The following is a 65513-nucleotide window of genomic DNA, read 5'->3' on the forward strand; positions in this document are numbered from 1 at the left end:
GATATGTAAAGCTTGATAACAATTGAATCACTAATAAATTAACTATCTTGATTACAAATACAAATAATAATAAATTATAATAAAAATCAACATTACAAAAATATAATCGAATTAATAACAAGAATCTATCAAACCAAACTAGAAAAATTGTAGAGAGAAATCTGAAATTTATCGCAAAGAAATTACAATATGCTTTTAATTAAGATAAAAGGTAAAGACGTTTTATTGTTATATTTCGTTTTCGGATAATATAATTTTTGTTGTTACATCATATGAAGAACGTGTCAAACCGCGTTCTAAGTTAAAGCCTCCCCTATTTGGCCGCCGGCAGATATTAACGTTAAACCTTTCGTTTGCTTTCTGTATAAACATATGGATACCAAATACGTATTCGTATTTCATACTATATATAGTGAGTTATCATACACTTAAAAAAAAAAAAAAAGGAAGAAGATAAGCCATTTTAAGTACATATTTTATCCAATCCAATCCGACCTAACCTAGTCTAATTTAATTCAATTCCTTATCGTGTTATGTAGTTTTCTTTTCCTTCTTTCACCCTTCTCTCTACAACTAAAATCCAAAAAAGCTTTGCTTTCTCTCTTAAAGAAGTGATTTTATGGAAGTAATGGAGGCCACATGAATACCCTTCTTCTTGTTGGTTCTCTTCCTTTGTTGTCTCTCTGCAATTAAGTTTACTTCTTCATTCTATCCTTTGCGTCTTTCCTTTGATTCCACTGTACCTTTTTTTTTTTTTGTGGGGGAGGGGGGTTCCCTCTTAATATCTAAAAGGAATCTGGAAAACGGTAACGAAGAGGGGAAGGTTGAAGTAGTGGGTTTTCAGAAAGAAATGGAGGTTCTCGTGGGTCCAACGTTCGGCATGGACGCCACTGCATCGGCGGCCGCCGCCGTGTATGTTAGAGAGCGGTCGGAGGAGAAGGTTGGGTCGTCTTGCTTTTTTCTCAAGGAGGAAGATGTTGGGGGGTCGAATCTGGGGTCAGTGGATGTATTCTCGGAGAGTTCATCCTCGATTGGGTCACCGGGAGACAGCGAGGATGAAGAGGAAGACGGCGTGGTTTCATCTGGAACAAGTGGAGGGTTGGCTTCTTTGGGTTCCCTAGAGGACTCCCTTCCCATCAAGTTAGTACCTTTCTCCATTTTTTTTGTGTTCGTTAAAAATGTTGTTACCAGTTGCTATGCTAAAATTGTGATTTGAAATTACAATCCTGTAGAAACTTAGATGGAATTATGTAGGGAATATCTTTAATTCATTCAAATTGGAAAATTTTTAGTCATTTGTGGTATATATTGTGTTTTAGAATGAAATAAAATACCCAATATTAGAAGGTTTTGGGATAAATGGATCTAATGATTGGTTTTAAACTTTTGATAGGAGGGGATTATCGAATCACTATGCTGGAAAATCAAAGTCATTTGCTAATCTGTTAGATGTAAGCACAGTAAAAGAGGTGCCAAAAGCAGAGAACCCATTCAACAAAAGGAGAAGGGTATTGCTTGCAAACAAATGGAACAAGTCCGGGAAGTCGTCTTTCTATTCATGGCAAAATCCCAACTCCATGCCGCTCCTTGCTTTGAATGAAGACGATGAAGAAACCCCATCATCATCATCATCATCATCATCATCATCATCATCAAATGACAAACTACCAATAGCAGCAATAAAACCCAAGTTGCAGCAGCAAAGCAAGCTGAAGGTCACTCTCAAATCGCAGAGTTGTTTTTCTTTAACAGATCTGCAAGTACAAGTTGAACCTCAATAACACCTCCTCTGCCTTTTTAGAAGCATCAGAATATGCTTTAGGATTTTACATTATTATTCCTCCTTTTGTAACCTTTTTCTTCGTTACTTACTCGGAAGAGAAAAAAAAAAAAAAACTCATGACTTTTAGCAACACTTAATATATAAATAAAAAGTCTTTTACAAATAAAATCTTGCCCCAGATTTTATTGATTTACTAATAATATTTATATTTAGACAAAATAAATTTATGTTTGGATATGGATGTATAGATATGTTAATGTGTGAATGCATGTATGATATGATATGCATGGAAGGTTCTTAGATATTCTTTTATGTTGGGGTAATGACAATTGGGTCCTTGTGTGCTCGGAGACCGTAGGTTATTAAATGGGGGCGGTATTGACATTTTCCGTTAGCCGTTAGCCGACAGGAAGCCTCAAATCAAATGGATCATTAAAATATAGTAATAGTAATGTAGCATCTTATTTCAATTTGTAGATGGCATCTAAATTAGGGACAGCACAGGAGTGAACCTTGGTCTGGAAATATAATTTTATGATGTGAGAAATTAATAAGAGTAGCTGCAGGTTGAATTCATTAATAAGAGTAGCTGCAGGTTGAATTTATGAATAAATTTGAATGTTTTTTATTAGTAAATTATTTAAATATTATTATTATTATCATAAAAAAGTAAACAAATAAGATAAAGTTTTGATAATGGAAAATGGAGATTACAGGTTAGGTGAGAAGGATAGTTGTGGTTGCGATATGTGCAAGCGGCGACTATTGATTTAATTAAGGTCGTGGTCTCCCATGTTAAAACCCATCGCATTTTGGTTGGTCTATTGCTGAATGCTCGACGGAAACGTACATGTTTTTCTTTTAAGGAAAAGAAAAAATCATGATCCATTAACCGAATATCTTTAGCACGTATATACCATTGGACGATGGTGTAACGCCCCAATTTTCGAGAATTCTGTGAATGTTGGTATAGGTTTAATTATGTTAGTGGGCCTCTAGAAGGCCCAAGCTTAAGATAGAACCCGGCAATTTTAGTTAATTTTTTTGTTCCATAAGAAAAAGGGGGTGAAATTATGAAATAGGACCTATGTGAAAATGTTTAAAAATGCTATAGGCTAAATTGAAGTGGCCAAATAAATAGGAGTGCAAAATAGGAGGATTTGCATGACAAACCTCCCATTTTACATGAAGTGGCTAGCCATCATGTTGTTGTAGACAATATGAGCACTTGATATCCATAATTCATGGTACAAATTGATAATGGGTTAGGTAAATGTTCCATGATAATAGTTTAGGTAAATGTTCCATTATGGGCATTTCATGTCTTTTGTATTAAAGAATTAAATTGATGAAATATGAAATTTTATTAAAAGAAAAAGGGGTGAAAAGAACAAAGTTTTGTCCATCTTTATTCATCATAGCCTAAAGTTAGAGAAGAGAAAGGAGAGGAGAAAGCTTTTGAATGTTCGGTCACTTGGAGAAGAAAATTGAAGGTAAGTTCATGGTAGTTTGCTTCTATCTTGATGTTCATGAGTTCTTCTTGATTCTACCTTAACTCTTGAAGCATATTTTGGTTTTTAGTTGTGTTGTGAGCATTTGGTCATGAATTAAAATGAAGGAAATGGTTGTTGTTTCATGTTCTTTTAATGAAAAATGGAAGATAGGTGAAGTTGAGCCAAACAAATGAGCATGCATGTACCTTAGATGCTAAGGGGAAAAATCGGCTAACATGTTGTGCTTTAAAATGATGAAATGGAGAATATACTTAAGTAAACTCATAGATATGTGATGATTGATTGGTGATATACATGTTTAAATAACATGCATGCAAGTTATGTGTGAAAGAGTGATTTGGTAATAAATCTGCTTGGGACAGCAGCAGTAATGTGACTTTGGAAAATCACCATAAATTGTGAGAGATGAGTTAGAAGGTGAATAAATTATGTAATTAAAGCTTAATGAGTCTAGTTTCAAATGAAATAAACGAGAACATATTTTGAATTTTGTACAATGAGAAATTTGATTCGTAATGAAGAGTGGTCAGATTAGTCAAACAGTGAAACATGGGAAACTTTAAGAAAAATCTGGTATTGATTGGCCAAACCAAAAATTCTGAAAATTTTATGGATAGAAGATATATGAGTCTATTTTCAGGAAAAATTAACGGCACTTGATTTGGAGTTTCGTAGCTCCAGTTATAAATGATTTAGTGACTGTTGCTCAGCAAGACAGCTTGCAGTGAAATTATGATTATGTGGTAAACATTGACAAAAATTTGTTAATGAGTTGCTTATTGATTTCTTATAAGCTTACTATGATCTGTAGGTGTAGTTGGCCGAATATTGTAAGGGGTTAATACGTAGTTTGTATTTGAATAGTTAGATTAACGTGTTAGTAATCCAATTGTAGGCGGTTCGTGTGTGGATCTCGTCAGTATATCGTCGCAAACAAGTGTGTAACTAACACCCTTTTCTTAGTCTAGATCGGCAAAAGTCGAAAAGCCGAAATGCCGAAAACCGGTATTTTGTAGATTTGCGAGTGTGCGAATGCTCGTGAGGTAAATCGATTAATGTTTTTGGTAAGCTGCAAAATTTGGACTGCAAAGTGCATGATTTCTGTGCCCTCGATATTTTTGGGCTTAATGGGCCAAAATTGGAATGATGGGCCAACGGGCCCAATTCGGTAAGAACCCTCGGTACGTGATTTTGTTAGTACGTGAAAAGTAGGAATATGCATGAAAACCCTAAAATAGATAAATTATTGAAATACCTTTAAAAGTGGAAAATTTGCGCTTTATCCCTAGTAGATAAATTACCAAATACCCCTAGGGTTAAATTGACCTAAATGCATGTTTAATCTGTTGTTATTTATGCATGCCATGTTGTTATTATCTGATGCATGGGATTGGGATATTGACGGAGGAAGTACTTGAAAGTGGCTTGTCCATGTCTTTGGAGGCTTTGCCTCAATTTATCGATAATTGAGCGACAAGGTCAAGCAACTGTGGAGTGTTAATTTGGGTGGGTTGAGCTATTCCCACATGGAGTGTAGGGCTGGTACGGGTGGAGTGTAGTGGTTGGTGGGTTGAGTAGTCTCCCAAATGGGCTTACATATGTTATTGATGTTGCATGTATTTTGAAATGGGCCTATAGGCCATCATCATTATCTCTGAATAAGGGCAAAGGCCCAGTTTATTGTAATCTGAAAAGGGCTCTGGTCCAGTACCACTGTTACCTGAATGGGCTTAAGCCCAATAGGCTTGAGCTGACTTGGGCTTTGAATGGGTTTTCCTTACACACTGAGTTTCCCCAAACTCACCCCTTTTATTTTCATCCATGCAGGTAATCCCCAACCATAGTGGGCTTGGAGCTGTGAGGGAATTCGGAGTGGCCACCCGTTCTGAAAGTTTGATTTTCTTCTAGTGAACTGGACATCCTTTTAATTACGTTTGAGGTTTTGGGCTTTTAAATGTAATAAGGCCGCTTATTTATTTTTGATGGTTTTTATATGTTTTATTAAGATAGGTAATATTAATATTTAACTGTTGAAATTGGATAGCTTTAGGGCGCATTTTCAAAAAAAGTAATTGATTTCAAATAACACGAAAACAGGCAAAGCTTCCGCAATGAAGATATTTTCCAAAATTTATCATTTTTCCTAAAAAGGACTTAATCAAATCGGTTTTCTAGAAATATACATGACGTTAAGGTATGGCAATGGCGGTTTGCATGTCTAGGATTGGATCCGAAGGGAGTTTGGTACTTAAGCAGTCCGATGGACTCACCTCCTCTTTTCCGGTTTCCTACCTGGTGCACAGCTTCCATTCACATTAACATATAATGAAATCATCTTTTAAAACTGTAACGTCCCCTACCCGAGACCGTTGCCGGAGTCAAGCAGGAGACATTACAAAACTTATCATAGCACTTAAACAGTTTTCGTAGTAAACTATCCATCTGCGTCACGGTCGCTAAAAAAATCATATCTCGAGTTACGAAACTCGAAATCCAATTCCGTAAATTTTCCCTGAAACTAGACTCATATATCTACTTACTAATTTTTTCTAGAATTTTGGTCAGGCCAATTAGTACAGTTTATTAGAAGAAGTCTCCCCTATTTCAGGGTTCGGCTACTCTGACCCTTGTGCACTACGAATCAAATTTCTTCCTTTACAGAAATCCAATGACTATGCCATTTGTTTCAATTAAAAATATACTCAATAAGGAATCCATACAAATAAAGTTTGAGTCCTAATTCTTAATACACAATTTATGGTGAATTTCTAAAGTCAGAACAGGGAATCCAGAAATTGTTCTAACCCTGTTTCACCAAAACGTAAATATCTCATAAAATACAACTCTTTTACCTATTTTGTTTCTTCCATATAAAATAGATTCATTAAGCTTCAATTACATATTTTATTCATCATCTAATTCACTTTATACTATTTTTGGTATATTTTCAAAGTTGGATTACTGTTACTGTCCAAATCTGTTTTAGTATAAAATGTTGATAACTAAGTTTATAACATCTTCATTTCTTCTCTCTACAACATTTACCAACAATTCCTCTTATTACTCTTCACTAACATATCAAAAGATACCATACTTAAGGTTTTGGTAACATTTACAAAACATACCAAAATATCATTTAACAACTTAGATACTTTCAAAATAACCAAAAGACATCCTAGGTACAATGCCATTTTCCAAAAAGATAGAAACTTCACCAATTTGAGTTTGGGGATCGGCTTGTATGCTGAGTCCTTATACTTTCGTACCTAGCCTGCTTCACGGAAACAAACCGTCGCTGAGAATACTCTCAGTGGTATTTCTATAAACAATAGCTTAATCAACTTTAAGACATGGTAATTCAAACACATTATTGCTATTATTCAATATCAATCAGTACTTTAATAAGCTTTACTTTATTTACCCTTATTAACATAACTCGGACACTAACGGATACATGTATCCAACCCACACTCCGGGATAAGCACATAGTGCTTCATCGGAACAAATCCGGAACTTTAACATTATAGTACACAAAGTACTTCATCGAAACAAATCCGGAACTTTAACAGTAGTCGACACATAGTGTCTCATCGACTCAATGTCGGAATATCCCAATACTTCCAATTCCTATGACATGTCAACTATATCCGACTAGCCCGACACTCATTAATAGGGTATTCAAAATCACATTCATTTCAATATGGTAAAAATACTTACCTCATTCACATTTTCATACAATATAAATATCAAATATAGCAATAACGATTAAGCTCGGTTTATAGAAATACAAACCACTATTTATCGAATTTAATCGATATCTTCGTTCACTTTCTCTTTTCCTTCTTTGATGACGATCCGTGCTACGCTTGCTACTAACAATCATACAATTAAAAATCATCAATATACTAATTCATAAAACACATTTTCACTTTCTATCAAACTTTTACAAAAATTCCAATTTCGTCCTTTTTCCATTACTAATCTTTTTTTCTTTAACTTAAGCTTCATATTCTCTTTTAATCAACTCATTAACAATTTCTAACTCATAAAATTCATTATAAAACATAAATTTTGAGCTCTATTCAACTTAATCCCTATTTAAACCTAACTTAGAATTCTTTTAATAAATCACTCAATTTTCACTTCTAACTTCAATTCCTATCAATTTAACCCATAAAACCTCAATTTATTCAACTAAATCAATATCTAAAATTTTCTATTTTTCTTCATTTTAACCTCATACATGTAGAACTTTGAATTAGGCATCCATAAACATAAAAATCATAAGAAAATGAGCTAAAACAACTTACCAATTAAACTTTAGGGCCTTAATCCTCAAATTTTCCTTTTCTATTTCTTTCTTTCTTTCCTTCTTTCTTTCTCACGTTTGCTCTCTGTAACTCTTTCTATGTTTCTTTACTCATTATTCTTTATTCATTATACTATATTATATTATTATTAACCTATAATAAATATAAAATTAACATGTGTAATAGCTATAACATAAAATATCTTATAGCTATTACACATATATGCCAACTATTACACATGTTATATCATACATTCACACACATGGCACTTAGGGTCTAATTGCTAGATTAGTCCCTTTTACTTCTTTAATCTATAATTAAACTTTTATTCCTTATGCAATTTAATCCTTTAAACTAAATTCAAGCTACTTCACTTAATTAAACACTAAATAACCATTCAACTATAATTCATAAATATTTCTAATAAATATTCATGAATAAATTTCACGGAAACAGTACTCAAGACTCAATTTCCGATACCGTAACTTTCGGTTCATTACAAAAACACTTAATAAGTTTTCTTTCTGGATCGGAAATGTTTTGAATGCTTTGATGTGGCATGTCGGATTCGGCCATAACGTCTGGGCCGGGTAAGGGGTGTTACAGATGGTCCATGCATATTCATTTCATATAGATGCCTGTATACACAATATAATTTTCGATGCACCCCAAGATATTTGGGTCTAACTTATCCTATTCAAACCATGTATTAATATTATTGTCTCATTTTAGTTACACATGTATATACAATAAACGATATTGCTTATTATTCGTAATTATCACTTGACAAGTAAAGCAAATATATTTAGATATTTAACGAATTTAAATTATGAGAGCACAAATTAAATTAACTATTCGTTAATAGTTTTATTTTTTGACATTCTAATTTCGTTTTTAATTATGCATGAAAAATTCAGATACAAGAAAATCCATTAGATATATAATTCAGACCCAAGAATGTAATAATTAAGCATGAATGTACTTTATTTATTTTAGTCCCTAATAGCCCTGACATCCAAAATGATTCTAACTTTTGATTTTCTTTATCGAATTAAAAACTGATTCTCCAGTAAGGACCTCTAGCTTCTAATACACTATAAAATTTTCTAACAGTTTTTAATTTATTTAATTTAATCTCTAATGTTTCAGCAAGGTTTCTTTCACAGCTTTTGAGCTTAAATTAAGCTTATTCCTCTTATACTCATTACCTTAACAACGTTATAACACATTTTCATCTAAACTGCCCATTTTCTCTTACTAATCTATCATGTATTTTATTATGAAAACCTAACTAAACTTTGATAATTTCTCAAACCAACAGTTGGGTCTTGCATAATATTTATCTAAATCTAATAATTCACTAAAAATTAAAGAGGAAGCTTACCAATTTTGACTTTGGAAGCTCACGGCAATGGTGAATGAACCAAGATGATTTTCTTTCTTAACCAAGATGATTTTCTTTCTTTTCTTTCTCAAGTGTAGACGGCGAAGAAGGGAAGAAATTCAGATGTTTTACTTCGATTCTCTCACCCATTAACCTTGTTTATCATATTAACATTAACAAAAGTCAAATGGAATTCAATGGTAAGGATTAACCTCACCCAATATCAACATTTAATTTATGGATAAATTATATTTAAGGCCATGTCAAATAGCTTGAGAAGTACTTGGCTAATGCTTAAATCAAATCTCCTTATTTCTCTCCTCTTGAAATTTAGTCCCTGAGCCGGGTTTTTTACCTCAATATTATAAAAAAAAAATTTATACACCAAAATAAGTTGTCAGTCAGATTAATTACGAAAATGGTATATTTTTTTAGGTCGTGCCTATCTGACAGGCACAACCGATTTTTTTTAATATTAAATTTTTTTTTTCGTTTAAAAAATTATTATTATATATATATATATTTTTTGGGTTAGTATACAACCCGTGTATATGGAAGCATACATACATGTTGTGCCTACCTGACAGGCTCAACTAGTTGAGCCTATCTGACAGGCACGACTAGGTGCATGATGTAAGCTCGTACGGCCTGCATCACCTCCCGTTCATTGACAGTACTCGGCAAATACTCAAAATTGGCCTTTAGCCATGACAACCTCAAACTGGCAAATTTCCCCTCACTTGGCGAGCGTCCAAGTAATTCATAGCAAAGGGTTGCCGGCCTGGAGATCGAACTTACGCCCGTGACCGCATTCCCTTCGATGGGGAGCCTGAGCTGTACTGCAACATCTTCTAGAGTGATGCAGCACTCCCTGCACGGCAAATGAAATGTGTGGGTCTCCGGACGCCATCGCTCGACTAAAGCGAAAATCAGGTCATATCGCAGATCAAAAGTCCGGATCAATGCTGCTGATTCGAACCCGGCTAACTCCAAGAACGGTATTAGGTGTTCATCTGGCTGAAACCCTATACTATTAACACGGCCTCTCAATACGTGGTACGACTCCTGACATTATTATATTAGCGAAATAATTAATACAATATAATTTAATTCAACAAATAACATGACTGTGAAATAAAAATTTTATTACCATCTCCTTAATGGTACTTGATATGTGATTTGTATTATCAATCAAAGAACCCATTTGTTACAAATCGCAATTAAAAAAATTAAATTCAGTTTTTCTTATTTCAAAAGTTACAATAAATTTTTTCATATTTTAGAAATAAACACAGAAATATCTCATAATTTCTCATTTTTACCTACAATTTTTTTATGTTAGATAACAATAATAATATAATTAAAACAAATAAACTATCTAAATATAAAAACATACTAATTAAAAAAAAAGAACTAGAAACATACCTAATTAGAAGAACTTCCAAATGACCTATAAAATTATGTAACAACAAATTTAATCAACATTTTAATAAATCAATAAAAATTATCAAATAAATATATAATAATATAAAATTACATTATATAAAAATTACATTAAAAATCACAAAACACTAAACTATAAACACTAACAATTTATAATCATATACTAACACAAAATAACTATAAAATTATTTTTTAAATACATTACTAAAAAAATCACAATACATTAATACACACACTAAACACTAACAATATATAACCTAATCTTAAATTAGCTATAAAATATTTTTTAAAATATATTACTAAAAAATTCACAATACACTAATACACTAAACTACTAAACACTAATAATTTATATAACCTAATCTTAAATTACTAATAAAATAGCTATATAAATATTTTTTAAAATATATTACTAAAAAATTACAATACGCTAATACTAAACCACTAAACACTAACAATTTATATAACCTAATATTAAATTACTAATAAAATAGCTATAAAATTATTTTTTAAAAATATATTACTAAAAAATCACAATACACTAATACACTAAATTACTAAACACTAACAATTTATATAACCAAATCAACTATAAATTTTTTTAAAATATATTATTACTAAAAAATCACAATACACTAATACACTAAACACTAACAATTTGTAACCTAATCCCATAAATTATTAACAAAACAAATAACTATAACAAAATACAAAAAAACTAATAATTTATAACCTAATCATAAACTACTAACAAAATATTTATACAATTTTTTAAAAAATTTACATACTAAAACTCACAAAACACCGTAATTTTATAATAAATTACTAAAATAATACATTACCTTTTTTTTTCTTCTCCTTCACCTTCCTTCTTCTCCTTCTCCTTTCTCTCATTTCTTTCTCACCCATAGATGCTTCAATATGGATGGGGGACCATGCTTATAAGGTCTCCCATAAATTTTTTTTTCCCATGAGTGATAAGACTCATGCATGAAAAAAAATGGGCAGCATGCAGGGGGAAGGCAGCAGAAGAGTGAGGGGGTGTGTTGTGCCTACTGTCGAGCACGACTAGTCGTGCCTACCCGACAGCTCAATTGCTTCGTGTGTTTTACCGTATAAAACTCATATTTTACATATATATTAATATAAATATTAAAAAATAATATAATAATAATTTTTTAAACGAAAAAAAATTTAATATTAAAAAAATCGGTTGTGCCTGTCAGATAGGCACGACCTAAAAAAACATACTATTTTCGTAATTAATCTGGCTGACAACCTAATTTGGTGTATAAATTTTTTTTTATAATATTGAGGTAAAAAACCCCCCTGAGCCATATTTACTAGTTATTTCTAATTTATTTCTATTTAATAATTCAGGCCTAAAAATTAAATTTTTCGACACAGTCGAAATTCTAGTCGTTACACTTGATGTGTTTAGTTTTTTTGTGGCTTTTCTATTCATTTTTTATTTTTTTGCTTAAAAGTTTTTTTCCCCTCTATTTTGGTGTCTTAAAAAATTTCAGTTATAAATTATCGTCTTTTTTTAAGTAAAATTAACTTAAATGGATTTAAAACAAAATAATCACCTAGTTGCGTTTTGTAATTTATACTATTATTTACGTTACAGTAAATTCATACAGTACCCTTTTTTTTATTTGGACAGCAGTATATTTGTACTTTTAACTTAGTACGTCCGACTTTTTGTAGTAAATGAAGATAAAATCTTTTTCTCTCAATAATACTTTATGCCTACCCTCCTTGTCTTATTTATTTATTTCCCTATATGTAAATATGATAATTGTTGGGGGTAATTATGATTGTCGCCATCGATGGCCGCACCTTTCGCCCATCCTCAACCACAGCTTTAACATTAGGCCTCTTGAGTCAAGCCAAAGCCTCCTCCAAAACTGACTCCCCGATTTCTTGGAATAATTAATGATCACGTGCTTATATATGCATTATGTGGTCCGTCCGAGACACGTGGCCATTGGGGATGGCATATGCCTCCATCAGTGTCATTTGGTCACACAAGGGCTATCATCCTCGCTACTTCAAACATATATATATATATATATATATATATAAATATTTCTTTACTTAAACTAATAAACTCATGTAAAGAAAACCGGAAAAAATTGAAATTTATCTAGTAAAAAGATGAGAATGAAACTGCAACAGTTTGGTTAAAGTGGTGGTACTATCTGATAATCTCTTTTCTCCGTACCATGTTTTATTGAAAGACTGTTTTTGGACGATGGCTGACCTATCTTTTTCTCTCACACTTATGCTTTAAGCAAAAGGCTTGTTGGGTTTTTAGGCTAAGGTTATATAGTTTGTTCTATTTAGAATAACAATACTTTTTCGTAATTAATTATCGTTATCTATATGAATCTGCAAAATGCAAACACATTTGCGGATTATAAAATTGGTCAATGTCATGCGTAAGCTGGCAGTGTAGCTACTTTACAATATCTATGTACTGAAGATTGGTTTTTTCTTGGAGAGTTCTCGAATTTCATTTTATGAAATAAGAAACGTGAGACTGTTGTAACTAGAATACATTACTGTTCCAATATTTGGTGGTGCAAACAAGTCTGCAGAATACTAATTAGGGACTAATGACACAGGAATTGTGCTGCTGTATTCAAGTATTGGCTTCAAACAACAGTGGGATTATACTGCATCCTTTTCGCGGAAAGCCTGCGCAAGGTTTGTCTGGTTGGCGCCCTATTTAGGAAACGGGACGAAAAGGGCCCAAATATGCCAGTACTCAAAAACTCCGCTTGAAGGCCTAAAAGTCTCGAATGTTTGAAAATTCCTCATCAAACAAGAATATTTATGGAATTTCATCCGGTGGTTTTCTTTCTTTCTTTCTTTACTACACTTCTCTTGGCATTGATTTTAACCAACAGAAGAGAACGTGGAAAGAGGATGGTGGACAACAACCGGGTAGGTGTGAGAAATATTGCCGCTTGCCCATCTTAAGCCGGACCTCCCATCATCTCTGTCGATAGTTCATCCTAGGTCAACTTGAAGAAGTACAAGGTTTTCCCAAGTTGGAAACAACTAGTTACGAGCACGCTTTAAGGCTTTTAACTGTAGCAACGGTTATCTTTATAGTGCTTTAATTATATGGTTCCCATGGAAAAGAAATTAACTACAGCACAACACAACATATATAGGGCAGAAAGTGATCAGTCAGAAAAGAGAAACAATCACAGGCAGCAACCAATAAGAAGGAACCAAAAAATATCATATATCCCCAGAAGAAACAACAGAATAGGGATAATACATAAAATTAAGGATGATTTAATAGGGAACAATGGTACTAAAGAAAGCTCCGAATTCAATACTATCAATTTAGAGAATCCGCGAAAAGATAATCCTGTTTTAACATCGCCAAAAAGAAGTATCTTTTTTTAACAAATGTTCAATGACCCTTTTTTACTGTAGAAATATGTAACTGCAAATACAACAATGTCATCTCTTGAAATCGATACTACCCCTAGATACAGAGAACACAACAAAAATGAAGGCGGCTATCTTTAAAATGCAGGCAAAGTACCTGCATTTTTAGATCAGTAATAATTTTTTGCATTTCAAAGGAGATTGAGACAGGCAGCAGCTGACAAAAGCGAAAACCAGAATGACTACCAGTATTGGTTAAACAAATGATGTCAACATCCCACAGATCAACCGCCTCCCTTTTGTTTTAGAGTAATCTTATCCCCGAGACTAAGAGCAATACCCTGGGTCTTGCTCCTTATCCTGATGTACCCACTAAGTTTCCCATCTGCTTGTTTCTCAACGCTCAAATTTACCAAGGCATCCTCCCCAAACACACTTTTCGCGTAAAGGTTAGCTGCCAGGAATCCGCACTCATCATCTAGCGCAGATCTGAAACACAATCCAGCCAGCAAAAAGGAATGGCACAAAATAATATTAATTTGTCATTTTACAAGTTGAGCATGATAGTTTCATTAAAGTTGTTTAAGAACAAACTGAAATGCAAATCAGTTAAGCACACTGTAGGATTTAAGAATATGCGATCTAAAATATGGTATGCAGAAAGCATAAAACCATCAGTTCATTTTAAATCCATGTAAAATTCTCAGTAAGGTAAAAACTTACACTGGTGTGAGACACTTCATATTGGTTGACTTGATAATATGATTAAGGAATTCCTTCTCATCTTGGATTACAGTGTTAACAGCAACCTGAATCACAAAACAACAAGAATGATAGCTCAGTCCTAAGAGAAGCTTATAGATATACAGAGCAAACAGTACTAGCAATAAGAGGGGAATAAACAGGTAATCAACCGCTATCCAAGGGACATGACCTACATATAAAGTTGGGCTAATATATTGCATTCCAATTAGCAAACTGAACACATTATATAAAGCATAGTAAGGAATTGATGTTGGCCAGATATCTAAAGGAATCAGGGGCAGTGCTTAGCATGCAAGTTAGTAATAGCAATGGAAATAGTTAAACATGTACCTTGTTTTCCCACTCAAATTCTGCCCACATAGTTCTGAATGCAGCATCGGTACAAACGGCAGGAGAAATATAATCCATGATATCAATATGAATGTCATTAAGAACAACAACAGTTCTTTCAAGCACATTCGAAGTCTCATAAACAATGTTGCCAAATATGACTCCGGTCTCAGTTGATGACACCTTGATGTTGGCTTTTATTTGCTTGCTAGATTCAGGGGCTAGGGTATAGTTTTGTGGACGCTCAACGAGTTTCAGATCACCCATAGTTGCCAACTCCAAGCACAAATTCTGAAGGGTTTCCTTGGTCCTATTGATAACTGTTATATCAAGAACAATATCATAGTGGTGCACAGTGACATAGGCTTCAGCATATACTGGATCGCTAAATCCAGTAAGTTGAAGAATGCGGTTGAGCTTATTGGCGTCATCATTATCGTTGACAAACTCTCCAGTTGCACGTTTTAAATCATCTTGAACCTCATCCTCCAACTCCAGCTGGCTCATACCCTGGAAGTCAGCAACAGAGAATTTCAAGAACAAGTACATAAATTCATGACAAAATCCAAGAAAGAATCAACAATACGAGTCAATAACCAAAAGAGGTGCAAAAACAAAGAAGATCAAGCAGAAAATTCTAGCAAAACAAACAAAATACAAGCTGAAGAAAAAGCATATATGACCAAATATGGTACAATCAACTTGGCCTAAACCAAAGATGAGAAACCATGCTCATAAGATAATGACAATAAAAAGGCTCTCACCTTCCTACTCTTCAAATGGTAGAAATCAATAAGGTCATCTGGTTGTGCATGAGAAACCTGAGCCTTTGCCTTCAATTCCTCGGTTTCTCGCAACTGTTTCTCCGAAAGCATTTTTACAAAACTCTGGCGGCAAGATTGCAACCATATTTTCCTGATGCCATCACCAGTATCGCACAACAATCTTATGCACAGAACAATCCTATCATTAGAATCATTATCAATTGGGTGTGGAAGAACAGGTGATTGTCCTAATTGCAGCATAGAGACAAAGATCAGCAATGCCTGCGTGGTTGCTTTGTTAACTTCAGCTTTTGATGGCTGTACCTCCTGCAACCTCAGAACAAGTTTAGTCAAAGTGCATGCAACAACTGCCCCAAGGAAAAAGTCACCGGTGAGGAGAAGAGATCTGATATTCCCGGAAACCAATGATCCCTGAACAACGGTAGGAGCAGAGAAAGCAGTTTCAGAGGCAGCACTCTGGGTTGCATAAGTACCATCAGCAAGAACAGCTGGTCTCCTTGAGGAGACAGTAATGGAGTTTGCCTGTGGAGTTTTCTTAGAAGCATCAGTAGCTTCCCCTTCCTCAGAAACGGAGTAGAAAGGTAGCTCTCCGAGGCACTGCTTTATGGTTGCTATCCCACTCTCAACTTCAGATAGAGATAGGCAATACTCTCCAATGATCCAAAGGGCACAGGAGCAAACCCGTGCAGCTCGGATCTGATAGAATGTATCCAATAGCCTTGTTATAATGGAGACCCTAAGTTTAGGGTTAGTCTCAATAATTTCTCTAACAAAAACCACAACATCAATGGCTGAAGCAACATTACTGTCACCCAAGAAATCCATAAGAAGATGCACAACTGTGCTTGCAACTTCTGGGAACTTAATTGCACAGGAATGAATAGCTTGAATAAGCATTTGTCTGTATTCTCCATTCTTTTCAAGCTCTCCACTTTGAGTCTTCATAACTTCCTTCTTCAACATGAGAACAACCTCATTGATGTTTCGAGGAGTTATTAATTCAAGAACAATATCAAGCGTCTTCCTCCGGATGTCAAGATTTGGACTTGAAAGTGCCCTAAGTACATCCATGATCAGATCAACCATAATATCTCTATGAGAAGACTTGAGCTCATTCAGCCGATCTAGTACAATAAGCTTCACATTGTTGTCACTTTGAGAAAGAAGAAGCTGACAATAAGTGTTGGCAGCAGCTCTAATAGCAGTGGGAGCAGATGACAGAGAAACAAGAGTGCCAGCACACTCATAAATAACTGCAGTTGATGGGGCATTTAATAAAGATATAATAATCTTAATATACTTCCCTTTCTCGGCACGATTTGTTCTGCAAACCTTTCGGATCAGCTCTAACACAACCATCTGAAGCAATTCACCCCATTCAGAAACCCTATCAACATGGGTCAAGAGGTAATTAACGGCTCGATCTTGCGCACAAGTAAATAGCATAAGGAATGCATTCCGCTTGGCAGATGCATCCTGCTCCGATAAAAGGACCTTCTCGATCATTTCAGGTGCATCAACCAAGAGCTGCTCACCCTGTGGAAGCTTGTATATCGACATGACAGCTAATATAGCATTCCTCCTAATAAATGGGTGCCGATGCTCCAGGTTTTGCAAAACTGAAGGGATCAGTGGCTCAATGATCTCTGTCTCATTCAAACGACAGAGAAACCTCAAGGTCACGCCACGAATATATTCATTTGGATGTTGAAGATTGTTCCTCAAATTTTGGCATATCAATATCATTTCAGGTAATACCCTCCCTTTTGTATCAGTTTTCTCAATTATCTCCAAGTACAGAAGCAAAAGCTTTTGCACCGTGTGATCCTCTGAAGGCAAAACATATCTGACAATGGTGATAAAGAGTTGGGGGAGAGTTTCACCATTCAACAAAAGCATAATTGCTTTCTTCATGGCATCAATCTTTGCAGGAACATCGTTTCCTTCAAGTGCTTCTTTAATCTCATTAGCAATTGCAGGTGTGCCTTTGTCAAAGTGAATAAGAAGAGTACAGGACTTCTCCATTTCTAGCTAGTTTTCTGGTAATATAAACGAAAATTAAAAAAATTCGAACATCAACCAAAAATAAAGTAGAACATGAGGATTCTCAAAGCTGGGAGTCAGATAAAGACATATTGGTGCAAAGTATTCATCTATGAAATGACAATTTTAAAATTGCGCTTACAAATCATTCAGAATGTCTTAAATTAGGTAGTTTTGAAAAAGAGATCCATTTTGAACAAAGAGGAATGATTACTTCAAAGTTCATAAGCTAGGTTAAAAATTGAAATGATTAATCAGCTGTATGACCATCCCGAAGTGAATGTTAATGGTAATGATATATCATTACTAGAGAATTTCATCTTTCAAAGAAAAACAATTACTAAAGAATTGGCAGACAGATCTTGTATAAACAATAACAATCACTAATTAATGTTACATTTTAGGGGAAAATCTGCCTGAATCTCACGCAAAAAGCTTTATTACAAACATACTTTTTAATTGCTTGTTCATGCTAAACGGGCTATCAAACTAAGGCATTCCTAATTCACATAAAAGTATTGTATCTACAACTCTAGGAAAATCTACCTTATGCTGGAATCGAAGTAGATCTAAATACAGAATATTGGTTATCCCGGCTTAATTATTAACAGAAAATCACTATCTGCCCGTTGGGTAAGAAAAAGGTAAGATCTATTTGTTTTCGTCATTTTAATTCCAACATTAGCACTGAATTCACCAATTAAAATAAAAACATAAAAAAGAAATACACTATCACCGAGTAAGCGCAACGAAACAAAAAAGCGCAATAGGTAAATCAGATTCAAATCCAAAGCACAGTTCTATTCTTAGCTTATAGTTATTAGTGGACGATTCAAGCAATTCATCAAATCGATAAGAGGAAACCAACAAAACCTAAATCGAACCATTCCAACTTCGAGAAAAAAAAATCTGGGTTCGGGTCACCCAAAAAACCGTGAACAAAAGAATATAATAACGAGAAAAAATGCCGCTAAACCAAGTACAAAGTAAACCAATAGATCTGGAAAATTGGTAAGAGTGAGAGAAAGAAATGGAACCTTGAGCGATCAGATCATCCGAGAAGAGAGACCGGTTGGTGAAAGTGAAGCAGATTTTTGCTTGACTGTGAGGAGATTTGAGGAAATTTGAGAATTCAAAATAAGGAATTCGTGGTTTTTTGCTTTTAAAATTGAGGGGAAATGAAGAAGTCAGAAGCTCTCAGTCTCAGATCTAAAGATCATCATCTATTTCAACACTGTGAGCTTATAAACGAAAGGAAAGGATTATCGTTTTTACTTTATTTTCAGCACTGTAATTTCTATTTACCTTTTCTTGGCGTCAATTTTATGAAAATAAATTCCTCATTTTCAAATGAATATAATTACTATTTACACCTTGATATTATCAAACAATTTTTTTGGTCATAAATATTATCAAACAAAAATTTAACATTCGAGAGATACAGTTTTATTAAAATAGATGATGCAATTGAATTATTTTTTATTAAAAATTAAAAATAAGGAGTAATTAAGTCTTTTATTAAAATAAATAATGCAATTCAATTTTTCTAGTAGTGGAAATTGAGTAAATAAGAACGTAATCAAATTCGTCAATAAACACTAATAAAATAAATGCAAATGTGAAAAATATGATAATGGAAGCCTAAAGTTGGTTGAATTAAAATAATATTTATAAAAATAATTCAAAAATTTAAAAAATTTAGAAAAACTAATACTTAGTCCCAATTTTCTGAAGAAAAACTAAAAAATTCTTTAAAAGATTATAAGAAAAATAAAAATATCCAAATTAAAAAAAGGTTTTATAGAATCTATTTGAATAAAGATTTTTAAATTTTGGTTCAATTTAAAATACTATCAATTATAATTGCATTGGACATGTGATTAATTTATAAAAATTTAACGAGTTAAAAATAATTATAAAAGAAGAATAACGATGCTAACAATAATTAGTATAAAATAAAAATGTATAATACCGGTATAATTTAAATTTGTAAACGAAAAGTATAAAATATTTATTAATTTTGTATTTTTTAAATTTTATTTTGTAATTTTTTTAATATTATACAATATTGATAATTCTTTACTTTTAAAATTATATGAATTCATGATTGAGAAAAAATATTTCATGAACCCTATGTGATGGTTTAATGGTTAAAGTGAACACCACAACAAGTGTGGTCTGAGTTTAAGTTGCGCAAGTTGCGTTTGTTGTAAAAAAAAAATTCACAGATATATTTTTATTTTATTCTTTTAACGCTTTTAAAACTAAATAGCTAACATCATGTATGATTTGTGGGATGTGTCTCATATTTATGAGATGATGTTGTGACAAAGATTACGATGTCGTGACAAATGACGTAGTGACTTGACAACATGCTCTCAAATTCATCCAAGTTTTTTTCTACTAGTTAAATTTTATTATTTATTCTCTAATTAGATTCTGATTATTTTAGAAATACTATAGTCATATTAGGACTCTAATTTTAGCATGTTTAAAAGCGACAAGATGTAGTCGTAAATGAGTTTTTGTGAGAACTTTCGTGGATAAAATTTTATATCCCTTTTATGAGAACTCTATGAGAATTAGTGTTTTATTTTTGGGCATGGGTTTGTACGTTTAATACATTTAAGTTTATTTTCTCTATATTATAATATTGTTTGTTTACTCATTAATGAAAAACCAAAGCCTACTTTGATTATGATTTTTATTTTATTCAAGAATTTTTCACATAAAATATTTATATTCGTTCTTCACTATATTTATAATCTCATTATTTATACGAGTTCATCCTCCACATATTAACTATATTGTTTGATTAATTTTCTTATTTGGATATTTTCTAACAGAACATAAATTAAATTTCTATTTTGAGATCGACTATCACTAAATTGTTGTTGTAATTTGTTTCACAGTTTTTCCCCCCAATCAACCCATACGGAAATTGGACGGAATATACCACTCAAAACTGTTATAGTATAACCAATCTTTTAATGGTACAACATTTATAATTTTTTTTTTAAAAAGAACAAAAAGAAAGTTGGGTGTAAATATAAAAAGAATTCGTACATAAATTTATATTTTCATCCAAGACTAAATTTGTAAAAATCAGCGTTGGAAAATATCACCTCTTCTGATTGGAAAATCTCACGTATCTTTAAGAATAAAATGCTTCCATATTTTTTGGGTCAGTAAAATGCTTCCAATCTAAAGTTGTAGACATAACCAAAATAAACGCAAGGACACGCAAGGACACTTTCTAAATGCTGATTGGATTAGGTTGATACGGGCTATAGGTTGATATGGGCCAGGGGTTAAATGTGGAACCTCCATCAAAATGGTGAAATGGGCCCTGGGAAACCTACTTCTGTTGGTGTTTCCTATGTTTGCTATGGGCAAAATGCCAAAATGCTAACACCAAGTCACCAACCCATTGAATCTCAATCAAACTGCGGCACTCCATTTTCCACTTCAAAAAGATTTCCGTCACAGAAAAGAAACGACAAGTCAAAATAGATTTTATGATCGATCACTTCGATTGCTTTTGAAACTAAACTTGTCTTGCAAATTGTAATTAAAGAAATAGAGGAACTCTTTTCTATTATCAAAACTTTACATGTACAAGCGAAGATGGAAAGAGATAGGTAAAGAGAAGAGGGGAGATCGGGCAGGATGATAACAAGCAAAACTGAAATCAATGAACAACCAAGCGCCTGGCGCAAAAGCTGCAGTAGTACCTCCTCTTGGTCTTAAAATACAAAGGCAAAAAGCAGAACCTCCACTGGCTTTCAACATCCATGGCTTGCACCATCCCACCGCAGTAGGGACAGGCTCCTGGTGCCGGCTGCCTCGATATTACCCTTTCATCCTCATCACATACGAACACCAAGCACATCTTTGATTCTCTCTTTCTTTTCTAATTTATTGTTTTGAATTTGCTTGCTCTAATAAGATGAAGAAGAGTTCTTGTGAATAGTCTCTCTTTAAAATCAGCCAGAAAGAAGATTGTTTGTCAAAAGCCTTTTGCTACGATATTTATAGACGGCAATTCGGTAATTGCATAGTTTGGATCTGGAAAAGTATAGGTTAGTCTGGAAGGGAAGAAGAATAGCTAGAGTAAGAAGAATTGTGCTTAAAGCGTGTGAGCCTCAGCCTGACCCTCGAAGCTTCCAATAACAGTCTTATCTCTTAAGAATAGAGAACTGTAGTGCGTGATAATGTCATCAAATATCAACTAAACGCGTTAAATTCCAATATCAAAATGCCGCTTTTATTGTTTCTTTCCCCTCTTGCTCGCGTAATTTGACCCGGCAGCAATGGCTATGCTACTTTTACAATCACAACCCGAATTAAAACCTGAAGAAATAGCACCAGGCCGGGGCTATAGCTATGTAAAGTGCACTTGCAAAGAATCAACCCAAGACCAATCAGCACTCCGACTAATGGCCCGTGCGCACCATTTCTGGAGCCCAGTTAAATTAATGGACCTGGCACCATTCTTTTAACCAGTTTTTTATGGTTTTGCTGTCGGTGATGAACCTAGGTAGTTTGGGAAACAACGGTGCTGGCCGCGGGGTTTATTAAACGATTCATTGTAAAATAAGCACATTCCACTCCCACTACGATAACTTAAATACCAACTTAAGTTTGTTTTTGGTAAAAAAAGGATAATCTTTTATGTACCATAAATCAAACATGAATGATTTCTTTATTAAAAAAAAACAGTGGAAATGTTGAGGTCGCTGCTGGGGAGTGTTGAGGAATTATAATGGTTAATGGCTTCTTGGTTTTAACACGAGGTTGGGATTTTGTTTTGTTTTCAATGCTGAACTATGGAGTATTTTAGATGACTTAACTATTTTTCATAATAGGCGTTGAGTCAAAGTATCAATTCGGACAGATAGTGTGGAGGTTCTTCAAGCCATTCAGTACTTATCAGACGTATTTAACAGATTTTGTCAAAAATGACTTAATTAATTCATAATACTAGAGAATAGAATATAAAAACTTATCGCATCATAAAGTTGACTTTTAACTGAAATAAGAGTCTACAGCTGTTTGCAGAGAATCCGTTAAATATAGTAGCTTAATATGATTATTGTGTTGTTTTTCATTTCTTCACAGAAAAAAAGGATTAGTATATAATCTTCATGGGTATACCCTTTCATATTGCTGGAGTAGTTATTAGTTACTTTTGATTAAATACAAAGCTATTTTTACTGTCTTCTGCAATTTAAACTTATTTTAAGGTTTCGAATCATAATAGAAAAAGACAAACATGCGTCTTCCTCTGTCATCTGCACTGTTGTGTTAAGACATTGTATTATTTTAATTATCCAGACAACTGAGGGTTGTCTTTTGATCAGTTATTTTAGGTCGAAGAGATGGTTGGTTGTCTTCTGATCATGGGTTGTTTTAAGCAGTCCAGTTCAACATATTATCAACCTTTAAACCGATGCGGTTGCTTTTTCATCATTCACAACTGATTCACATGGTTTCACGTGTCAATCAAAAAGGCCTTTTGCAGCTAAAGTATTTCAGTGACAAAGTCTCTTCAATTTGCCATGTGCTTTGGTATTTGACATTTGCTTACCATGTTCATCTTGTATGACATTCTTTTGCCTGATGATGAAAGATGTTGGTTGAACTTAATCATTAGCTAACAATGATTAGAATTTAGAAGTCTTTATGTTAGTTAAAAGTCAAAACCAAACCTCTATTCCATATTCCAACGCATGTTATACACCTCAAATCTATTGCAACTTGCTTTTCCTATCATGTGACTTGATTCCTTAAATACATGTTATGTTATTGTTCACACAAATCTACCATGCAAGTATATATACATATATAACTTATGATCTCCAATCAACTTACTCATCAAATCAAAAGCCTTTCTAACTCAAATCTATAGAGATGAGAACCAAGTTTTCATGTGGTCTACTAGGAGGCTTCCTTCTCCTTTCTTCGCTCGTTTCATTATCTTTATCATACTCAGCCGACGATGTTTCTTCCAGACGGTTGCTTAAAGCAACTTCTAATAGGGGAATTCAACAGTATCTGATACCTCACAACAAGTTAAGAGCAGAGCGTGGGCTCCCTCCTCTCAAATGGAGCAAAAAGCTGGCAAATTATGCTTCCTGGTGGGCACATAAGAGACAAGGAGATTGTTTTCTGATTCATTCGAATAGCAATTACGGGGAGAACCTCTTCTGGGGCAGCGGCAAGGATTGGAAACCGAGGGATGCAGTGACAGTTTGGGCAGCAGAGAAAAGGAACTACAACCGTAAAACTAATAGTTGCAGAAAAAATAAAGAGTGCCTGCATTATACTCAAATAATATGGAGAAACAGCTTGAAGGTTGGTTGTGCAAAAGTCGTGTGCGGAACCGGCGATACATTAATCTCGTGTAACTATGATCCCCATGGGAATGTGATGGGGCAGAAGCCTTTCTAAGTTGAAATGGTTTTGGCTGGAACTCAGGCAAGCACGAAAACATAGATAAAATTATCGTGCTCGACTGCCACCGCAACACAAACTTGTGGATGTGCGCTAGCCGTATAGACTATAAATTGAGACCTAATCGTTCTTGTCATTCATTGTTAATAATATATTACATATGCTGTAAGTTACTCGTTCAAGTTTTTTTTTTTTTTTTTGGCTCTGTCAATAATTTATCTTCATTGATATTAGAAAACCAGGGGAAGAACAATATAATCTCAGCAAGTAACAATTCCATTAGAAGTCCATACTTTTTACTTAACCCAATATATCCAGAGAATCCCAAAACCTTGTAACATAGATTATAAACACCTCGTCATAAGAAACTAGCAAGATCCAACATCAAGCAAAGCTTTCAAACACCATCTTCGACAAAAGAAAAACCCATCACACAGATACATTTCAAATACCAAAATCAACTTAAAGCTTTCAAAGAAAAGATTTACGCTAAACGCCTGGCAACTACAAGGATAGAGAAGCCATAGAAGCTTTGCAGCATGCCGGGTCAGTTGCAAACAAAAGTTGGTGACAGGATCAGCAAACTATTTTGCGCACGTGCTGCAATAGATCTTCCTCTTCTTCCAGAAAAAGACGGGCAAAAAGCAAAACTTCCAATGAGTTTTTATATTCATAGCCTGGAGCATCCCTCCACAGTAGGGACAGGCCCCTGGTTGAGGTTGCCTATATCTGATCCTCACATCTTTTTCCCACACAAACACCCAACACATCCTCTGCATCGTCTGCTTTCGAGAGGATATTTTTTTGACATTGTTAGACATCTTCTTCTTTTCTTCACTGCCGTGAATTGAACGATGGTGTTGTTTAGATCTTGATGGTCTCAGCTGGTTTGTCTACTAAATCCTATCATATATTATTGGTTTAGGACCCGGAAGGCTATAATGGAGGGCAACTTTTTAGAGACGAGATGGCATTGCCGCATTGGAGCTTTCTGTAAAGTTAGTCTCAGTGTCTGTATATTGAACAGGGAGATATTGATTGGCAAATAACCACATAGCTGGATGCTTTTTTCTAGGTAACTTGCCTTTTTCAGTTCAATTATATTTCAATTATTTGGTCAAAGACAGAACTGTAGGTAATGAGTAGGTCATGAAATTGCAGGGAAGGGAAGATGCTCTAATTGGTACTTAAAATGGAAGTGGCTCTTTTTCAAAATTAACTAAAAAAATATTTAATTACGAAAATGACTCAAGACCAAAATCTTACAAGAAAGAACTGTTTGTTCTTCTGTTCACCGGTGCCATCATTTCCAGTGGGGGCACTCTATCTTCTTTTTTTGGTGGCACAATTGTTTCTGTCGACACCAATATCTATTTTTTTCTTTCGCCAGACTGTCTGGCGACATAATATTAAACTCCAATCGATATCGATACGAAACAGAAAGTCTGGATACTTAGGTTTACTTTTGATAATTTTTTAGCTTTAGTAATGGTGAAAAAACCCTTAAAATTCAAAAACAAAATTCTGGAAAAACAAAGTTCCTCTCAAATTTTCATTTAAAAAATCCTGTTCCCAGATTTCCATCTTCTTCGATTTTCATCACCATTACCGTATCAGCTTCATGTCTCTCTTAACTCACCATCATCATCATCATTTCAAAAGATAACCATCATCCACGCCAAAATAATTTCATCTCAAAACTCAGATTTAGTTTCTTATTCTCTTTATTTATTGCTATATATATATTTGCTATTTTTGGGCTATGGTTTCCTAGTTCGGTGGGGTTTTATTGGTTATGGGTATAGATTATTGATAGTGGTGTTGGGTTATTGATGATGGAGATTGAGGTGCAGAAGATGGTGGAATTGGGGTTCAGGGAGGGAGGTGGTGGAAGCTTTGATGAGGAGGGTTAAAGGGCACTGAAGAAGATGGGTTTTTTAAAAACTGAAAAATTTGTTCTTTTTGTTTTACATTTTCTTAAATTTGAGGTTTTATTTTTTTAGTAAAAAACAAAATATTATTGGATCAAGTATCGATATCTTATAGAAGGTCTATCAATATATTGATCTTGGCAGCACAAAGAAAAATACATACTGGTGCCTAGTGTCGTTAGAGACAATGGTAGCACAAAAAATTAACTCTTTTGGAGTGTCAGCGAAAATTGTAAAACAGGTTATTTTCTTAAAAAAATTTGATCTGAGCTTTTGAGTCAGTTTTTGAAAAGAATCCGAAGGAAGTGAAATGGAGCAGTCCTTTTTGAGTTTTTAAGCAGTGAAATGGAGCACTCCGTTTTGCTTTGTTTGAATCGTAGTACCATCTTAGCTGGCTGCACCCTGCAGCATTTATTTTACGATGCTTGTCTGTCAGACAGAGATGTCATCCAATAAAGGCCAGTATTGATAATTTCTGAAGGATCTCCTGCCAAATTGAACTCGAAGATCCTGCAATCAAATGGCAGACTAGTTTCAAAAGCTTGGTTGTTGGAATTCAGCAATCAATTAACAACAAAAGCAGAACTTGAATAGAGAAAAACTGAAATTTCCCAAAAGCTCAAATTCAATCGAAGAATATATCAAACCAGGCTGTTTTGCATACCTCTTGGTTTTGATTCTCGACGTTCCAAAACCATAGCTTTCTCCTCTTAAATACTACAGAAGGCTTGATTATAGTAAATCAAAATCGATCATATATTTAGCCTTGAACAATTCTGTTCATAGTTCATAAAGGGAAGGAACGGAACCTTCTTCTCTCGAATTGTGAAAAAAGATAATAAATAATTCACTAAAATAAATATATAACAAATACAAAATCCCAAACACTTGGATCTGTCACTGCATAAAATAAAAGGATTTGTAAACCAGCTCTTATATTCCTCCGGGAACATGAACAATTTACACGTAAAAAAGAGCACATGTAAAAAGTGTAAAACTCCACTGCCTTACAGTTATAGGTAGCATTTTGTATGAAAGAGGGATTTCTAGGCATAAAGCACTTGGCAACTCAAAGGGGAGAAGTCGTGGAAAGCCATTGGGGCAGCCACCACCTCCCACTTCGCTATGAACTCCCCGTTTTGTCCCTCGATTGGTGTCCCTATTGCCACGTTTAGCCCACTTGACACCACGTAGATTCTCCCTTCCACTCCACTCACGGCGAATGGCCTCTGCATTGCCTCACGTGGAAATTTATCACCACCTACGTACTGCCACGCGTCACGATCAGGAACATATACCTTCATCGGGCAATCAGCGTATTCTGAAATGACAAACAGCCTGTCGCCCACAACCACACTCACCCCGGTCCAACCTTCTTTCATCCCGTCCTTCATCTCCTGCCACGTGTCATTCTCCAGGTCGTAAACACTTCCTCTTGGCGAAAACAGGAAAGGCCACGTCCACCCCTCTGTCACGTACAACTTGCTCCCCACCACAGCCGAATCATACCTGGCCAATCCCACGCGCATTTTAGCAACGTGTTCCCACGTGTCCTTCCGTGGATCATAGCACTCTACAGAGGTGATGGAATCATTATACTCGGCCCCACTTCCACCGACGGCAATGATCTTGCCATTAACATTCCCCGCAGCGAAGAACGACCGTGGGGTCACCATGGGAGACGCTATGGACCATTGATTTGTGGATGTAGTGTAGACGACCGTTGTGTTGATGGAAGTTTGTGTGTCTGAACGCATACCACCTAAAACGTAGAGCTGGCCTTGACGTGGAATCGAAGTACAAGCAAACCCCGGTGGGAACACAGACTTGGGACAAGGCATGGGAGGTAATATAAACCAACGGCCTGATCGCGGGTCAAAAGCTTGCCATTGTATCCTGGCCGTTGAGTTATGAAAAGCGAAAACGAACAGATAAGGCAGAGAAAGCGATAAGGATCTCCGGGAGAGAAGGAAGCCAGGGTCGGTTATGGTCCTGTTCCATGAGCAACATACTGAACGTGCCAACGATTGGTATGGATATGGCAGATGAAGAAGACAAAGCTCTGCGATCTCGTCGGGTAGCCCTGGAATCAACGGCTCCGATTTCTTGTGATATTCTTGATCACGGTCGTTTTCTTGCTTGCCCGAGGAAGACTTGGAAACAGCCATAAAATCTTTGAACCTCTGGGCGTAGACTAGAGCTAATAAGCAGAAGAGAAGTCGAGGAATTTCGTTAGACCATGGTCACTCCATATCTATATATATACACAAGCACATAGAGATAGATAGAGAGAGAGAAATAATTTTTACATAAAAAGGAAGCGTAATTAGGGGGAAAGTGTTGACTGTACGTAGCTAATTTTACAGAGCGAACTTGTCAAGCTGTTTGGAGTTGAACTATTTTGTTGGTTCCCTCTTTACCATATTTGTGGAAGAAAAAGAAAATAAAGGGGAGATTTTGATTCGTTTTGGTTGGTTTGTGCGTCTGTTGAGTGGTTGGCTTCTGGAAACCGGAATATTAGGAGAAGCGTAGCCAAAATCCAGCAAATCCGAAAACCAAAAGACCCGTTGGATTAAACAAAACAAAAAGAATTACTAAACTTTAAAATTTTCACACGAATGACGTAACCTACACTAGGAGACGAACATATGCCGCCGGCCGGTAACCGGAGCTTTGACAAAATTCAATTATCCTGTGCGTTGCCTAATATAATAAAGATAGAGATGTAGGAGCTGAAATTTAAAACTTTGAACCAAGAGGAAAAAAGAAAGAAGTTGGATATTTCTCTACAGTGTGTGTATGTGGTAGTCTGTCGATGGGTAGGAAGGTGCCGTTTTAATTTGGGTGTTAAATAAATAGAGGCCACGTGTCATCCAATCCCTTGGAAACAGCTATCAACAATAATAACACCCGTCAATCACTACGTAGAAGTAGAGTTGAAGAATATCGGTTGGTATACTTTGGGATTTGTCTAAACCAAATCATATTAACGTAATAGGTACATAATTGCCATGGGTTTAAGCTAATTTATATTAGCCAAAATGAAAAATGATTTAATTAATCAAATCAAGTCACTTCCTACAGTAAATTTGGTGGTGTTGGGTGAGATTGGGTGATTGATTAAACAAGTAGGCTTAATTATAACATTAAATAATCTCTTCAGTGAATCTGTGTCTACATAATACAATTTCAACTTTAGCTGCTTTTTCATTTGGAATTCGCCTGCACAGCTATGCTACGGCTACTTTTTTCCTCAAGCATAAATGGAATAAAACTGAAAAAGCATGAAATGAAAGCATTATATTGTAATTAACAATTTTTTTTTTAACTTTAAGCAGTATATAGCGTAATTAACAATATTAACTTAAAATAAATCAACAAAAAACGTCGAGTCTGCAAAAGTGGGTTCATCATTAAACTGATCTTTTTATTATTTTCAATGAAATTAATTCACTTTTCTTGCTTTTTAGATGGAATTATAAATATAATATTGATTGATTAGACCTAAATTTGTTTTATTTCTTCAAGTACCAAAAAAGGCGAAACAGTAAAAAGATCAATGGACGGCTTATATTTTGGTACGTATTTAAACATATCTAATTATTCTGATGTTGTGGCAATATATATTCACGTGATGTTATTAATTGCGTAAAAGTAAATATGCTCGAGTAATATATTACTAAAAATAAAATATTATTATGTTTTATAGTATTTTTTATGGTATTAATTTGAAATATAAAATAAAAATAATTGTAAGAGAAATCAAGTTATTAATTCATTCGGAGTTTTATTTTGCACTGTGATAAAAGTTTTTTCAATACTTTTATATGGGTATTAGATAACCTTCACACTCATTCATCTAATATCACTATCACCTAACATCAATGAGTACTTACCGCAAACAAAGTATCCATTTGCTATGTGTTGATCACCATATTTTTCTGGTGATCATCTCATACCAAACACCAATATATATATAATTATTTTAGATATAATAACTAACTAAAATGTTGACGATATAGCCATAAAATTATCATATATATTAATATAAAGATCAATGTTGTCATTCATTATTAATTGGTATAAGTATTATTGTCGATACAAAAAATATGAGTTTGAGTGCAATCGAACTTTATTATTTTCCTATTTATGAGATGAGGAAGACTATTATTAATTCTAAACATAGTATCAAAATACAAATATGACTAGAACATATAATAAAATTATTAAAAATAATATTATCATTTCTTTTCTCAAATTTGTAAATAAAATAAAATAAAATGTTGGGGAAAGTCGAAACCAGCGCACTTGTTGGAAAATTGAAAAAGAATTATATAGTAGATAGAATTCAGTATATTCATTCATGTTTCTTTTGGAAAGGAATATTGTAATAAACTAATAATTAAAAGATAGGTAGTCCAAAAATGGAGAATTAATTAATATTTTAAGTAAAAGACATGTTACCGAAAAAAAAGTGTAACAAGGCATAAATTATTTGATTTTTATTAATTTTAATTAGATTGATATCTGTTAGCTTACTAAATAATTGAAAATTTTATAATACTGCTATAAATTGGTAAGTAGAAAAATTATACATTTCTTGCAGTTGTCGGAATGTTGGAAATAGGTGTATTTTGGAACGTGGGCCAGAAAATGGGCACCAGAAAAGAGGGTGAGTTGGCCCAAGCAGATGTATACCACTATCTCAAACACCAATGAATTTGTTACGAACTCCTGCACTTAGGCACTCACATTATCCATTTGCAGGTCGGACCATTTAGATTTAGATGAATCCAAGTGCTGGTACCAGTCCCTTCTACTTGTAGATAGATATCTCTCTTTTTCTGGCTCGGCTTGTTTGCGAATCATTTGCGATTGCATGGCTGCCTCTGGCTGATGGATTGCCGCGCCAAACAATGCCTCACCTCCACGCTATCTTCCCCTTACCATCTAATTCTAAACCCTTTCAACATTCTAATATTTTATCGTCTTCTTCATCATCTTTTTCTTCTTCCGGGCCAACTCGACGTCGTTTGCCAAGGACTTTCTCTCCCTCAAAACATCCTAATCTCAAACGTCTCACCTCTCGCATCGTCCAACTCACTCGCCGCAGGCAGCTGCATCAGGTCAGCTGTTTTTTTTTTTTGGCTCCCTTCTGTTAAACGTACTGTTGCGTTGGAACTCATTATTGTTAAACTCGGGTGGATTGCAGATTTTGGAGGAAATAGAGAATGCGAAGAGAGAATACGGGAAATTGAACACTATCGTGATGAACGCGGTGATGGAGGCTTGCGTTCATTGTGGAGATGTTGATTTGGCTCTCAACATTTTTCACCAAATGACTGAACCCCACAGTTGCGGCGTTGATACTGTTACCTATGCTACACTACTGAGGGTACTTTTTTTTTTTGGGGGGGGGGGGGAGGGGATGATAAACCAAACAATTCTGACTCATTTTATTTATTTTGTCACTGAAAATTTTGGTAGCGGTTAATATATTAGATTTTGAATCTTAGCTGTTAACTTTGTGTAAAGGGGTTAGGTCGAGCTCGAAGAATTGATGACGCATTCCAATTACTCGAGTCAGTGGAAAAGGGCACTGCTGCAGGCAAGCCAAAATTGTCAACACAGCTTATCTACGGTCTTTTGGATGCTTTAATTGAAGCAGGTCAGTGTTACAAGTCCCCTAAAGCCTTTTCTCATTCTGTGGGGGGGGGGGGGGGTTCTTTTCTTTAATCTATAGAAATCTTGGGATGAATTTGAAATCAATCTTGCGGGTAGTATTATAATAAAATAATTTTATCATCAGAAGTGTGTCTATTTGTTTGTGAATGACGAAAGCGCTGGACTACCAGATAAATTCGTCATTGGGTCTTAGCATGATTTCTGAAAGCATTTTATACAGCAGGATTACTTATGACTATTCATGTTAGCACTTGCATGGGAGTGGATGGGCTTAATTATTCGGGCTTAAACATTCAATCAAAGGAGGATGTTTATATAGTTGAGTATTATAGTGCTGAATATATGTTTCAACATTTTTTTCTTTTGAGAACTCAACATGTTACTCTTATGCTTGTTAGTTAAAAAATATATTATTGTAAGCAACAACTTCGGCATTACTGATAATGTTATACATAATCTGCTTTAGTGCAGGAGACCTTCGCCGTGCTAATGGTCTTCTTGCACGCTTTGGCTTTCTTCTTCGTGAAGGAGGGAGTTCTTCAATATTGACTTACAATTTGCTAATGAAGGTTCTTAATTCTTTACCTGGCCTATAGATCTGCAAAGAGATGAATTTAAGAGATTGATTCCTCCCCACCCTTCTCTCAAAGTTTACTCATGGTCCTTTGCTTGTTAGTTAAGATATCTATTCTTGAAGATTAATTTATGTTTGCCATCCTTTTCTCTCCTCTAAACTCTCTCAGGGATGCATAAACACAGGGTGTCCACAGGCAGCTATTAACCTGCATGAAGAAATACAACTACTTGGCCTGGAGCCTGATAGGCTGACATACAATACTCTCATCTTTGCATGTGTCAAGGCAGAAAATTTAGAAGCTGCAATGCGTTTTTTTAAGGAAATGAAGGTCAGACACTTATTTGATGATTGAGATTTGGTCCATTATTGTTTTATTTTTTTGTCTTACTTCCGAATGCTTGTTATTATCATTCATATGTGTAGGATCCACTCACGAATTGTGTAAGCCATACTTATGGCCAGTGATTAAACTTGCATCTGATAGTAATGAATAGAAAAGTAATGAAGGGGAGCCTCCCACATACAAGTAATAAGAATAATCATGGGAACTTCCTAGTTAACCTAATTTTTTATTCTTGATAAACTTTTCAGGATAAAGCACAGCGGTTATGCTGTTCAGATCTTTACCCAGATGTCATTACTTACACTACACTATTGATGGTGAGTTAGTCTTGTATTTATTTAGGTATAAGCAATTAAATAAATGAGCACTTTATGTTTCAAACTTTTAAATGTTGAAGGTTTTGTTAAATATGAGAATGTTAATATTGCAAAGTTCCCTATGAGATGGATGGAAAGCAGTTAATAGTCTACATCTTAATCAGTAAACCTTATTGTATTTCTGAGGCCTTCCTCTTTTTTCTTGTGAATCCACTTGAAATAAGTATATTGCACACATATGACCAAAAAGTTAATGAAAGAATTTCCCCCTTTACTTTATATCTGTGTAGGGTTTTGGTCATGCTAAGGATCTCCATTCAGTTCAGAAGATTGTGTTGGAGATGAAATCTTGTCATGATTTGTTTATTGATCGTACTGCATTTACTGCAATGGTTGATGCCATGCTAAATTGCGGTTCAATTAAAGGTATGTTGTTGATATTGTTTCTGAATGTGCAATAGGTCATAATTGTATCTAATTATGTCTAGGATCAGACCTAAAATTTTACATCTTATACTGATTACATTTGCATGAAACATGCGTTAAGTATCCAGAGTGAATGCAACTCCAATGCAAATTTAAATTTCTGTATCCCGATATTTTGACTATAACTTTTATTAAGGTTGCACTCAGAACCATGTAAACAATGTATGCACTAAATTTCTGATGTTTGAGTAAGCTTCTGCATTAACATGCTGAAGCTCATATAAAACTATTTTGCAGATGAGGCTTACCTGACTAATAACTTGTGAATGTTAATTTATAAACAAAAACCCAGGTGCTCTTTGCATATTTGGAGAAATATTAAAGCAGGCTGGTGCAAATGTGGACTTGAGGCCAAAGCCTCACCTTTATCTCTCCATGATGCGTGCTTTTGCTGATTGGGGGGACTACAATATGGTTAAAAATCTGCATGAGCGTTTGTGGCCAGATTCTGCTGGAACCATCTCGCTGGCTGCTCAACAAGAAGCTGATCATCTTCTTATGGAGTCTGCTTTAAATAATGGACAGGTACTCGGTTCATCTACACATGATAGTAGGCATTGCGATGCATGGCTCAAAAACTTATTAGGAGTAATTATCTCTCATCTGCATGTACCACATGAACTAACACAGTAAAACAATGCCTCTTCTTACAACTTCACTAAACTACTTTCTTAGGTTTTGTTTCTACACTCGAGGCTGTCCCATATAAAGAATAAAGAGAATTCTAAAGCTTGGAAGTATTAAGTTCTAATATTTTCCCCTTTTCTGTCAGATTGATGCAGCTGTGGAAAATCTTACAAAAATTATTAACAGATGGAAGTGTATATCATGGACGAGTCGTGGAGGCATGGTATGGATTTAATTCTTACTTTTGATGATTGCACAGATACACTAAGGACAACAGGAGATACAGCAGCTTAGGCTTATCTGACCCATTGAAGATATAAGATATTTGAAATGGATGACAATATGTTGAAATACCCTAGTTCCCATTTGAACAAAGAGTTATGCTCTTCCCATTCTCATGTTTTTTTAGTTTGATGGGGTTAATCTGGATTTCATCTAATGTAATTTGATGTTGCCTTCAAAAGTTCTTATATCTTTGATGACTGATCCTTTACCTTGAAACAATTTTTTCCCTTAAAAGATGTTAGTTATGCTGTTTGTCTAACATGTTCACCTCCAATTTACTTATTCTATGCAGGTGGCTTTGCGTATAGAGGTTCTTCTGGGATTTAACAAATCTATGCTCAGTCCTTACTTACTTCCGCAGGTACATGGTCTCTTCCAGTTCATTTTGAGCTGTAGAAAGAGAAAGTTTCAAGTTCTATTAGGGGTGATTTGCATATATAAGTGTGAGACAATTTTTGGCTAATATAATTGCAACTGGTTTGGATGAGCTAACTGGATGGTGACTGCAATTGGCAGTTTCAATATGCCAAGTCCTCATAAACTGTATTTCTTTTACATTGAATGACAAGATTTCCAATGTCCAGGTGTTGCCAGGTAATCCCATTGAGCGCATCATGTTGCCATTGGAAACAGTTAGGCCGCTCCCTGGCTCTTTGGAGTTGAAGAAAGTCGTAATGCGCTTATATAGAGAGCCAGTTGTGCCTATTATAGATGACTGGGGCATCTGCATTGGGCTGTTACACCGCGAGGATTGTTGTGAGGTACTTCCACGCATGCTGCTATCTAATGAAAACATCATTGGTATTTTTAACCCCATTTGATGACTTTCTTGATTTTGTTCGATTATTCATCTTGCTGCATTGTCATGCATGATTACAAATATATGAAACATATTTCTGTCTAGTACTTATGTTGGGGTGATGACTGATGAACCGTATGAAATTTATGATTGGCTTAATTCATCTGAAACTTCTGTTGATCGTGAGCGATTCAATCCTTCGTGATCCTGTGCAGATGAATGCCCCACTTTCAGCAATGATGAGAAGTCCACCTCCTTGTGTTACAACGACTACTAGTATTGGTCATGTAGTTGATCTAGTTTTGAAAAAGAAGTATAAAATGGTTATTGTTGTAAAACACAGCAACTTGAATGGTACCACGCATGGGTCTAGGGCAGTCGGTGTTTTTACAGCTGAACAATTACATAACCTTGTGGCGCCTGTGCCAGAGGGGTTGAAACAAAAGCACACTGTTCGTAGAAGTTTAACAATGTTTTGATGATGCCTTTTATTATCATTCCACTTTTTTCTGTAAATAAAGTTTTGGCAAATATGAGTAGCTAAGCTGAGATCACCTTAATGCATGTAAAAGTTTTGGCTAATTGAACAGGAATCCTTTTCACCGTGTAATTGGACTGTTCCACCAAACTGCCGAATGTGAAATGTATCTATTATGTACGACTTAAAGTGTGTCGTGCTTATTAAGCTTTGGCAAGTTTGGGTTGTAATTATCATCATTTACTACATTGACCAAAAAAGCCTAGCCATTTAGATCATACATCAAAGTCTTTCCAAGTTCTTTCTACTTGCTGTTGTTTAGAAGAACCAAGAGAATAAGGGAAAAATTAGAAGAAGAAAATTGTAAATAAAATAAACAACAATCTCATTTCTCCACGTGATGTAGATGTAGATGATGATGATGATGATGAGAAATGTATAAGCTATGGTATACAAAGGGTTCACGCATGTGAGTGAAACTCAGGGAATAGTTAAGATAATTTATATGACTTCTGTTGTTTGGACGAAATTGACTTCATTTGGCGTTAGTAGTTTCTTTATCTATGACATTCTCAAATGCACCAACTAGTTCTCTCACCTTGTTCCTCCTCTTTTCAGCTACTAGCTTACTGGCTGTCTCCTCGATCACATCATTGTACGGTGTTGCAGGTTCCTTCTTCCCTTGCACTTGGCTTTTGGCGGCAACATTTGCTACCTCCGTCCCCGCCTTTTGCTTTGCCTCTGCCTTTGGCTCTGTCTTTTTCTCTGCCTCTGTCTCTGTCTTTTGCTCTGCCTCTGTATCTGTCTTTTGTTCTACCTGTGTCTCTGTCTTTTGCTGTGCCTCCGTCTCTGCCTTTTGGTCTGCCTCTGGCTCTGCCTCTATCTCTGCCTTTTGCTCTTTCTCTGGCTCTGCGTCTAATTCTTTAACCATTTTTTCTTTAATGGATTCAAGGCCTTGCGGCTGGTTACCTTCATCAGCATCCTCCTGCCTGCTTTCTGGTTGCTTTTCTTCTTGTTCTTCTTCAGTTTCTTTAGTAGCAGCAACAACCTCGTTAGTTGCATTTTCTTCTCCATGTTCAGTTTCGGTTTTCACCTCCTGGTCCTCAAGAGGAGTCTTTTCCTGCTGGGGATCTGCACCAGCAATGATCTCCTCTTGGCTGTGGTTTTCCTTATCCCCACAATCATGTTGAGTATGATCAGGTTTTCCTTCCTCAACCTTATCTTCCACCTTTTCAGGCTTAGGCTCATGCTCATGCTCAGACGGACTCTGAGGCTCGGGCTCAGTCTCAGGCTCTGTCTCAGTCTCATTATGTTCTTGTGAAACTGCATTAGAAAAATCTGCCGTATCTTGTCCTCCTTCATCGGCATCACTTGTGACTTGAGTATTAGTATCTACATCCAAGGCATCCGCATTGGCAGTCTCTTCAGCTTTTGGTAAATTGGTATCATACATCTCATCCTCATCATCTTTCACAACCTCCTCAGGCTCAACTTGATGGTCCACATTTTCCTTATTTTCATGCTTGGTTTCGGGAGACTGAGCTTCCTTTCTATCGGGACTACTTGGAGGTTTCATTGAAGTCGGAGGAGGAGTAGAAGTTCCCCTCTTACTCCTACTAGTTCTAGTAGTAGCAGAGGTAGTGGTATTAGGGGCCCTCCTAGACGAAGATAACGTCTGCGTGTGTGGTTTGGCTGCAGCAATTGCCTTTTTGGCAACCCTTTCCAAAGGTGCCTTGGGTGCAGTAGCAGATTTAGAAGAAAAAGATGGGGATGTTGATGTTGATGCTGATGCTGATTTTTGTCGAACAGGAGAGATCAGTGCCTTGTGAGCTCGAGCAGCTGAGGGAGGCCTATCAAAAGATCTTCTTCTCATAACACTTGGACTTTGGGAAGGGTCTTCGGCCCCCGGTTTCTTTAAATTCTTGAGTGCAGCATCAGTGCGTGAACTCTTCGTAGGCTTGAGATAGTTTGGCAATTGTTTTTCAGTGGAATCGGAAGCAGTTGAGGAAGAGGAAGTGGCTTTTCTTGGAGAAGGCTTTGAATTTAAAGGGGAAGTACCCCTCTTCTCTTTCACCGGAGTACTAGTTTCTCTTCTTGTGGTGGCCATCAGTCCTGCATTATTACCAAATATAAATATACATACAAAAAAAAGAAAAAAACTTGACCCAAAAGGAAGATGTAGCAGAGCATCTTGCTGAATCTCATATACATGCACATATAATAGTACGAGGACTTATTTCGTGTTGCCTTCAGTTTGAGAATATATATATATTCACAAAAATTCAAAGTTGAGTAATATTTATACATACATACACGTGTTTAAGAATGAAAAAGAACAGCACGCCATTCCCAATAAAATTTCCAAGACTAGAATGTATGGTATATTTCACTTCTAATCTCAGGAAACCAAGAAAAGTATGGCTATCCCTGCCACCCTCATTCACAAATGCAAAAATATCTATACATAAATGAAGATGAAGAACGGGAGAAAGACGGGGTTAGCACCTTGATGATGAAACCAAAGTCTTGGGATGGGAACAAATGATTGAAATGATTTGATACTCAGAAGAGTTGTTGTATATGAAGAAGAAGAAGAAGAGGACAAACAAAGATAAGTTGGTTTGTTTTGTTGGTTTGGGAAACAAGAACCAAAGGACAATGGAGCGTCAATATCGCAATACACGCATATCGGGTGTTAAAAACCATATTTATCTGGTTCATCCAACCTGCCCATAAATTGGGAAATTTTGACCTTTTCAACCATATTTCTTTGGTCTTTAGCCAGATTGGCTTTCAACATCTTTGGCAAATTAGTTGTCGCCACCCACTTCCATTACTATATATACCTACTGCTCTACTGAATGCAGGCTCGTCTGTTTTTTTGTTAACAAACACGTACTCATTTCACTAATATTGTTAATTGTAATAGGTATTCTCTAATAAAGTTATTATACCAATTTCACTTCTAAAATTTGTGCTTACCCAAAATAGGGCACAACAATTACAATAAAAGAAAAAAAAAAGGACAATAACATTGATTGAATCATCACCTGATGTTATATTGTGAAATTTCTGTAAATGGTAAAAGATATTAAATATGCAATCAAATGGCTTTCTTACTATATTTTAATCTTAATTTTAAAAATATCATAATAAATTCATCGTAAATAAGTGTGAGATTAAGCAAAGTATTTAAAGAAAATGGCCGTTGGACCCAAACACTATATATATTTTTAATTTTTTAAGGTATATACTGTAGACCTGTTTATGGGTCAAGTTATCCGTTCAAGTTCGAAGGCCTGCTCAAATTTTGGGAAGGTTAGGAAGGAAATATTAGGCCTGAAAAATGGAATTTGACAAAAAAATCACACTTGTTTAAAATGTGAGTCAAGTTTAGACTTAAACATTCAAAGCTTGAGCCTTACTTGGCCCGACACATTTTAAATTTATAATACATTATATTATGTAATTTAGAACATATTAAAAAAATAAAGTTATGATAAAAATATATAATACTACTCTAATGTAAACATTAAAATAATATTAAGATCACTATATAAAAATTTCAATAAATAAAAATTGTATAAAATTGGTCAAGTAACTTATAGGGCACCAAGACAATTGGTCATTTGTTAAAAATTGATATTACATTTATTTTAATATTTTTAGTATTTTTATGTATTATATTTTTAATTTTTATATAAAAATTTAATACTAAGGCAGTCAAACTAAGCTCGAGTTTTAATATTTCTATCTAAGCTAAATTTAGATAAATTTCTAGATTTATTTTTTTATCGAGTCAAATTAAATCTATTAAATAAATCTAAAATTTAATTAAGACTCGACTCCACCTATAAACACTTTTAATCAACGCTTGAAACTGACATTTACTTTATTAACTTTAAAGATATATTTTTATATATATATATTTTTACGTCTCATAGCTTAGTATACATAAATGAACAATTATAAAATTTTTTTTGAAAATATAGTATTAAAAGTTACTGCTAATGAAAACTTGGACATTATTCACAAAAGTTCAACGTCGTGAGTTTCTATATACCTATGCTAGGCTTTTTTATTAAAATAAATTAAAAAAAAATTTATTTATCAAAATAAGTTGTCAGCCCAATTATATATAAAAAAGGGTGTTTTGTTCATTCGCGCCTATCTGACAGGCGCAAATGATTATTTTATATTAATTTTTTTTAAATAAAATATTATTTTTTTATTTTTATTAAAAATATTTAAATATATATACGGGTAAAAATACAGTTTAACGGGTCAAAATATGGGTAAAAAGGAATCGAGCCTATCGGATAGGCGCGATTAATCGCGCCTGATAGATAGGCCCAAATGGGCATCCCGAACAGTGCACCTCCAATTGCCAGATGTTGCCCACTTGCTACCGGCCTTCTTTGCCTCAACAGTCCCTCCCTGCAGCCTCTATAATTTATAAATTTATTCTCAAATTTTTACTTTATGGGAATCGAACCAACTCATTCAAATTCAATAAAAACAATAATTATGTTCAAAAATTCTTATTTCATATTTTTCCGCGTTCAATTTACAAAGTCTACCACCATGTAATTATAATCAGCAATATTTCTAATCTTTTTATTTTTTTTTAGATAAGGGCACATCTTTATTACATCAAAAAGTAGATAAATAAACCATCAAAATTAAGTCTGATTATTGAAGAAGCATAATATCGACTCACATATTTAAACAAATATCGAGCTCGTAAAGAATGATTATTATTTTTATTTATTTGAAAATCAGGTTAAAATTTATACAAACCTATTTTTTTTAAACTTTAGCATATACATAGAATATGATTGGGACCATAAAAGAAACAATACGATTGGTAACTTTCACCTGCTACAAAATTTAGAATATTGATATTGTATTCACCAATTATAGGAGCATAACAAATACTTCATTTATATGCCGTCTAATTAAAAACTTCTAAATTTATTTTAGTGAAAAAACCAGCATCCACCAAATCATTTGATGTGTTCATTTGATAATCGGGGTATATATAGGGGAAAAGGTAAGCTCGTGTGAGCCCCACCACAACCATTTGCACCTCTGAGGTAGGCACAATCATTTGCGCCTCAGAGAAAGGCTCGATTAATCGCGCCTCTCAAGTAGGCGCAACTCAGATTCAGATTTATACGCGGTCATATTGACCAAAATATTTTTTTAATATAAAAAACAAAAAAAATATTTTTTTAATATAAAATAATTATTAACGCCTGTGAGATAGTCGCGAATGAAAAAAACTCATTTTGATAAATAATTTAGCCGACAACTTACTTTTATAAATATTTTTTTTTAATTTATTTTAGTAAAAAACCCCTATATTACCATATGTGAGTTTGATGGATTGATTTTAGTCGGTAGCTGATTTGATCTTTGTTTTTTCACTGTCACAGAGCACGTCACGTTTTGTTGGGATAAAGTAAATGAATAAAAGGAAAATACTTACTATATTCTTTTCTTCTTTCTTTGTTCATTCATAACTGCTGCCTTTTGTATTCATTCATTCATTCTCTTTCCCCACTTCATCTTCTTTAAGACTTTAAGATCTCGCTTTCTCTTTCTCTCTGTATATTTTGAATAATCAAAAGGAGAAGACGGAGAAGCAAAGAGGTAGAATATAGTTGCCTTTTCCTCCATAACGCACTTTGTTTCTTCGCTTTTATTCTTCTCCTTTCTTCTTTTCTTTTTTACTTGCATGAATTCTCGTTTTTCACCTCACATATTAAATTCTTATTTCGAAGAAAAAACTGGGTCTTTGTTTTAATCGAACTTCTTTACTTTTCGATAATTTTACGTACATATTAAAGATTGATTATTTTGATGTCTTGATCATTCTGCTTTCCAAGAATGTTTTGGTATTTGAGTGTCATAAAATCTGTACGGTTTTTTCAATTTGCTTTTTTTCTTTTTGGTCTCCTTTGTCTGCTATGCTGTTTTCAAGTTTAATTTTGTTTTGAAGTGTGATCAGCTTTTTCCACCCTTAAATCACGGACAAAGCCTCTTCTTTTTTTACAAAAGAAAAAAAAAAAGGGAAATGAATGATTGTTTGGGGAATTATTCAACCAAATAGAGAGACCCACTTTTATTGGGATCAAATTCAATGGTGGGAGCATGCCACTATCTAGTGTCCTTTATTTATTTTCTTTCTTTTTTCTTCAGTGTTCACTTTTTTTTTTTGAGAAGTCACTTAAAGGTTCTCTCTCTTGAACGTGTTTTATCCTTTGATGACAAAGGGTGTTTCTCACTTTCATATCTTTCTTTCTTTCTTGTGAGCTCTCAAGTATCCATCCATCTTATTGCTTCACTTTGGTTTTGAGCTGTTTTTTTTTTCTTTTAGATTTTGCCATCTCTTTCTGTGTGTGAATGTGCCTATAGAATTGTAGTTTTATTGATATTAAAGAAAGTAAAAACATTTGGGTTTAGGACTAAGTTATGCAAATTCTCCTTGTGTTAACAAGTTGTAGTTTTTCCCCTTTTGGGAAGGGGGACAAAGTTAGCAATACAGATTATATTACGTGTTGCAAAATCTACCATTATGGTTCCAACTTTGTAGCTCAAGTATTGCTTACAGTCAACTGTCTTTTAGGATTTCTTCAACTTCATTGGCAATTACACTTCTGATTGATTAGTTATGATTATGTTACAGGGGAAAAAACCTTTACTTGTTTAAGTAAAGAACAGTCGAAGTAATATTTTTAAGGCACTACATTTGGTTTTTGTGTGGAAAAGGGCAAGCAATTTTGAGGTGGGATTTATGTACTAACATCTCTGCCCTTCTATAAATTTATGTTAGTTTTGCGTTGGAAGTTGCCCGCTTTGTAAGTTTAACAAATTGTTTATTTTTGGCCTTGGGAACATTCAAGTTTGTATAGGAGTATTGAGAGTGATAACGATCTTTGGTAATGAAGGTTGTTGTTGGTAACATGGTTGAGCTCCAATTGTTGGATTGTTAAGAGGCAACGTTTTATTTTCAATTTTTATTTTACCACCAATAAATTGTGACTGCTTCCGGCAGTATACATTGTGTGCTTGTAGTTAGGGTTTTTGGGGTTTTCTTTCCTGTCCTGAACTAAAGTTACGTCATGGCTGAGGATCTCTGTCATTACTTTTGTTTTTGCTCGGTATGTAGTCATCATATGATACATTTATTTTGATGTTTTTCCAGATATAAAGGATACTTGTTGCCTACATGGATGGATATACTGGTAAAAGAGCTGTTAATGGACTTGTACCTGGCAAGGGATCAGGTCTCATCTTGAAGGATCATGTTAATATCAGAGAACAAAATCCACAATTTTGCAACCGTATTGGATGCAGTAGGAGGCTGAACTCCACGAAAGGAACACCAAATTGCTACTCTGGAAAAGCCAAATGTTCGAAGCCTTCTTACCACCCTTCATCGAGTGGCAAGGAAATTATTGGAAGTTCCTCTGGGGTATACACTGAAGTTAGCAACACTAGAAAATCCTCTACAAATATTCTCAGAAAGCTATCATCTCAGCTGGAAATAGATTCATCTGAAACTAGTAGTGTTCAGGAAGAGCCAGAGGTGTCAGAGCTCTTATCTCCTCTAGGAAAGATTCAAGGAGGGTTGCAGCCCGAATCTGAAGATTCTGATTCTGGCGAAGTTGCTGTACTGGAAGTGGGAAGCTCCAGCGTAGCATCAAACACAAAACGGGGGAGAAGCTTTATTCAGAACTCTAGGCTGGGCAACCAGGATACTCTGGCTAGTCCATCTGTTACTTTGGCATCTCGAAGTGCTTTCCAGGCAACTCAAGGTAACACAAGCAAGTACGGTTTGAGAAATTTAGGATGTGACTCTATTTCTGTTGTTGCCCCTGCCGGTTGCTCATCATCAGATTCAAGCTTCAGCAGAAGGAAAAATTCGGTAAAAAAGAGAGATTCTGAAGGAGAGAGTAGTTCCTCCACCTGGGGAAAGAAGTTGAGTGGGTCATCTCCGGAGGGACTGAACAATAGTTCTAGCCTCAGTGTTTCAATTTCTGATTCAAGGCGAGCCAGAAATTGGTCTTCTAATAGGGATTGTGGTATTGCTTCTTCAGTTAGGACTCAGAGATCAAACAGTAGTTATGGTAGAGGGAGACTCCCTAACCAAGCAAATGGAAATAGTTTAACTTTGAATGAGTCACCCATAGTCATCCCACAGGCACCTCAATCTCATATTCGTACTGATATGAATGCTCTTGTTCCCATAGAAACTGCCTCAACTCGTACTAGTTCTTACAGTCGATCAGGTAGTATAGATGAGAGTTTACGAAGTTTCATGCCTTCCAGTCCTTCAGAAGTTAGTGGTTACCACTCTTCAGTGAACCGGGGTAGCTTCCAGCACTACAATATGGATGGCTTTGCAGAGGTATATTAGCAGAGCATTTCAACCTGCATTGCTTATTCATGGATTTATAAATTTGTCTTCTCTCTCTCCCCCCCCCCTCCCCCCTGTGTGGAACTCAGGGAAGGGTCTGCATGAGCTTGCAAAAATGGAATATCTTTACCCATTTATATCTTGAACCATCTGGTGCTGCAGAGTTCTCTACAGGGAGAGGCATATTGAAATATTAGTAGTCTATTTGTAGTATCATTGGAGGCATATTGAAATCTTAGTAGTCTGTTTGTAGTATCATTATATTATTGAAGTTTCATCTGTTTCCTTGGTATTTACGCAGGTATTATTAGAACTTGAGAGAATTGAACAAGATGAAGAGTTGACATACGAGGTAATTAGTTTTGAAGTGTCTGAGTTTACCTAATTATTCTCTGTTGTTGATTATGTTTCTGTCTTGCAGCAATTACTTGTTCTAGAGACCAGCTTGCTCCTTAATAGCCTGGACTTCTATGATCGGCATAGAGATATGAGATTGGATATAGATGATATGTCATATGAGGTTTCTCTTTGTTTCACTATGTTGGTTCAAGTCTGCATTTGTTTTTTCTCCATGCTATGCTCATTAAGATAAATTAAAGGTGTCAGTTTTTCTTGCTATTCATGACAGGAATTACTAGCTCTAGAAGAAAGGATGGGAACTGTTAGCACTGCGGTACCAGAAGCAGCGTTATCAAAATGCCTTAAGAGTGGTATCTACAAGGCAACATCTTTGGAGGATGCAAATGTCAGATTTGAGGGTGAAAAAAATGATATCAAATGCAGCATATGCCAGGTCCTTTGCTACTTAACCTTCCATTCTGTTAATGAAAACTTTGTGCTATTTATTTTCCTCTACTCATCTCTGGATGTGACTGCAATGGCTTCATGACTGGTTTCACTAACTTAATGGAATTCATTGGTTTTTTTTTCCCTTTCGCAGGAAGAGTATGTTATTGGGGATGAAGTAGGGAGGTTGCATTGTGAGCATAGGTATCACATTGCATGCATACAAAAGTGGCTACGGATGAAGAACTGGTGCCCTATTTGCAAAGCATCAGCAGAACCCACCCAGTCGTGTTCGCCTACTTCATATTTGAGTTGAATTTGACAAAAAGGAAGCAAGAATTTGCAAAGCATCAGCAGAACCCACCCAGTCTTGTTTGCCTACTTCATATTCGAGTTGAATTTGACAAAAAGGAAGCAAGAGACCGAGTTTATCTTCAGCATTTTTTTAATGATCATATCTACCCCTTTCATGTCAAGTTGTCAACCAACTTACAAACCAGGTGCTCTTGGCTTTGCACCAAAACTCATTCTCCCATATAAGAAATGTGAATATGAAAACACGCTTGTTGGTACTGTTGTTTGCCGCAAATATTAGTTAGGTGCATGATGAACTTGTTTTCTTACATCAGCTGGTAATTTGAAGGTTGAATAAACAGCGATACGGGCTTTTATGTGATCAGTAAACTAACAGCTATAGCCACCAACTTTCATGGGGTTATTACATTTACATTTTGGAATAAGGGTTTATCTTAACAATGCATGAATTTCAGTCTCTAATCTGTGAGGCTTCGAAGGGGTACACCTGCAGTACAGGCTAAAGGAGCTTTTATTGCTTAGTCGTCCTCTTTCCTTCTATACAAGGTTGTATGTTTTTAAACGCGGGTGAGTTCCTTGTATGTTTCAGAGGTTGTCATCAGCTAAACCAATTCAAGAAACTTATTATGTTTTGAGGTTTTGAGGTTTTGAGGATGCAAATCAATGACCTCAAGAGTTGCAGTTAGTCACAGTTATTGATCGGTGTGCAAAGGGCTTTCATCAGACCGAGAATTTATGGCCAGGGGAGAACAAGGATAATAACATGATTCCAGAAATAATGGTTTTAAAGATTTCTTGAGTTCATTATGCCATTGCTCTATGTTTCCCATACATGCAACACTATAAATTACATTGATCTTCACAAGCATTGCATGTACCCATCCACCTTCAAAGCCGTGGAGCATTGGTATTTCATATTGTCCGATATAACTCCTTTATGTACATCAACAACCATTAGCAAGGGCAAATTACAATTTTCAAATTGTCCCAACTGATAAAAACCAAACCCATAATCGAAAAAAATCACCCAAACCAAATCCGACTAATGCTTCCCCCCTGATGCTGCATGCTAAGTACAATGGAGACAAATACATATCCAATCAACAAAAAACGAACAAAAGCTTGAGTGAGAACTATAGAAAACTGTAAAATCCTTTGAATGATAATTAATTACAATTAGCAAATCATAAGCTCTACGAGAACATAAACCCAAAGCCTCGCAAATAGATTTTTCAGTGGTCATCAAGAAGAAATTCTTAATATAAACCACATGGACAATTTAATGGATGTTGGATTTGTTATTAATATTGAAACTCAATCAATTCTCAGATTTTAAATTACATACAGAGCAATGCTGCAGCTCTTTCATAAGTAATTTTACCTTTCACCAAGCTACAAGGCGTATCCCTGCAAAACTTTCTCAGATTTCCTCCTCAATGGCTGTAAATTACAAGACTGAGATCCGTAAGGACAGCCAACAACAATGCTAATGGTACAACAGAGCAACCAGTTAAAAGCACTTCCTTTTCAAGCACCTTAGCTCAGTTGCTCAAAAATAATTTTCTGATCCATCCCAGCTCTGCAGCAGGGTACAGGCATCCCGATACTCAAACCCAAAATTTAATTTTGCAAGGGCCAGAGCTTTATCTGAATGGGAGCAATCTGGTTCATTTCGGTAAAAATGTGAATGAACTGGGAGCTTCAACATTTGTCAAGCACATCGAACCAGAATCAACATATTTTCATAAGAGCTTCATGATAAACAAATTTTCTAGGGCATTCATTCTTCAAACGAATGCATACATATTTTTTCCAGCAGCAATGACCAATCTTCACCCAGCTGCTGGGGATTCAACTCCATTGCCACTTTGAAATCAAGCAAAGAAATTGAGCATCTCTGCCCCTGTTCTTGCAAAACTTCTGTGGGCCCAGAGCTACTCTGCATGTGAAAGTGATTAGTTGGCCACAAACCATTAACAACCTTGCCTTGAAGCTGCTGCTTGTGTGCAGATTGCTTTCTCAATTCACGTGTAGACCTTGATCCAACCAGATCAACACATGATCTGATCAATTTCTTCAAGTATACATCCAACATGCTGTTCAACATACTAGCACATTCCAATGAAACCCCTCCAAGGCCCTGCACTGCTGCAATCTGCTCCATTCGTTTCTTCAATGTCTCAGTATCATACAAACCACCACTGTCATAGTAGCTAATGAAGTCGCCACTGCTTGCCACGGGCAGTGATTTGTGGGCCCCACCAATACTAGCTGAACAATATGGAATCCCAAGAGGCGCAAGCAAAGGACTTCTAGAGAAATCAATGTGGTTGGATTGCTCCACCTCCTCCCCGTCTTCAACAATGGCTCCTTCAGTCTGACCTTTGCTAAGCACCCTTGGCTTTCCCGTGGAACGCACCAAACCTTCTCTTTCAATTTCAGGCTGCTCGGCAACTGCTTGAGGATGCTGCAATGGTCGCTGATAATCATATGGTGTCAAATCCCCATTCTCCAAACCCAATTTATTGCCATTGTCTTCAGTTCCCATGGATTGATGTGAGAAACTATCAACCTTTCCATTTGGCCCCAGTGGGCTGGGCCGATCCCTGACTTTTCTATCTGGTGCTCCAGACCTAACCTTTCGCAGGGATGACACTGGCAAAATCCCATTTGACGAAATGGCCATGTTTGGATTCAGGTTGGGAACAAGGGATCCAGTCAGTTCATGTCCATCATCTCTACCAGGATAACTTTTCACATTTTGTATCAAAGATTTAGCGGGACCTGCTTCATGAACTGGCGGTGGAGTCTTAGCCTGACAAACATTTTTCAATATTGACCGTATCAACTGATTATGCAGTGGCAGATTCTCCCTTCCAAGAATGCGGTAACATGACTTATCAAACTCACTTTTACTGAGTTTCTGACTTAAAAACCTACTCAAATTATAAAAATACCTCTTTGACCTCTCAGCCCCAATCTTCTTCACTATCTGAGCTTTTAATTCACCTAAATTGATTCTGGAGCCCTGCTGAGGTTGCATTGTTCAATAAGCAGATTCCTACACCATTCACACAACTACAAAACCACCGAAACCTGTTTGCACCCCCAATTTACAGTTTTCTCCGACACCAAATAAGTCCAAATCCACCAATTTGCATACTATACAACGCAAATCAAACTCTTAACCTCTGCATATTGAGAGTAAAAGAACAATGATGAAATCCCAGAGAGAGAAAAAAAGGGGAAAAAAAGCTTAAAATCACCAGGGTAGATAAAGAGTTATTCCAGTTTTAACACATCCCTAATACCCAAAGAGCAACAACACAATGCAAACCCAAATCTCATCTTGGTAGAATCAAAACCCTAGGGGAGGATCATACTACACTTAAGTAATAAACGGAAACCCCAAAAAAGAAAGCCGAATTGAATAAACGCAAAGCACAAATCAAAACCCTAGAGTTGGAACAGCGCGAACCGCAAATTTAAAAAAAAAAAAAACAGAATGAAGCAATTGAACCCACAAAGGTAATACTTTTACAGGCAATTGAAAAAGGAAACAGGTTGGGGATTGACAAATTGAAGTTTGAGGGAAAGAGATCAGTGGAGTTGGTAAGATAAGAGTTGAGGAAGAGAGCAAGAATTGCAAAGAAAATAAGCAAAGAGAAAGCTTAAAAAAAAAAAAAAGGCTGACCTTAGCTTCAGCAATTGCAGAGAAATCCAACGCCACAGCAGTTGTTGATTGGTGTCGGGGTTAGGGGTTGGATTGTTCGAAGCCCCCTATCGATTCTTTTTGGCTCCCTCTATCGATTTTCTTTTTCTTTTATTTCCTTTCCCTTATTTCTTTTTTTAAAATACCAATATATAAAATAATTATCTGTATATGTGTTGTGTTTATTTAGAGCGCATTTTCCATTTTCCCGAGTTTTTTCTTTCTTTTTCCTTTTCTCCCTTCCTCTTCTTCTTCTTTTGCTTATGTTTATTATATTTTCAGCTCGGCTTTGTTTTCTTTTAGCTCCATCTCTCGCTCGCTCGCTCGCTGCTACTATTGTAGTTTCCTTTTATTTTATTTTATTTTTATACTTCTTAATAATAATATTTTCCTTTTACTAAAGTTTAATTCATAAATAATTTAATAATTTTCATTTATATTTATTTATCAAGTTAAACAAAATAAATAATAAAATCTTGAGGTTGTTTATATATTTATGTTGATTAATAAACTCGTTTATACTTATTTAAAGCTAGTTAAAATAGCTTCAAGTTTATTACTCTTTTATATTTTTATTCACTCATTACTTTTATTTCAATGAATTTATATATATTTTAAATTAAGCCTAATTATTAACAATATTAAAATTATTCTATTAAATCTAGTTTAATTATAACATTATTTTTACATAGCTATCAATCGAATATTTTTTATTTTAAAATGATATGCCAATATATTTTAAAAAACAAAGTGTTAATAATTGATCATAAATTTTGAAATTAAAAAGTAAATAAATTAATTTCTTAAAAATAAAAATAAAGAAACTAAATTTCAAATGCACAAAGAATATAACAACTTAGAACATATTTAATATTTAAAACTAAATCTTATAAAACATATTTATTATTCTGTTATGTATATTTCATAATATTACTATTACTTGTGTGTTAGTTTATTTATTTATAATATAAGTATTAATGTTTTTTATTATGATATAATTAAAAATGATAAAATTGTTTATTATTCATAATAAGATTTAATTTTCTTAAAATGTTTAATTATATATATTTACAAATATGATTAAGAAAATATTAGTTTAATGTTCACAAATAAACTGATTTAATTAAATTATTGAACGTCAACATGCATAATTTTAAACAAATAAACATAAATACATGAACATGAATAATAACTCATTGATTCAAACTCAACTTATTTGCAGCCTTACTCTGTGTTATTGTGCTTCTAAGACCTAGAAGAAACAGTCAGAACATTTAAAATATAAGCTTCATATCAGACTTCAAAAGAAGCTCATGCATGGTATTGTAGATATTTAGTTTTCACTAATTATATATTATTTATTCTTGAAGACAAATAAAATCGTGCTTAATGAAATTGCATTTCTAAATATAATAACAAAGTTAACTTCAAATGAATAGAGTTGTTGTTACACTTGATATCTCTTTTAAAAGAACAACTATTTTTAGAATACTTGTTAAGAATAATTGTTGTTTGATAAAAGTAACATTTAAAATAATTATGTTACTTATTTCTTAGTTTATTAATGATGACATTCGTTATGTAGATAAACCTAGTTTGGTTATAATGTAATTTGCTTTATTTCTTCATTCACAATAGAAAAGAAATTAAATTTACCCAATTGGCCACTTAATTTTTAAGAGTATTTTTATTTTGGTCACCAAATTTTTATTTTTTGTAATTTCATTACCTAACTTTTAATCGCAATATTTAATGATAGTTGACTGTATATGTTACATTATGTTTACACTTTCATTTTTATCACATAATTTTTAAGTCATTGTCATTTTGATTACTAAAAAGAATTTTAATTTTAATAAAAGTATTAATTAAGTAAAATAACATTAAGGATTAATGTGAAAATATTGCAGAAACTAAAACAATGCATTAAAATTTTTGTCATATTGTACTTGGTCATCTCATTGCCAAAAGTTTTTTTTCTTGAATATTAAAATTTAAATTTCAAAAGCATCAAATAATCTCAATTGATTTGTTACTATAATATTAAAATTAATTTAATCTTCTTTTAAAAATTAAAAATTTATTTTATGCTTTCAAAATAAAATAAAATAAATTATATTTAATAGTTTTCTACGAAATATAATTTTTTTTGATTATACGATGTTGAATAATCCATGAAGGTTTTTTATTTGCTGTCTATCAAGATGATGAAAAGGGTAGTTTATAAAAAGGAGTCGCTTTAGGGGTGACTCAATCATTAGCGGGAGAAAGGCCCAGAGTGCTTCTCTTAGGCAGTATTGCAGTTTGCAATGCTCTGTATAAAAGTGGAACAGAAAAGGCCCAATAGCTCAAACATTTGAGCCCGTAAAATATAAAATATATTATAACTATTAACAGAAGAAAATCACTCACGTAACAAAAACACTATTCTCCATCAAGCCTTTCCTTTTCCTCCCGCCTCCCCCAATGTTTTAGCTTGTTAGGGTTTTGTTCCCTTTTACAAAGAAAACAGGAAAGCAAAGCATTCAGTGTTCGAATCCGTCTTTCTTGCACCGAACTGTTACAGATTTATTGGCAACGTTTAACGAAGTTTCGAATTTATGTTCTATAATGTCTCCAACCTAGAGTGATTTATACAAGCTCAGCTTATTATATTCGACGTTTTTTTATTTATCAAGTTGCTTGCTAAAATGCAAGCCTGAAATGAAATCTTTGAAATTATGCAGGTCAAGCAACCTAGAAGCTTATCTCAAGCGATGGGAGAAGTGGTAATTATTCATTTCCTGCAGTTTATTTTCCTCTCTTCGTTTATTAGTATATTTCAGTTGCGTATTATAGTTATAAATTCTTAATTTGCGGCGTTATCTCACTGTCTAATTGGTATAGAATTTCATGCAAGAGGAAGATATTCGATTGGAGACTACGCGAGCAAGATGTAACTAGCATCTCTTTCCTTTTTTTCCTCTAAAGATTTCTGCATGTACATATAAGATTTCTGTTTCTGAAGGAATTGAATTTTGTTTTGCCTTTTTTTTTTTTTTTTTCAGTTGCAAATGTTGTCAAAAGGCATGCCCAACTTACAGAGCGTCTCTCCAGGTATAAATATAATAATCTCTATACTAATTCTTAAGGCGTTTTTTTTTAATACTTGTACTGTAAGTTGCCTGAAAATGATGGCTGTAATGGCTTATATCTACTTGCATAGGATAGCTGATTTCTTGTTTAGAGTAGAAAGCTGATGAACGTGCACTTGTTCTTTTTCTTTGAGGATTAATGCTCTAGGTGTTGGTGATTTGGCAGGGATTCTGATAAGATGATATTTGAGCGTCTACAAAAAGAGTTTGAAGCTGCAAGAGCTTCTCAAAGTCAAGGTAAATATTTGTGCATTTTCAGTATCGAGTAGTGTTTTTTTTTTTTTTGCAACTGTGTTTTGTAGCAATATTATCAGCTTTATAATGCTTTATCTATATGTTTAAAATCTCTTTTGGTGCAACGCTTTATCTAATATAAAGCAAAAGTTAAATGATTCAAGCATTTTTAACTCTGACAAGAAATTGCCATTTCTTTTTTGTTCCCTTTTGATCATCAGAGATTAACTTAGATGGCGAACAGTGGAATGATGGGTTATTAGCTACAATAAGAGAGCAGGTATGTCTTTTTTTTCCTGAATGCTTTGAAGTAATTATTTTAGTCTCTACTTTACTGTTAAAGTTGGAATTTGATGAATGTGGCAGTTGTCTGATGTTGAACAATTCTTCCTGCTTTAATTTTCCATTCTGTTAATGATAGTTTCTCTACTCTCTTTTTGATAAAAGTTGTCTAGAATTAGATGCTAATTTATCTGGGTTTATTATCAGGTTCATATGGAGGCTGACAGAAAGGCAACATCTGGGGATGCAAACGACATGCTGACATCTCATTTCCAAGAAAAAGTTACCTACAGAGTCGGAAATAAGGTAATAAAATGTCTAAAATACATTTTGGAATGTTCATTATCTACAATTTTACGGGGAAGATGGGGCAGCTTTCTAACAGTTTCTTGGACAGGGTTTAAAATTTTGAGGGAAGTGCTTTTAATATTCATAACATTGTAAGATGTAGGAGTTAGAAAAAGAAAAGAATTTCTTTTGTTATAGTTAGGCAAGTCCGCTTCAGAAAGAGTATATGTAACTAGCCATAAGTTTTGTTTTTAAATGATCAATATTGCAGCAACTATTTATGTATGTGCTTTGTTATTGTTTTATCTGTGAAATCATTTCTTGGGAGCTCAAACTTGTAAGTGAACAGGTGATTTGTTGTTTGGAAGGGACAAGAATTGGCATATTATATGAAACGTCCTTTGCAGGTACTACTGAAGAAGTTTTTATTATTTGATTGCATGTAAAAAGTTATTGCTTCATGCTTAGGCATATCGTGGATGGTGTATTTTACTATTTTGATTTAATGATGTTTATGTAATGGCAGGGGAACCTTGTGAGCTGTATCATTGTGTGCTTGAGAGCAAGTCATTTCTTGAAAAGATGACCGTCCTTGAACATACAATTCCTTTCTTTCTGCCAATACGGGAAGTAGAAAATGATCTTCTTTCTTCTAATGCCATGGTAAGTTGGTTGCATATCTGGTTTTTACTTGATAAGATAATGGAATTAGATCGGTTCTTAGTAAATATTTTTCTTTATCTATCTACTTTCAGAGATTTATAGATCATATTGGAGAATTATTGCAGGCTTATGTGGACAGACGGGAACAGGTAATATTAATGCTGTTATGTTTCTTATATGAAATATTACTTTTTTATCTTCCCAAATCAGTAGTTCTCGTGCTAGACAATGTTTTGTTTCTTGAAGCACTTGTTTGCTCCACCATTGCAGGTTCGGCTCGTTAAGGAGTTGTATGGAAATCAAATAGGAGAGCTGTATCATAGTCTTCCGTACCACATGATTGAATTTGTACTGGAAGATTCTGATTGGTTGGTCCACTTTGCATTTTCTGGGGATATCTATACTTTCTGCATATTTTCATAGTGATATGTTGGTTTTTGAACACTATTTTAAGTTTTTGTGGTTTCCTGTAGATAGATGATGCCTCAGTCTTAATTTTCAACTATTATGTTTGTATTTAATGCAGCAAGGTGACAGTAAGCCTTAGATATCCAGACCTTGTTTCTGTACTTCCAACACGAGTAAAAGTTCTAGCATGGCCAATGCATCAATATAAGAAGAGCCATACGAACTCAGCTGGAGCAATGGGTTCCCAACCTGTTCCAGCTCGTTTGTCTTATGCAGAGGATGCCTTGAGAACCATGAGCTTACCAGAAGGTATCACTTTTGCTTTTTTTTTTTCCTGCTTTGTGATGAGTGGATAACTAATGTGATTTCACTTTCTTTTGAGTTTTTCCACTCACACCGGGTTTGCTTGCTTGGTTGTATCATCAGCATATGCGGAGATTGTGTTGAATTTACAACAAGCCCTGCAGCAAATGTTTCAGGGGGGAAGCCCTAGTTAGCACTTCACTTCAGTTCATTTCCTTTTCAGTATTGTGTGTACAAAAGTTGTTTGGTTTGTATAGGATGATGACATATACTTGTGAATCATTGGCTACTATTGGTTTTCCATAATTCAGTTAGTAGTATTTAGGAATAACATTCCTCGACTTTTTAAGCATTAAGGCATTGTGCTTCTTTTCGACTTTCTGTATTGCCCACGATTTTGCTTATCTCTTTTCGAAACAGGAAGAAAGGAAAATAAAAATGAAGAAAAGTGTGGACTTGGGAGGAAGAAGCGGGTAAGCAGGCGGCTGTTATGAAAGCTGGTGTTATTATTATGCTGTTAAAAAAGAAAAAAGAGGAATTCCCTCAGTTGCATAAAGAAAAGAGAGAATAACAATGGAACATAATAATGGTTCCAACATTTATGAAAAAGGAAAATGACCCTAAATCCTGACTATCTACTACTACCGCTCCTATATTAATTGAAGTAATAATATCTTCGATCTCCTTTGCTCCTCATAATAATAAATAAATACTATAAAATTTTAAACCGTATAGTGCTGCTGAATCGTATCGATATCAAGTCCCTTCAGCTTAACAACTGATTCAACATGCCCCTTCAGTGTATTCAGCTCCCTCAGCCTACACATATGCCATTAAATAAATATCATTTCCTAATCATTAGAAGGAAAAGAAATGCGGTAATGATAAAGAAAATTGCATTTCATTATATTATTTATGCATGCGATCGCTCACCTTGCAACCTCAGCCCTGCGCTTGGCCTGCTCTGCAATCTCTGAAAGTTCTCTGTAACTACTCTTTTCATTGAAAAGATTTGAGGTTTCAGGTGGTTGAAGGCCATGCAGAGTTCTCTGCGCCGCTGCCCATTGTGCTTCTCTTTCCTCTTTCCCATAATCTTTCTTTGTAGTGAAGGCAGTCTGTTATTGGAACAACAAAAAAGGCAGAATAAATTCATGACCAAAACAATAGAAAAGACTAAAAGAAAAAGGTCTTTCATATTGGAATTGCAAAAAAAAAAAAAAAGAAAAAAAAAAAGAAAGAAGAAGAAGAAGCAAAAAAGAATGAATCGAATACCTTGTTCTCCAAAAGGTTATCCCAAGCCTTGCCGCTAAGAACGTATCGGATTGCAAATTTGATAAGATCAAGAGGGATATATGTCACCACACTGTAAAGCCAGATTACACCGGCCCATCCCCACCCCATTCCTTTAATCCTTGCAAAACCCCAATTTGCATAGACAGCTATCAAAGTGGCAACCTGCCAACAAAATACATGTGACCGCTAAGCTTTCATTTTTCATGTTCTAATAATAGGCAGGCAAGGAACTTATCCTTTTCTTATTGGTAATATAGGACTTAATTTAAGAGAGTTAGCTGAATTTCTGAACTTCTTCATTTATTAATACGATGCTGATGCTGAAGCTAATAATGTTAATACAACAATTGCAGCTTTTTATGAAGAAAATATAAAAGATTAGTCAAAATTTCTTACCAGCTGAGCAATAACAAAAGCAGTGAGTAGAAGAAGTCCAGGACGTTCAACATAGGACCAGCTGCGAGACCGTGTAACAAAAATGAGGGCCTGACTCACTATGCTAACTTGAAGGTATAAAGCTGCCATCATTTCTTCAGGACTATCCGCTAGTGATCTAACATTAAACATATTCTGAAATGTAGGAAAAGGGAGCTTAGCAAAACGCAACCCACCAAATTTAGAGAAAAAAGAATGGGACGTAACCATAGCCACAGCTGTTCTTACCGGGAAGAAATCGGTGTCTTTCATTACCCAGAAGAATACCACAGTCATTAGTGCCAAGTAACCTCCAAGCACAATGCCAGTCGAGAAAATCTCCTTCAGTTTCCAGCTGTCTGGCTGGGGAGACGGTTTTACTCTGTCCTTGGAAATTGTCATGATTGTACCTATTGATGTGATGATGAATTAAATCAGATTAATAAAGCACAATAAGGCATATAATATTTGATGTAATAGTCAAATAGAAGTAGCATCTCACCATCGTTTAGGATGGCAATAATTAAAACCATGAAGGGTGCAAAGTCAAACTTCCATATCAAGGCGATAAACATGAAGCCAAACTGCCAAAATGAAAATATGATTAAAATTTAATAATCCATTTGACTATATAGAATTATTGGTGCTCAAGTCTCGAAAGCTCTTTATATACTTACCACAATACGAATGGTGATTGAAACTGCATAGATCTATAAAGTTGAAAAGAACGGAGCAAAGTTTAGAAACACTTTCACTGTTGGAATAAGGACCTTAAAAATGGAAACAAAAGTAAGCTACGATAGGACTAACCGTGTAGTTTTTCATCCTTTGGAAAATAGCCCTGCTGGTCAGCACTGCACTGATAATGACACTTAGCCCAGGTTCAGTAAGTACAATGTCTGAAGCACTTCGAGCGGCATCTGTAGCATCGGCAACAGCAATTCCAATGTCTGCCTTCTTTAAAGCGGGGGCATCATTGACACCATCTCCAGTCATGCCACAAATATGTTTCCTCTCCTGGAGCCTCTTTACAATTTCATATTTGTGTTCTGTCATTGACATAAAAAGGAATTGTTAGGGGGAAAAAGAAAAAGAGTAGAGTAGAGGACCCCATAGCAAAGAAAGTTATTACACTGTGAAAAACAACCTAAAAATATCTAAGGTGCTGGGAATGTGCATGATAACTCTTTTTTTTTTTTGTTCATTTACGAACATATCATATCATCTTAATTATCAGCAAGTTCTTGTTTTTCAGAATATCACATACTTTGGAATACTTTGTACAACTAAAAACGCACCTGGAAATACTCCTGCAAATCCATCAGCCTTCTCGATCAATTCATCTACAGGGAGAGAAGCAATGGAAGCATCCTTGTCTTGGCCCAGCAAGGAAGATGAAGGATACATGTTTGTTCCCATTCCAAGCCTCCTACCAGTTTCTTTGGCAATTGCAAGCTGATCCCCTGAGTAGAATTAGAAATTTTCAATACAAAATTGACACGAAACTATAGACAATTTACAATATTAAAATAACATTTAAACAACCCTTACCAGTAATCATCTTAACATTCACCCCAAGGTTTAGAGCTCTTCTGATGGTTTCTGCACTATCATGCCTTGGAGGATCAAACAGTGGCAACAAACCAATAAGCTGCCATGGTGCCCCAGGGCCGTCTTTTGATTTCTCAGGTACATCCTACAATAATAGATATTAAACAATATTATTTTACCCCAATTTACTTTGTCTAATCAACATGAAGCAAGCAAAGTTTAATTTGCTTACCTGTCTTGCAACAGCCAAAGATCGAAGTCCACGTTCAGCGAACTTATCAATAACTGCATGGACCTTTTTCTTGACATCTTCTTTGCAATTGCAAAGAGTTATGATCTAATTCAGAAATTAAAAAAAAAAAAAAGCATGTATATTAGAAGTTACTTTCAAATTTGATTTAAGCATGAGGAGAGTAATATTACCTGCTCTGGTGCTCCTTTGCTAGCACGATGCCAGTTTCCAGCAGCATCAATGTAGGTTAGAGCTGTTCTCTTGTCTACAGGGTTGAATGGTAAGAAGTGAATCTCTTGAATACCAGCTCGTGCCTGCCCAATCACAATCAGCGTCCAAAATGACTAATGAATTCTTGGACCCAATACTAAACTATAACAGAAGAAAGACCTGGAAGAAAAAAATACCTCCTTTGGATCTGCAAGCATTCCCACAATGGCAGCATCGATAGCATCCTGATTTTCAGTCCTTGAAGCCCTTGCTGCATAAAGGATAACATGCTCTTTTTCGACTCCCTTTGCAAACACTTCAATTAGGTTTCTATCGACAGTAAGTTTGTTTAAAGTCAGAGTCCCAGTCTTATCACTGCATAGAACATCCATGCCTGCCATTTCCTCAATGGCTGTCATTCTCTTTGTGATAGCTCCTTGTTGAGAAAGCCTATGGGAACCAATAGCCATAGTGACAGATAACACAGTGGGCATAGCAATTGGGATTCCACCGATCAAGAGAACTAGTAAATTGTCAATTCCATCCCTATACTTGCGGTGCTGTATTGGGTACATGACTATTATCTCAATGATTATTCCAACAGCAATGGAGCATATGCAGAAATTACCAATGGCAGTAAGCACTTTCTGGAAATGCCCAACTTGATTAGTGCTGTCCACTAGGTGGGCAGCTTTACCAAAGAAGGTGTGAACCCCAGTAGCAATAACGACTGCTTCTATTTCACCTTGTTTACACGTTGAGCCAGAAAACACTTCATCTGATGGATTCTTTGTGACAGGAAGAGACTCTCCAGTGAGAGCAGATTGATCTATCTTCAAAGGATCACCCTCAAGAAGACGAGCGTCGGCTGGAACTATGTCTCCCAATTTGATAGTGATGATGTCCCCTGGAACCAGAATTGCTGCATCTTGCTCACTCCATCGACCATCTCTAAGAACCTACATTACGGTATAACAACGACACCCTGAAGGCAATGATTAAAATAGAAAAAAGACTATATATACTGTTGAGTTGCTGAATGTTTCATTTTCACCTTAGTTTTTGGAGCAAGATTAGCCATGAGAGCAGCTGCAGCGTTACCAGCATTATTTTCTTCTATAAAACTTATGGTGGAGTTGATCAGCAGCAAGGCAATGATCCCAACGAAGTCTTGCCAGTCAGGAGGCCTTCCATCACCATTTGCCAAGGCAATTGCCATTAGAGCAGCAGCTTCCATGACCCATGACAAAGGGTTCCACATAAAACCCAAAAACTTGAGAAATTTGCTCTCCTGTTTGTAGAGTATCACACCATATCATACAACAATATACAAGCTGAAATTTTACAAACTCAAACGTAAGAGGCCAGTGGTTTATGGTATGGACCTTTTTCTCTTCTAGTTTGTTTGGTCCAAAAACTTGAAGGCGATTGGTGCCTTCCTCGGAAGTCAATCCTCCTCTTGTACATTTCAGCTGCTCGAAAACTTCCTCAATGGGAATCCGTTCCTGTAAGCAATTATTACTATTTTAGCCAACTTAGACGGAAGAAGATGAAATTGTTACCAGAGAGAGAATAGGGATGTGACCAGTGCACGCGGTGAAATATGATGATATGACGAGAAATATGATACAGTTAAGTAAACAGAGCCTGTCGCTTATAATTTGTTTGGTATGCACGAAAAGCTCGGAAAATCATTGTTTGAATGAATCGTCCATAGTTTTTTTAAAAATAACTATCGAAATTCAATTCCAAAAACGGAAAACACTACAAAAGCAAATGATTCTTAATATATATAAACAAACACAAAGCAATACGTATAGACTTGCATGCATCAAATTAATATTGATTGATGTAATTAAACGATGAGAGAGAGAACATACCAGATCGACGGACTCGTTTTTGATCTCCTCAAGGCTGATGCCTTTGTCGTTACCCATCTTCCAAGCTTAGTTGGAGAGAAGGCAAAGAAGGAACAAAGCTTTTAGAGTTGTATAAAGTTAAGCAAATACAAAACGAAAGGCCGAAACGCTTAAATACTCATTTTCAAACCAAAAGGATAAAAAAAGAAAAAGAAAAAGAAGCACTAATAAAAAAAAGTCCAGTGAGAAGACATGTTTTTCCTTAAGAACGTAAATCAATGGCAGTGTAGTCTGTTTCTACGTTTATATGCGTTTTATATACGTGAAATGGCGGAGGAGCCTTAGTCGCTGCCCTCGATTTATAGTAACAAAACAAGGAGCGGAGCAGAACGACATTTTGTGAATGGGACCCGCTTGGTCTGGTTCTTCTTGACCCACCACGCCCACGCGCTTCTTCTTTCAGTTGACTTCACACTACCTGTGTAATTACTATTAGTACGGTTATTATCCAGCACAGGTGTGATAATGAAGATTTTTTAATGTTAACACTAATCATATAAATATATATCTTGAATCAGTAAAATCCAAACACAATTAAATATAAGACGTTGGAACAAGTATAATTAAATTATTACAAAATAAATAGATTAAAGATTATTTCATATTTGTATTTGAAATTTTAATTATTTAAATAAATACTAAGAATATATATTAAATTAATGTTTGAGATTTTTAATAAAAAAATGAAATTCTAATATGTTATATTTTTAAAACTAAATTTACATCAACTAAATTTAATTAAACATTTCACTAATGATATAAAATATAATTATATTGTTGGTCACATTTATTAATTTTAGTAGCACATAAATAATTGAAACAACCTGATTTATTGGTAGAGTATTTATTTGTTTCAAAATTATTTTTATATAAAAGATAAATGATTGATTGAAATTATGATGTAATACATCCAAATAATTATTCAACTAAACTCTTTTGTCATGAATTTATCTTTATTTATTTGTTAGGTTCTGTTTTCAAATATTTTCATAAATGATTTATTTTAAATCATGTATTTTAGCTTTTTTTTTTATACTAATTTTATTATAGTTCTTTATCATTTCTATTCTTTTTGATACAATGCCTAGAACTATCTATAGTCCTTCCCCAACCCTTAAATAAGAGAATAATGTGTTTCAGCGCACTCGAACCCACATCTTCTTACACTGACAACAATATCGATGCTAATCGAATTAAGATTTAATCAACAGATTATTTTCTTTTCGTTATTAGGAAAGTAGGGATGACGATTTAACCAAAATAAAAATATGTTTATTATCTTTTTTGGGGGAGAAAACAGATAAGAGAGGCGCGTGCTATTGATATGAGGGTAGAAGTAGAGTGAAGTGAAGTGAAGTGATGAGTATCCGTGGAACGGAATTAAATAGGATATTTTCCTCATTATCAAAACTTCTATTTTTTCATGATCTATGTCAGTTCTCTCCTGCTTTTAGGAAAAAACTTACAATTTGTGGTGACTCATGACTTACTAGTTTCAAATTGATATTTTATTATTTATTTTGTAACATGTCTTTATAGATTTTTGTTAAGTAATTTTTAGTTATATATATAAGAGTTAATATTTGGCACATTAACTATGATTTTTATTTTACAAACAATTTTAAAAATTAACATGTGTCTTTTTTTAAAATATTTAATTTTTATAAATATTTTATTACACTTATCAACCCCTGACCCTACTTAGTTTAAAAATAATATACCAAATATTTTCTCTACATATAAATTATTTAATATTATAAAATAGTAAATATAAATGTTATATGTATTAAACATGTTTTATTTATTATATTTATTAAATACATTGTATTCAAATAAGATTTTAATCAGAATATAATTTCATCAAATCAAAATAAAATCTGGATTGAGAAATTCAAATCAACCATATTATTAATTAAATTTGTTCTTCATGCAACAAAATTCTCCTTCCTTTAGGCAGAAACATTTGCATTTTTTTAATTGCACATGTTTTCTTTAGGCTCTTAATAACGAAGTGTCATCAATATGACCCACACCGACCTAGTATTTTATGCAAGGTGTGTGTGTAAAAAACCCCCAAAAATATCTCACTTATCAAACCCCAAACGACGGTGTTTTCGTTTTCCTTTTGTTCTTTCGTAATGGTCTTGTCTAGGAATTATGAACTAAGAAATACGAATACTTAGGCTTAGCATGAAAGCAAGTTCCAAGCTTTCAAATAAGATTGCATCATTTCCTTCATTAAGTTTCGACCTAATTATACCCAAAATTGTCATTTTGAAATGGGTTTATATTTAATTTTCAATCTCTCACTATTTAATCAATCCAAATAAGTAAATACAACTTTACAAATCACACATCACAATACCATTCTTTGTTTCCTTAACTCTCTAGGTTTTCCTTCACCACCAAATGCAACTTGTTTTTACACTTTTACATATATATAATTTATATAATACAAATCGTGATATTTACTCATTTTTCACGTTACTAATTCACTTTTTTTTTTTAATGTTAGGAGTGGCGAATAGAGTTAGACCGTGATTTTTCATAATCTTGGGTTGGGCCTCAATTACATTGAATTTTGACCTCAATATTAAGTTAGGTGAGAGACAATGGAACTTGGAAGATATCAAAGGGAAGTTCTATTTTCTCATGTACTTCCCTCTTAGAAAAAGGAATAAATAGGAAACAGACAAGTGTTTGGAAGATCCAGCGATAATAGCAGCAGATGATGGTGTTCATTTCAATAACTAAATTGTTGCTACATATATATGTATGGTATATATATATTTATAGGTCATGGAAATTAAAGCACAAAGTTTATAAACAAAGGGAAAGGCAGGCAGGCGGGCGGGCAGGCAGGCATATGGAATAGATATCTGCCAGAAGAATAATTGCTGAAAAAATATGTGGCTGCCTGCCTTCACCAGGCTGCACAATTTCCAATTTTATTGGCATCGTTTAAAAAGAAAAAGGAAAATTCATGGATACCTTACCCCATTTCGGGTAAAAAGGGTTTGGCTGAGTTGGTTTTTGATGCTCTTTCGATTGAGAAAGAGTTGGAGTAGTGTTTGTGGAGGAAAATAGGACACCTCCCCTAGTAATGTAATGGTATTGTTTCAAGCAGGAAATGATGATAAAAAGAGTAGACAACTAAAAGAGTTTAACCAAGATTTGTGTTGGATTGAGTGGTAAGGTATTGGGTTTGATTTTATTATTAAAATAATTGTCTCTCACTTCGAATTTAATCAGAATCTAATATAACTACAAATAGTGTAAGACTTACAAAAATAACATAATAAACACCAGTTTTAACAAAAATTATCTAGATTGGTTGTCCCACTGAATGTTTGTGGTTTCTCAATAAAAAGTGTTAACTAAGATGTTAGGAGGATTGGAGAAGGGTAACTAAAATAAAATAATAATAGAAAAAAAGCTATACATGTAATGTAGGTGAAGTGTAATCTAGAAAATGCAGTCGAGGAGCAGAGGCCGTGATAATATTTATATAGATACAGTAGTGTGATGAATGGAGATGAGTCACGAGACCTGTCCAAGTTTACATTGTTTTTAATTAATGAAGTTGGTTAAGAGGAGAAGCATGACACAACGTCTTTGAAAAAAAGGGAGAAAAGCCAAAGTGTTTTGAGATCACATGCAGGTGGGCACTGGCAAAATGTTGTCACTCTCACATGTTACCCCCTCTCCTAAATTGCTCTTCATACTATATGACTAGGCATCTTAAGAAAGGGAAAACAAACTGAAATCAAAGAATTTGAGACTAGACTCGTTGTATAAATAAATACATTTTTTGAATAAATATATCTTTCTCTCTCTGTGGTAGTGGAGAAGTAACTCCATGTGAGATCATCACAAGTACTGGCTCAATGTCAAAGGTAAGAACTAAGTAAGCCCCATTTCTCTGTTTTGCGGATAAGAGAGGCATGGAATGGAATGATGTATGGGTTAATTGAGAGTCCACCAAATCTGACTAAAATATTAATAAAATAAAATAAAAAAAGAGGGAAAGGTAGGCAGTGCTGAAAAGCCATTTGTCCGTGAAAACGGGTGTTTGAGATATACAGGGACTGATGGTGATGACTGATGACGAGTCGCCTCATCTCAATATGTAAGAGAGGAATGGAAGGCTTCAGTTTGGCCTCCATACCATAGAATCATAATGATTGTAATATGGGACTGAGAAACCTGTAAAAGAAAAAGAGGTTCACAAGGGTTGGGTTGTGCTTCCTTCCCTATTCCTTTGCATGTGAAAAGCACTACTACTTCCCCCACTGCTTGGAGTTGGATAGAGACGCTACCTGTCCTTTTCTTCAAGGATTTGCTCAGTTATTTGTTCTTAACTGGATGCTGCTGCTACCGCCTTTGATTTCTTTCCCACTGCTACATCACCTTCATTTTCTCTTGCTTTTATTTTCATGTCATCCCATCCATCCATATATTGTATCGTCTATCTACTTTGATTGAGCAAAAGAAAAAAGGGCTACTTAGTCCTTTCTCCATTAACTTTTGTATGGCCTACTACCCCAGATATGACCATACTACAACTGTTCACATCGTATTCGTTTTAATCAACACGATGATGATATTAGCCTTCCTTTTTCTTCAATTATTATTATCAATACTAATCATGAAATTAAACAAAAAAATTTATGGTGCAATTCATTAGGCTGTCGAGCCAAGGATGATGTTAATGGCATAGGAGGTAATTACGAAAGCTGCCACAAAACCAATTGGATTTGGACTGGGAATTTTAGTTAAACAAATTCGAAGTAGAGACTGGAGAAAGATATAATGGCAAACTTGGGTTGGGCCCAACTCAACAATAGTTTAGTTATATATTGTAGACTTCAGTTGTTGATTATACAACACAAAGGCATAGTTCACCTGAGTCCAATGGACATTTTTTTTCCTTTTGGTGTTCTTCATTTCACTGCAAGTATTCTCAACTAGGACCCCTTCTAATTTTGTAAAACTGCCAGACAGGAATCAAATTAAGGAAATTTTATCACTCCACTCCATAACCAGCTTACATAGGAAAATTGAAATTAACAATTTTAAAATACTGTGATTTGATTCCATGCAAATATTTCTTCAACAACAATGCATAAACTAAGAATTATGCAAAAAGCTTAGTTCAAAACAAATTAAGACCCCTTCCCAACAGGATAGGCTTACATCAGTAGTGCAAGGAAGGGTACAAAACTATGCAGCCTGGAATCCAATATATATTTCCTTCTTGTAAAAAACTGGTCTCTCACGCTCAAGGTAACCATTTCATCTGGCAGGGATGTTAGAATTAGGTTTCAATCATAGGCTCAGGACCAGACTGATCGTTCTGGGACCTACTCGACTGTCGTACAGAGTTGAAAAGAATGTCTTTGATGACCTAAAAGTATAAAAAGGTTAAAACTAGATGTCATAATCAAGTCATGGATAAACTAAGAATATCTAAGTCCTAAGAATCTGGAAAAGCAAAGTCACCTGTGACATTAAACCATGGACTTGCTCCACAGTTATCTTTGCACTATCTCTAGTAATCTTAGCAAGCTGAGATTCTTCCTGCAACTAATA

General features: G+C 34.8%; 13 protein-coding genes and 2 long non-coding RNA genes across 26 annotated transcripts in view; 6 read left to right on the top strand and 9 right to left on the bottom strand.

The window, feature by feature from the left end:
• Positions 1–459: 459 nt before the first annotated feature.
• Positions 460–1951, top strand: LOC108471070 (KID-containing protein 1). Its single transcript, XM_017772644.2, has 2 exons — positions 460–1140; positions 1394–1951. The coding sequence occupies exons 1-2, from the start codon at positions 851–853 to the stop codon at positions 1779–1781; spliced, it is 678 nt and encodes a 225-aa protein (XP_017628133.1). The 5' UTR covers positions 460–850; the 3' UTR covers positions 1782–1951.
• A 2313-nt stretch (positions 1952–4264) lies between these two features.
• On the top strand, positions 4265–5280 carry LOC128293064 (uncharacterized). The gene is made up of 2 exons (XR_008283097.1): positions 4265–4465; positions 5125–5280. It is a non-coding gene; the product is annotated as an uncharacterized LOC128293064 (long non-coding RNA).
• A 997-nt stretch (positions 5281–6277) lies between these two features.
• Positions 6278–7137, bottom strand: LOC128293063 (uncharacterized). Its single transcript, XR_008283096.1, has 2 exons — positions 7090–7137; positions 6278–6568 (listed from the first exon to the last, which is right to left on the bottom strand). It is a non-coding gene; the product is annotated as an uncharacterized LOC128293063 (long non-coding RNA).
• Positions 7138–9594: 2457 nt separating this feature from the next.
• LOC128293152 (protein MAINTENANCE OF MERISTEMS-like) lies at positions 9595–10195 on the bottom strand. The gene is made up of 2 exons (XM_053028707.1): positions 10142–10195; positions 9595–10056 (listed from the first exon to the last, which is right to left on the bottom strand). Exons 1-2 carry the CDS (start codon positions 10193–10195, stop codon positions 9595–9597), a joined length of 516 nt encoding a protein of 171 aa, XP_052884667.1.
• Positions 10196–13796: 3601 nt separating this feature from the next.
• Positions 13797–19108, bottom strand: LOC108473440 (coatomer subunit beta-1-like). The gene is made up of 5 exons (XM_017774995.2): positions 18806–19108; positions 15705–17764; positions 14941–15450; positions 14569–14654; positions 13797–14334 (listed from the first exon to the last, which is right to left on the bottom strand). The coding sequence occupies exons 2-5, from the start codon at positions 17748–17750 to the stop codon at positions 14130–14132; spliced, it is 2847 nt and encodes a 948-aa protein (XP_017630484.1). The 5' UTR covers positions 17751–17764; positions 18806–19108; the 3' UTR covers positions 13797–14129.
• Positions 19109–21339: 2231 nt separating this feature from the next.
• On the bottom strand, positions 21340–22026 carry LOC108472804 (uncharacterized). The gene has a single exon (XM_017774359.2). It carries the CDS (start codon positions 21658–21660, stop codon positions 21460–21462), a length of 201 nt encoding a protein of 66 aa, XP_017629848.1. The 5' UTR covers positions 21661–22026; the 3' UTR covers positions 21340–21459.
• A 1442-nt stretch (positions 22027–23468) lies between these two features.
• Positions 23469–25107, top strand: LOC108472580 (pathogenesis-related protein PRB1-3-like). The gene has a single exon (XM_017774124.2). It carries the CDS (start codon positions 23682–23684, stop codon positions 24219–24221), a length of 540 nt encoding a protein of 179 aa, XP_017629613.1. The 5' UTR covers positions 23469–23681; the 3' UTR covers positions 24222–25107.
• On the bottom strand, positions 24480–29004 carry LOC108470480 (F-box protein AFR). 2 transcript variants are annotated; one of them, XM_053028253.1, is made up of 3 exons: positions 28788–29004; positions 26820–28355; positions 24480–26665 (listed from the first exon to the last, which is right to left on the bottom strand). In XM_053028253.1, the coding sequence occupies exon 2, from the start codon at positions 28321–28323 to the stop codon at positions 27202–27204; it is 1122 nt and encodes a 373-aa protein (XP_052884213.1). In that variant the 5' UTR covers positions 28324–28355; positions 28788–29004; the 3' UTR covers positions 24480–26665; positions 26820–27201. The 2 variants fall into 2 exon arrangements, with proteins under 2 accessions (XP_052884213.1, XP_017627293.1); XM_017771804.2 differs by having other exon boundaries at positions 28465–29004.
• A 1823-nt stretch (positions 29005–30827) lies between these two features.
• LOC108470614 (pentatricopeptide repeat-containing protein At5g10690) lies at positions 30828–35794 on the top strand. Its single transcript, XM_017771974.2, has 12 exons — positions 30828–31281; positions 31368–31550; positions 31691–31823; positions 32312–32409; positions 32584–32745; positions 33009–33077; positions 33368–33503; positions 33856–34088; positions 34336–34413; positions 34768–34836; positions 35060–35236; positions 35490–35794. Exons 1-12 carry the CDS (start codon positions 31072–31074, stop codon positions 35751–35753), a joined length of 1812 nt encoding a protein of 603 aa, XP_017627463.1. The 5' UTR covers positions 30828–31071; the 3' UTR covers positions 35754–35794.
• Positions 35795–36113: 319 nt separating this feature from the next.
• Positions 36114–38429, bottom strand: LOC108470615 (uncharacterized). 2 transcript variants are annotated; one of them, XM_017771975.2, is made up of 2 exons: positions 38258–38429; positions 36114–37864 (listed from the first exon to the last, which is right to left on the bottom strand). In XM_017771975.2, exon 2 carries the CDS (start codon positions 37857–37859, stop codon positions 36288–36290), a length of 1572 nt encoding a protein of 523 aa, XP_017627464.1. In that variant the 5' UTR covers positions 37860–37864; positions 38258–38429; the 3' UTR covers positions 36114–36287. The 2 variants fall into 2 exon arrangements, with proteins under 2 accessions (XP_017627464.1, XP_052884212.1); XM_053028252.1 differs by lacking the exon at positions 38258–38429 and adding an exon at positions 38066–38236.
• A 2726-nt stretch (positions 38430–41155) lies between these two features.
• On the top strand, positions 41156–45616 carry LOC108473671 (probable E3 ubiquitin-protein ligase RHG1A). Of its 6 annotated transcripts, none has more exons than XM_017775369.2 (7): positions 41180–41407; positions 42444–42542; positions 42963–44168; positions 44479–44529; positions 44599–44697; positions 44806–44970; positions 45118–45616. In XM_017775369.2, the coding sequence occupies exons 3-7, from the start codon at positions 42987–42989 to the stop codon at positions 45277–45279; spliced, it is 1659 nt and encodes a 552-aa protein (XP_017630858.1). In that variant the 5' UTR covers positions 41180–41407; positions 42444–42542; positions 42963–42986; the 3' UTR covers positions 45280–45616. The 6 variants fall into 6 exon arrangements, with proteins under 6 accessions (XP_017630855.1, XP_017630858.1, XP_052884209.1 ...); XM_053028249.1 differs by lacking the exon at positions 41180–41407 and adding an exon at positions 41910–42077; XM_053028251.1 differs by lacking the exon at positions 41180–41407 and adding an exon at positions 41910–42065.
• An 813-nt stretch (positions 45617–46429) lies between these two features.
• LOC108473672 (uncharacterized) lies at positions 46430–49356 on the bottom strand. The gene is made up of 2 exons (XM_017775372.2): positions 48973–49356; positions 46430–48469 (listed from the first exon to the last, which is right to left on the bottom strand). The coding sequence occupies exon 2, from the start codon at positions 48319–48321 to the stop codon at positions 47059–47061; it is 1263 nt and encodes a 420-aa protein (XP_017630861.1). The 5' UTR covers positions 48322–48469; positions 48973–49356; the 3' UTR covers positions 46430–47058.
• Positions 49357–51364: 2008 nt separating this feature from the next.
• LOC108473615 (uncharacterized) lies at positions 51365–54633 on the top strand. Of its 3 annotated transcripts, none has more exons than XM_053028254.1 (13): positions 51365–51616; positions 51717–51758; positions 51877–51925; positions 52038–52086; positions 52291–52361; positions 52580–52638; positions 52848–52946; positions 53278–53335; positions 53455–53591; positions 53684–53740; positions 53862–53959; positions 54118–54308; positions 54426–54633. In XM_053028254.1, the coding sequence occupies exons 2-13, from the start codon at positions 51747–51749 to the stop codon at positions 54494–54496; spliced, it is 951 nt and encodes a 316-aa protein (XP_052884214.1). In that variant the 5' UTR covers positions 51365–51616; positions 51717–51746; the 3' UTR covers positions 54497–54633. The 3 variants fall into 3 exon arrangements, with proteins under 3 accessions (XP_052884214.1, XP_017630776.1, XP_017630774.1); XM_017775287.2 differs by having other exon boundaries at positions 51365–51588; XM_017775285.2 differs by having other exon boundaries at positions 51365–51758.
• A 157-nt stretch (positions 54634–54790) lies between these two features.
• LOC108473614 (plasma membrane ATPase 4) lies at positions 54791–60385 on the bottom strand. 2 transcript variants are annotated; one of them, XM_017775284.2, is made up of 16 exons: positions 59883–60385; positions 59388–59507; positions 59057–59293; positions 58200–58961; positions 57984–58106; positions 57793–57897; positions 57561–57705; positions 57308–57472; positions 56820–57058; positions 56687–56719; positions 56512–56593; positions 56259–56419; positions 55992–56165; positions 55575–55757; positions 55236–55417; positions 54791–55121 (listed from the first exon to the last, which is right to left on the bottom strand). In XM_017775284.2, the coding sequence occupies exons 1-16, from the start codon at positions 59937–59939 to the stop codon at positions 55025–55027; spliced, it is 2865 nt and encodes a 954-aa protein (XP_017630773.1). In that variant the 5' UTR covers positions 59940–60385; the 3' UTR covers positions 54791–55024. The 2 variants fall into 2 exon arrangements, with proteins under 2 accessions (XP_017630773.1, XP_017630772.1); XM_017775283.2 differs by having other exon boundaries at positions 55992–56419; positions 59883–60226.
• A 4609-nt stretch (positions 60386–64994) lies between these two features.
• LOC108470380 (COP9 signalosome complex subunit 5a-like) overlaps positions 64995–65513 on the bottom strand; it is a 2469-nt gene continuing 1950 nt past the window's right edge. The window contains exons 5-6 of one of the 2 annotated variants that reach the window (XM_017771660.2): positions 65424–65501; positions 64995–65328 (exon numbers count right to left, since the gene is read on the bottom strand). In XM_017771660.2, the coding sequence (XP_017627149.1) occupies positions 65239–65328; positions 65424–65501 (168 nt within the window). In that variant the 3' untranslated portion in view covers positions 64995–65238. Of the gene's footprint in view, positions 65329–65423; positions 65508–65513 lie in introns of both variants that reach the window. The other variant, XM_017771658.2, reaches the window with a different exon arrangement.

Source organism: Gossypium arboreum, chromosome 5 (assembly GCF_025698485.1).
Source record: "Gossypium arboreum isolate Shixiya-1 chromosome 5, ASM2569848v2, whole genome shotgun sequence".
Taxonomy (NCBI): Eukaryota; Viridiplantae; Streptophyta; class Magnoliopsida; order Malvales; family Malvaceae; genus Gossypium; species Gossypium arboreum.

What these genes read in the sequence shown, in the direction of transcription:
- LOC108471070 (XM_017772644.2), top strand. Translation starts at nt 851, where the DNA reads ATGGAGGTTCTCGTGGGTCCAACGTTCGGCATGGACGCCACTGCATCG. An exon ending in GAGGACTCCCTTCCCATCAA is followed by an intron (nt 1,141 to 1,393) that starts GTTAGTACCTTT and finishes AACTTTTGATAG; the next exon opens with GAGGGGATTATCGAATCACT.
- LOC128293152 (XM_053028707.1), bottom strand. Translation starts at nt 10,195, where the DNA reads ATGGGTTCTTTGATTGATAATACAAATCACATATCAAGTACCATTAAG. An exon ending in CAAGTACCATTAAGGAGATG is followed by an intron (nt 10,057 to 10,141) that starts GTAATAAAATTT and finishes TAATAATGTCAG; the next exon opens with GAGTCGTACCACGTATTGAG.
- LOC108473440 (XM_017774995.2), bottom strand. Translation starts at nt 17,750, where the DNA reads ATGGAGAAGTCCTGTACTCTTCTTATTCACTTTGACAAAGGCACACCT. An exon ending in ACCATTTGAAGAGTAGGAAG is followed by an intron (nt 15,451 to 15,704) that starts GTGAGAGCCTTT and finishes GCTGACTTCCAG; the next exon opens with GGTATGAGCCAGCTGGAGTT. An exon ending in AATTTGAGTGGGAAAACAAG is followed by an intron (nt 14,655 to 14,940) that starts GTACATGTTTAA and finishes TTTGTGATTCAG; the next exon opens with GTTGCTGTTAACACTGTAAT.
- LOC108472804 (XM_017774359.2), bottom strand. Translation starts at nt 21,660, where the DNA reads ATGTGCTTGGTGTTCGTATGTGATGAGGATGAAAGGGTAATATCGAGG.
- LOC108472580 (XM_017774124.2), top strand. Translation starts at nt 23,682, where the DNA reads ATGAGAACCAAGTTTTCATGTGGTCTACTAGGAGGCTTCCTTCTCCTT.
- LOC108470480 (XM_053028253.1), bottom strand. Translation starts at nt 28,323, where the DNA reads ATGGCTGTTTCCAAGTCTTCCTCGGGCAAGCAAGAAAACGACCGTGAT.
- LOC108470614 (XM_017771974.2), top strand. Translation starts at nt 31,072, where the DNA reads ATGCCTCACCTCCACGCTATCTTCCCCTTACCATCTAATTCTAAACCC. An exon ending in CTGCTTTAAATAATGGACAG is followed by an intron (nt 34,089 to 34,335) that starts GTACTCGGTTCA and finishes CTTTTCTGTCAG; the next exon opens with ATTGATGCAGCTGTGGAAAA. An exon ending in GTCCTTACTTACTTCCGCAG is followed by an intron (nt 34,837 to 35,059) that starts GTACATGGTCTC and finishes TCCAATGTCCAG; the next exon opens with GTGTTGCCAGGTAATCCCAT.
- LOC108470615 (XM_017771975.2), bottom strand. Translation starts at nt 37,859, where the DNA reads ATGGCCACCACAAGAAGAGAAACTAGTACTCCGGTGAAAGAGAAGAGG.
- LOC108473671 (XM_017775366.2), top strand. Translation starts at nt 42,987, where the DNA reads ATGGATGGATATACTGGTAAAAGAGCTGTTAATGGACTTGTACCTGGC. An exon ending in ATATGGATGGCTTTGCAGAG is followed by an intron (nt 44,169 to 44,478) that starts GTATATTAGCAG and finishes GTATTTACGCAG; the next exon opens with GTATTATTAGAACTTGAGAG. An exon ending in ATGAAGAGTTGACATACGAG is followed by an intron (nt 44,530 to 44,598) that starts GTAATTAGTTTT and finishes TCTGTCTTGCAG; the next exon opens with CAATTACTTGTTCTAGAGAC.
- LOC108473672 (XM_017775372.2), bottom strand. Translation starts at nt 48,321, where the DNA reads ATGCAACCTCAGCAGGGCTCCAGAATCAATTTAGGTGAATTAAAAGCT.
- LOC108473615 (XM_017775285.2), top strand. Translation starts at nt 51,711, where the DNA reads ATGCAGGTCAAGCAACCTAGAAGCTTATCTCAAGCGATGGGAGAAGTG. An exon ending in CTCAAGCGATGGGAGAAGTG is followed by an intron (nt 51,759 to 51,876) that starts GTAATTATTCAT and finishes TAATTGGTATAG; the next exon opens with AATTTCATGCAAGAGGAAGA. An exon ending in GGAGACTACGCGAGCAAGAT is followed by an intron (nt 51,926 to 52,037) that starts GTAACTAGCATC and finishes TTTTTTTTTCAG; the next exon opens with TTGCAAATGTTGTCAAAAGG.
- LOC108473614 (XM_017775283.2), bottom strand. Translation starts at nt 59,939, where the DNA reads ATGGGTAACGACAAAGGCATCAGCCTTGAGGAGATCAAAAACGAGTCC. An exon ending in ATCTTGCTCCAAAAACTAAG is followed by an intron (nt 58,962 to 59,056) that starts GTGAAAATGAAA and finishes ACCGTAATGTAG; the next exon opens with GTTCTTAGAGATGGTCGATG. An exon ending in TATTGCCATCCTAAACGATG is followed by an intron (nt 56,420 to 56,511) that starts GTGAGATGCTAC and finishes TCACATCAATAG; the next exon opens with GTACAATCATGACAATTTCC.